Source organism: Myxocyprinus asiaticus, chromosome 33, assembly GCF_019703515.2.
Source record: "Myxocyprinus asiaticus isolate MX2 ecotype Aquarium Trade chromosome 33, UBuf_Myxa_2, whole genome shotgun sequence".
Lineage (NCBI taxonomy): Eukaryota > Metazoa > Chordata > Actinopteri > Cypriniformes > Catostomidae > Myxocyprinus > Myxocyprinus asiaticus.
Window position 1 is genome coordinate 316650 of NC_059376.1, and position 63248 is coordinate 379897.

Below are 63248 nucleotides of genomic sequence, written 5' to 3' on the forward strand. Positions count from 1 at the left end.
GCTTTGATCCATTAGCAACAGAGAAATTTAAGCCAAGAACAAAAAAGAAGGGCAGAAGTTCAGCTGGTGCAACAGAGAAGAGAAAGAAGAAAGTCGCCCATGAGGATCAGAGGGTATTTACTGTCTGTCTTTTATTCTTCCAGCTAGAAACTAGACAATCACAGGCCATACACACTGCAGCTAAATACGGATGTCAGTTCACCTTTAATGCTTGCTGTTCGGTAATTTACAGGAGTTATAACTGCATTCAACAACCGAACCTAGGACTGGGTAATAATATCGATTTTCTGATGCATCACGATCTTCATTTGAACAATCTCAAAATCGATTCTTAAACACTTTTTGCAACCCTCCACTTCAATGAGAGGAAATTACTCTCTTATATGACCACATTTCACAATATGTGACTAAAATGTGTGATTCTCCACTGGCTGGTAAATGTTCAGATTTCTCTCTGCAGTGATTATGTATTATAGTGGAGAAGTTGTTCAGCAGCGAGATCCTTTCACTGTGTGTAGAGAATAAAAGTTTGATTTGATTGTTCTGTGTGTCCAAAGACGAGATCCACACAATCCATTTGTCATTGAATAAATTCTCTTTTAATGTCATTTCTGTTCTTTACAGTCAGAAACATTTAATTCTAATCACACACAGCACAGATGAGATAAAGCCATTCAAGTCTCTCTCGTTTATATGCGCTCATTTACAGAACTGCCGGTTTTCTTAAAGAGACAGTACTGTACTGCACGTGTTCTACAAATCAGTGTAAATACTTGTAAATAGTACAAATTATGCATGTAAACAGTAAACATGTAACAAAATATAATATATGCAGTATAATATCGGATTTGTTGATGGAATACAAGGATTTGATAATTTTTAAAAAGCTGAAGTATGACCAAAAAAAAAAAAAAAATTTTTTTAATTCTTTCCCAAATACTGTTTTGAATTTTAATTTATTTTTAGAATTCCATGTTTTGAAATGTATTTAATCAGAATAGTGTCAAGTCAAATTAATTCCTAAAACTATAAACAAATGAATATTGAACAGTTACTTTTCAACATACTATTGCATTTTTTTTTTTACCAAACATTTATTCAGTACAACAGCACTCTTGCTTGTAATTTATTGCTACATTTTTATTGTTATTATTTAGAGGTGCACCAATACTACTTGGTAGTGCTCATACTGGGGTGATACTGGGAGGTAAATACTCATACTCTGTATCAGTGTCATCATTTCATATTTCGGAGTATGAGTACATTAATATAATGATGTGGTTGCACATGTGTGCATAGTGCTTCAAAGACCAGTTTGAAAACATGAGAAACATTTTAATGTGTTTAAACCATTGAAATCTAGAACATCAGTTTATTATTTTATCCATCTTTACCTGATATAAGTGGATTCTCTCACGTGCAAGCACCTCTCTCTCCCTCCTGTGTGTGGCGGGAGAGCTTGCATTCCCAAGCGCTTGCCAGTCATCCAGGATTAGTTTTACTGATAATTCCAAATGTCATTTTGACAGATAAAACACAGCAAGAAAAGATAGAAATCATTTAAAACTAATGCATGAGTTTTCACTTTATCCGCCTTCTCTCTCTTCGCACATTTGTGTTTGAGGGAGAGAAAAAAAAGAGCGCTGTGATCAGACTCACGCCAGAAACACAGCAACTCCAAAAATAATTTATGTGTAAAGATGAAGCTGTAAAAATTGATGGGAGTTACTGTCTGTCACTTTACTTCAACCCAATAGCAACACAGTATAAAGCAATCGAAGAGACTTCAAACTCAGGCTCAACACAACAGAACCAGAACAATCAATCAATACCAAAGCTGCACTGTCCTCTCCGTGAATGTACAGAACAATATGGATAAAATTACAACGATAAAGCATGAATAAAATGTGTACGTGTTAGCTGGGATACTTTTAAAGGTAAGCTATACCCTATTAAAACAGTCCTGAATTGTGTTGTTTAATTACTGAAAACGCTAATATTGGCAATATCAAGATATCAAGTGCATATAGAATGGCATATGTTTACAAACACGAAACTACACGTATCGGTACTTGGTATCGGCCAATACCCAAATCTAGGTACTTGTATCGGCCTTCAAAAATTGGTATCGGTATGCACCTCTATTATTATTTTTATTATTCTTAACCATTATTATTTATTATCATCATTACAACAGTCAATATTACATTTTAACATAGAGTTGTAATATATTTCTGCAACAATTTCTTCAATTTCAGGCATCTAGCTTATATTTTGAATTATGCTTTTATTTTGATGGGTGTTTTTTTTTTTTTGTTCTTTTTTTTTTTTTTTTTTACCAAATTCATTGTATTTTTTCACCACTTACAAACTATTATTATCCATATTGACTATAGTTTTTAACAAGTCTATTTCAGGATGCTTTCATAAACACAGTATAGAAAAAGAAAAGCAAATAAACTAAGATCAGATAAACAATGAAAAAGTGGCGTCCTCATTACAAACATCGCTCTCTTAAGCGATCTCTCATTGTACAGTGTTCATCTCATACCTCTATTCCATCTAGCTGGACTAACAGACTGAAGCCTCGGAATTCATCTACACTGCACACATACAGTGGAATAAACTCTCTGAGACCCCTTGACATGGCCAGTAATTATTCTACATTTGAAAATAATCATATTCAGCAACACATAACACTCACTCATTAACTGTGTAGCGGGGCCACACAAGGGGACCTACATGTATAATCCACTGCAATATAGTGGTCATAATTGTTACTGTTTTCCCTTTGTCTGTCTGTTTGCCCTGTTATGGTGATTGGTTCCTGATATAACAGAACTGATACTTCAGTTATGTGCAATCACGTGATGGACCACCACGAATACGGAAGTAAACATGGTCATAAAAGAAGCCGGTATAGCAGCGTTGAGGGTTTTTTTTTTTTGGCATTCACGGTTGGGATTAACGATCGATCGCTCAAAGGATTACTCATTGCCGCTTGGATGTTGAATGATAGAGAACTTTTATTGTCTCTCTGAGGAGTTTTTGTACATTTTGGATTACTTACCAAAGAGGGTCTTTCCAACGCAGCGCTGGTTGGATTTTGCGCTTCCGTGACATAAACAGTCAATACGGTGAGACCGATCTAGCTCATCTTGTATATATTATACATTGGGACTTTGAAAGACTTTACACACCCACACACACTTTACGTATGGAGCTGGTTATTTTGTGATCACTGTTTGTACTATTTGATTGAGAGGTATAATACAACTTGGGGTTTTTGTACAGCTTGTGTATGGCTATGTTATTTTTCCAGTCAAGCTTTCATTCATAATAGGAAAGACAAGTCTCCTTTTTTTGTGTATCTCACGCTCTAGAGCAAAATGTTTCAACTGGCAAAGGAACGTTTCTCAGTGATCTAATCTCTGAAAAAGACTTGGACATGCTTCTGCTCACAGAAACCTGAAAAATACCTAATGATACCGTGGAACTTAATTCACTAACGCCTCCGGGTTACAGCTACCTGACAAAGCCCAGAGCTAAGGGTAGGGGTGGAGGTTTGGCGGTTGTCTACCGTCTCAGCCTTAATATTGAGCTGAATGATTTTCATGAAGTTACATCTTTTGAATATTTGGAATTCAATTTCGTTGGTCCCTCTTGTTGTACTGGACTATCAGCCTCCAAAAATGAATACTCACTTTCTGACAGATCTGTGTAAACTTCTTACTGTTACTTTAGCTCAGTCTACCACTGTTTTGCATTTGGGAGACTTCAATATTCATGTCGATACTGATAATGTAGTAGCAAGTGATTTCATGTCAGTACTTTAGTGTTTTAATCTTGCACAGCATATTGATTTTTGTACTCATGTTCATGGCCAGTCAAGTCTAGTCATTTTTATTTGCATAGCGCTTTTCACAACTCACATCATTTCAAAGCAGCTTTACAGAAAATCATGCATTTACAAAAACATTTAACTGTTATATCAATAAAGTCTTAGTCATCATTGTGTAGTTTGATTAAATATGATTGTATATTGTGTATAAAAATTAATTAAATAATTGTATTTATAACCCCAGTGAGGAAACCGAAGGCAAATGTGGTAAGGCACACAAAACTCCATAAGAAACCAGGCTCATTGTGGGGGCCAGTTCCCCTCTGGCTAAACAGTATGAATATAATGCCAATATTAGTTATTTGTGTGCAGTGCAAGTCATGGTTTAAAATGATTAAACTAAGTGTTAAGGTCCAGTGTTTAAACAAAGATTTTGTATGAACTGTAAGATTAATGACTAATGTCTTTGAAGATCATCCTGGATTAACTGCAGATGTTCACAAAGATGCATTGTCCTTTGTTAGTTGGCTGATGAAGGCTTTTGTTGGCAATTAATCAATAGTCTATGTATTCCATTTCAAAAGTGTAGTTCATCAATAGACAAATGTGATACGGCAGAGATCAATGAGGTGCATCGCAGATATGAATCCCGAGGTTGAGACAGGGAAACAAATAGAAGAATATTAGCGTAGATGCCATTCAGTTTTATGCAGAGTTATAGATCACGATCAATGTTTCTGGTTCCAGCAGACCTAACTAAAGCAGCCTAATTGTGAGTTGATGGATAAATTAGGTGAATGCCTGGCTAAATAGATGAGTCTTCAGTCTAGACTTAAACTGAGTGAGTGTCTGCATCCCAAAAAGTGTTAGGGAGACTATTCCATAGTAAGGAGCCAAACATGAAAAGGATCTACCTCCTTTTGTGGATTTTGATATTCTTGGTATTATTAACAAGCCAGAATTTTGTGATTGTAATGAACGTGACAGAATATAGCATGTCAGGAGGTCACTTAAGTACTGTAGAGCTAGACCATTCAAAGCTTTGTATGTAGTTAACAGAATTTTTAAATTAATCTGAAAATTAATCAGGTAGCCAATGTAACGACGATAAAATTGGGCTAATATGATCATGTTTCTTGGCTCTAGTCAGCACTCTAGCAGCTGCATTTTGAACTAACTGAAGTTTAGTTATTGAACTTGTTGGACATCCTCCCAGTAATGCATTACAATAATCTAGTCTTGAGGTCATAAATGCATGAATTAGTTTTTCGGCATCAGCAACAGAGAGCATGTGTCGTAATTTAGCAATATTTCTCAGGTGGAAGAATGCTGTTCTACAAACATTGGAAATTTTATTTTCAAAGGACAGATTGGAATCAAATATAACACCTAAGTTATTCGCTGTAGAAGACGATGTAACAGCTGATCCATCGAGAGTCAAATTATATTTTAGCAGCTTATTTTTAGAGGTTTTTGGTTCAATAATTAGTACCTCTGTTTTGTCTGCATTGAGTAGAAGGAAATTTCTGGCCATCCAAACATTGATTTAATTGATACACTCTGCTAATTTGGAGAATTATGAATTTTCGTTGGGTTTAGAAGAAATATAAAGTTGGGTATTGTCAGCATAACAGTGGAAACTTATTCCATGATTCCTGATAATATCTCCCAGGGGAAGCATTTATAAGAAGAAAAGCAGAGGCCCTAAAACTGATCCCTGTGGCACTCCATACTTAACTTTTGATTGATTTGACAATTCCTCGTTTACACAGACAAAGTGGTAGCGGTCTGATAAAAAGGACATAAACCATGCTAATGCAAGTCCACTAATGCCAACATAATTCACCAGCCTATTCAAGAGAATGTTGTGATCTATCATGCCGAAGGCAGCACTAAGATCTAAAAGCACTAGAAGAGAAATGCAGCTGTGATCAGATGATAATAGCAAGTCTTTTGTAACTCTGATAAGTGCAGTCTCTGTACAGTGATGGGGCCTAAATCCTGACTGAAATTGTTCATATATTCTCTGTAGAAATAAACATAGTTGGGAGGACACTGCCTTTCTGATATTTTCGACATAAATGGTAGATTTGAAATTGGTCTGTAATTAGCCAATTCTCTAGGATCTTAAGCGGTTTGATAACTGCCATTTTAAAGTTTCTTGGGACATGTCCTAAAGATAGTGAGGAGTTAATAATATTAAGAAGAGGTTCTGAGATTACTGGGAATACCTCTTTTAAGAGCTTATTGGTATTATATGGTATTGGATCTAACATACATGTTGTGGCTTTTGCTTTTTTGATGAGTTTTGTTAGCTCTTCATGAACTATGACAGCAAAGGATTGAAGTTGCTCTTGAGGAAAATTATGAGACACTGTTTTCTGAGGTGCTGTGACAGTTGATTGCATAGTTCCAATTTTATGTCTTATTATTTGAATTTTATCAGTAAAGAAATTCATGAAGTCATTACTATTGTGCTGTGACCGAATAACTTGTTCAGTCGATGCTTTATTCCTAACCAATTTAGCCACAGTATTGAATAAACACCTAGGATTGTTGTGGATATTTTCTATGAGTTTGCTAAAATATGCTGACCTGGCAGCTTTTAGTGCATGTCTGTAGCTACAGACTCTATCCTTCCATGCACCGCGAAATACCTCTAATTTTGTATTCTTCCACTTGCGCTCCATTTTCCGAGCTGCTCTCTTGAGAGTGTGATCATTGTACCATGGTGCAAGGCTTTTTTCTTTAATCGAAGGGGGCGACACAATCAAGAGTGCTAGAGAAGACTGTATTTATACTTTCTGTTATTACATCAAGTTCTTCTAGACTTTTTGGCTTTGAATTTTTGGAGTAAGACAATTCTGGAAGATTATTAGTGAAGCTATCTTTAGTGGTTGAAAGAATAGTTATACCTGAACGATAGCATGGTGTAGATTGAATAACATTAGCTGATCGCAGCAAACAAGTGACGAGGTAATGATCTGAGATGTCATCGCTCTGTGGTATAATTTCTATAGTATCAACATCAACTCCAAATGACAAAATTAAATCTAGCGTATGATTATGGCGATGAGTTAGTCCTGTCATATTTTGTCTGACTCCAAGAGAGTTGGAGTGCTAATCCCAATATGTCATATTCATTATCTATGTGAATGTTGAAGTCACCAACAATTAAAGCTCTATCTACAGTAACTACCAGATCTGATAGAAAATTTGCAAATTCACCAAGGATATCTGAGTACGACCCAGGTGATCTATATACTGTAGCAAGGGCAAAAAATGACAGATATTTTTTATTTATATTTGACAGTGTCATATTAAGCATTATTAGTTCAAAAGACTTATATCCTGTCCTATGAGTAACACCAAAAACGTCACTGTAAATTGTAGCAACACCTCCTCCTCGGCCGTTCAGATGAGGCTCATTTTTATAACAATAACCTAGGGGAGTAGATTCATTTAAACTAATATATTCATCCGGTTTAAGCCAGGTTTCAGTCAAACAGAGCGCATCCAAACTATGATCTGTAGTAATTTCATTTACAATTAATGCTTTGGTTGAAAGAGATCTAATGTTTAGTAGCCCTACCATTATATGATGTTTATCAGTTTTTTGTTTTTGTTTTTGTTTTTCAAGTTTGACCTTAATTTTTTTCTAAATGATTAAGTGAGGGGTTTGTGTTTGGGGAACATACACAGTCTCTATATGATATATAGGTGATACAGTCTCTATGTGGTGTTGTTTATGTGATCTGTGACGTCTCAAAGCAGCTAGCAGACGTTCGGATTAACCAGTTTGTCTGCTTCCTGACCTGGGCTCCAATTAGTCAAATACTATCACTGTCAAGACTATGAGCCGGAGTCACGTGGTGCCATGTGGGGGGTCGGACGTGTAAATGGCGAGCTCTGCGCACTTTGCTAGTTTTTAATTCTTTTTAAACTGGTGAGATTCAATACACCCTGCTACATAACTGTTCTATGAAGTCAACATGTCAAAGAATTCAAAATCCTTGGGCTCTGGAGATATTAAAAGACACTTACGTGCTCAAGCTGATACCCCAGACAGGGCCGCAGATCAGGGACTCTGTTTGGATGGTGCGGCAGGAGAGATTCAATGTCAACTGTCAAGCATGTCTATAATGCTGGCGAAGGTCATGGCAAACTTTGAGGATCTTGCTGTAATACGTCGATCGATCACTGCGATGGAGACAAAATTCTCTGAGTTGGTTACAAGAATCAGGGATGTCAAGAAATGGATCGATTATCTGGAGTCAATGGAAAGGGAATTAGCTGCTAACCCGCTAGTAACCAAAGTAGATTTGGAATGCTTTTGGGGGAAAACTGGAAGACCTTGAGAATCGTAATTGGCAAAACAATGTCCAAAATGTTGGAATTCCTGAGCATGAGGAAGGCCGAGATATGGTCAAATTCCTAGACGAGCTCTTTCCAAGTCTGCTCGACATAACAGGCCATAAGCTGGAAATCGAACGAGCTCACAGAGTTCCGGCTCGGAGATCCGCAGAAGGAGACAGGCCCAGATCAATTCTGGCCATTTTTCTGAGATCATCCGATAAAGATCTCATGTTACGTGAGGCGAGCAGTAAAGGAAGGCTTTCTTGGAAGAACCACAAAATTTTCTTGTTCCCAGGCTTTGCGAATTCAACAAGAGAAACATGATTGATTCAAGGAATGCAAGAAACTCTTACATCAACAGAAGGTCGCATTTGCGCTGATGTTTCTGGCCAAATTGAGAATAGATACAAAGGATGGCCACAAAATATTTTCATGTTCATGATTTTCATGTTGCTGCCTAGTGGGCTTGACTCACTGAACATTCATTTGACTGTCTGAGGAAGATGGATGCCTTTTTGTTTTTTTTAGTGTTGGTTCTGCCTAGCGGCTGGAGTTTTTGTGGAATAACACTCCTTCAAGAAACTTTTGCATCGATGGAGGGTCACTTTGCACTGAAGTTCCCGGCCAGGTTGAGAATTGATGCTAAGGATGGCCACAAAGTATTTACTTGTCCCCAAAAACGATGTCCTTCATAAAGCCTATGGAATGAGTAAGTCATTGTGTGGCACTCACTTTGCAGTCTAGTGGACCTGACTCACTGAACATTTACTTGACCATCCGAGGAAACTGGGCACCTGTTTTGATTCTTTTTGTGCTGGTTCCGCCTGGCAGCTGGAGTTTGTTTTGTGGGATGGCACTCCTTCGGGACAGTGTGCGGGTGAATCTGCACCTTCCTTGTGTTTATGCCTCCTATTGGCTGGAGTTTGGTTTGTGGAGTATTCTTTGCAGAACATTGGAAGGATTAGGTCATCTACTGCACTCATGAACAGCCGGCTCACTGAACATTCGTTTGACCGTCTGAGGAAACTGAACTGCCCTTTTTTTTGTGCTGGTTCCGCTAGAGGCTGGAGTTTGTTTTGTGAAGGATCGCACCTTCGGGACAGTTATGCAAAGGAATCTACATGTTCTTTGTTTATTCTGTCTATTGGCTGGAGTTTGTATTATAGATTCTCTTCTGTTACTATAATTCTGTATCACAAAATTTGTACAGAAGCACCGGACTTGAGCAATCTGATGACAAAGTTGTCGCAGGGACTCTCGTAGGCGTACATGGTCTCTTTGAGTTTAGAGGGATGGACACCGGATGGCGCTGTCGTGCGCGGGGTTAATGCGCATGTTTTTCTTTTTTCTGCTTGTTTGGTTCGGGGGGGAGTTCAGGATTTGACTGTTGCACTAATGTTGGAATGTGGTCTTTATTATTTTATTTTTGAGACACAATCTATTTTTTCTCATATGTCAAAATGTCAGTTGTTAATATGAGTGGATTATCTCTCTCCATGTGGAATGTGAATGGGTTGGGGCACCCCATAAATGAAGGTTATTTCTTTTCTTAAAGGAAATGTGATACAGTGTTTCTTCAAGAAACGCATCTTCCCCTGCAGGAAGCTGAAAAATTTGGGAAGATATGGGGTGGACATATTTTCTTTAGTGCTGGCTCAAGTAAGAGCAGGGGAGTCATTACATTGATAAGTAAACATTTACAATTCAAATGTCTCAAACAGATTAAAGATAAATTCAGGGTTAAAGTTTGACTTTGGCTAATATTTACGCACCTAACGCTGATGATCAGGGCTTTTTTTTATAGATCTTGAAAGAATGTTGCAAGCCGCTGGCACCCCACATGATATAATATTGGGAGGAGACTTTAATTTATTGATAGATTCAGTCGTTGATCATAGTGAAGCAAAAGTGTTGCTACATATAGAGAAAAAGAAATCATATAGCTGGCGCTTTAATGTATCCCATCCCTTTTGCAAAATCCTGAATTCCAACAAATGCTAAAGGCTGAAAATCAGTGTTTATATGGAGACGAACTGGTCCTCAGTATCCTCTGTGGGTGTGGCTTGGGAGGCACTTAAGGCAGTTCTTAGGGGTCGGATCAGTATGTTTCATTCATCAAAATATCCAAAGCATGAAAACTCGTGGAGTTGGAAGGGAATATTAAAAGTACCGAGACAGAGCTGAAGCATTAATAATGCTTTTAAAGAATTCTATCTTGATCTCTATAGTTCCACGTCTTCGTCTATGGATGAAGATATTAGGAATTTTGTGGAACCATTAGAACTCCCTAAACTGACAATTGAGCAAAAAAATTCTCTTGATTCTGAGATAACCTTGGAGGAGCTTGGCGAGGTAATTAAGGCCTTGCCTACAGGCGAGTCTCCGGGGCCAGATGGCTTTGCCGCTGAGTTTTTTAGATCTTATGCTACAGACCTGGCTCCACTTTCGTTAGAAGTTTATACTGAATCATTAAAGAATGGAAAGCTTCCACCAACCATGACGCAAGCCTGGATCAGTCGGATTCTTAAAAAAGACAAAGATCCAAACGAGTGTAGGAGTTATCATCCAATTTCCCTGATCCAGCTAAACGTTAAAATATTGTCCAAAATTTTGGCTAACCGATTAAGTTGTGATATCTCTTATAAATATAGATCAGGTGGGGTTTATTCTGGGCCGCAGCTCTTCTGATAACATCAGGCATCTCATCAATATTATGTGGTCAGTGGCGAATGATCAGACTCCAGTCATGGCTATCTCACTGGACGCTTAAAAGGCGTTTGATATGGTAGAATGGGATTATCTTTTTAAGATTTTGTAAATATACGGGTTCGGGACTACTTTTATTGGTTGGATTAAGTTACTTTATAGACAACCGGTAGTGGCAGTACAAACAAATGGATTAACTTCAGATTATTTTACTCTGGATAGGGGCACCCGGCAGGGTTGCCCTCTTTCCCCATTAGTCTTGCCCTGGAACCATTAGCAGCTGCGAAAAGAAGGCAAGAGGATTTTCCAGGGGTGGTGGCGGTACGTGTGGCACATACAGGTGCATCTCAATAAATTAGAATGTCATGGAAAAGTTCATTTATTTCAGTAATTCAACTCAAATTGTGAACTCGTGTATTAAATAAATTCAATGCACACAGACTGAAGTAGTTTAAGTCTTTGGTTCTTTTAATTGTGATGATATTGGCTCACATTTAACAAAAACCCACCAATTCACTATCTCAAAAAATTAGAATATGGTGACATGCCAATCAGCTAATCAACTCAAAACACCTGCAAAGATTTCCTGAGCCTTCAAAATGGTCTCTCAGTTTGGTTCACTAGGCTACACAATCATGGGGAAGACTGCTGATCTGACAGTTGTCCAGAAGACAATCATTGACACCCTTCACAAGGAGGGTAAGCCACAAACATTCATTGCCAAATAAGCTGGCTGTTCACAGAGTGCTGTATCCAAGCATGTTAACAGAAAGTTGAGTGGAAGGAAAAAGTGTGGAAGAAAAAGATGCACAACCAACTGAGAGAACCGCAGCCTTATGATTGTCAAGCAAAATCGATTCAAGAATTTGGGTGAACTTCACAAGGAATGGACTGAGGCTGGGGTCAAGGCATCAAGAGCCACCACACACAGACGTGTCAAGGAATTTGGCTACAGTTGTCATATTCCTCTTGTTAAGCCACTCCTGAACCACAGACAACGTCAGAGGCGTCTTACCTGGGCTAAGGAGAAGAAGAACTGGACTGTTGCCCAGTGTTCCAAAGTCCTCTTTTCAGATGAGAGCAAGTTTCGTATTTCATTTGGAAACCAAGGTCCTAGAGTCTGGAGGAAGGGTGGAGAAGCTCATAGCCCAAGTTGCTTGAAGTCCAGTGTTTCCACAGTCTGTGATGATTTGGGGTGCAATGTCATCTGCTGGTGTTGGTCCATTGTGTTTTTTGAAAACCAAAGTCACTGCACCCGTTTACCAAGAAATTTTGGAGCACTTCACGCTTCCTTCTGCTGACCAGCTTTTTAAAGATGCTGATTTCATTTTCCAGCAGGATTTGGCACTTGCCCACACTGCCAAAAGCACCAAAAGTTGGTTAAATGACCATGGTGTGGGTGTGCTTGACTGGCCAGCAAACTCACCAGACCTGAACCCCATAGAGAATCTATGGGGTATTGTCAAGAGGAAAATGAGAAACAAGAGACCAAAAAATGCAGATGAGCTTAAGGCCACTGTCAAAGAAACCTGGGCTTCCATACCACCTCAGCAGTGCCACAAACTGATCACCTCCATGCCACGCCGAATTGAGGCAGTAATTAAAGCAAAAGGAGCCCCTACCAAGTATTGAGTACATATACAGTAAATGAACATACTTTCCAGAAGGCCAACAATTCACTAAAAATGTTTTTTTTATTGGTCTTATGATGTATTCTAATTTTTTGAGATAGTGAATTGGTGGGTTTTTGTTAAATGTGAGCCAAAATCATCACAATTAAAAGAACCAAAGACTTAAACTACTTCAGTCTGTGTGCATTGAATTTATTTAATACACGAGTTTCACAATTTGAGTTGAATTACTGAAATAAATGAACTTTTCCACGACATTCTAATTTATTGAGATGCACCTGTAAGCTTTTGCTTTACGCAGATGATATTTTATTATTCGTCTCTGACCCCACTAGATCTATGCCTTGCCTCCACAGAAACATTAATTCCTTTTCTAAGTTCTCAGGATACAGAGTCAGTTGGTCTAAATCCGAAGCTTTGGCTCTGATAGCGTATTGCCCAGTAACGGCTTTCCAGCCAGGTGCCTTCCAGTGGCCCAAACATGGCATTAAGTATTTGGGCATTTTATTCACAGCAAATTTGTCTGATTTATTTAATTTTGATCCCTTAATAAAAAAAATTTCGAGCAATGTGGGCAGGTGGGCTTCATTACATTTATCTATGATTGGGAAGGTTAATGTTATTAAAACTAATTGTATTCCAAAATTTAACTACCTGCTACAGTATCTTCCTGTTGATGTCCCCCTCTCTTATTTCAAGCAATTTAATAGCATAGCGAAGACCTTCATTTGGAATAGTAAGCGTCATAGGTTACATTTTAATAGGCCATTTTAATAGGCCGACTGACAAAGGTGGGCTAGGCCTACCAAAGATTTTGTTTTATTATTATGCATTCGGTCTCAGACATTTGGCTCATTGGTCACTTCCATCTGAGAGAGCCCCTCCCTGGTTTTGTATTGAACAGGAAGTTCTTGCCCCTATTTCGCCATTGCAAAGCCATTCTATCAGACTAATCAAGAGAAGTTAAGTTACACCTCGTTATCTTGCATTTGCACTCGATATGGACAAAAGTATCCAGAGTGTTTAATTCAGACATTTATTTAAATCTTGCCTCAAGCATATGGCTGAACCCAAAATTATGTATTGATAAGTACCCTTTCTGCTGGTCAGAGTGGATTGCGAGGGGGGTTTCTACACTCGGTGACCTATATGAGAGTGTTGAGATTGTTTGAAAATTTGGTTCAACATTTTGGGATTCCCAGATCTCAGTTCTGTAGGTATTTACAGCTGCGTCACCTGCTCTATATTGTTTCTGGGAGTAGCATACACCCCCCTAAAGCGGCAGATACTTTGGGAGTGATGATTACTGCTTTTGGAAAAGGTAATGAGGCATCAGTGTATTACTCCGTTAATTCAGAGTCTGGTGGACGGAGGTCTTGGTATTGGAGGAAGGAGTGTGGGCTGGAATTCTAAAAAATGTCAAGTCTGTATCTAGAGATGCAAGGGTTCGCCTTATGCAGTTCTAGATTTTACATAGATTCTATTGGACCCCCTCTTGCTTGTATAGGCTTGGTCTTAAAGACACACCCACCTGCTGGTGATGCCAATCAAAGGATGGAGACACAACCCATGTTATTTGTGGGTGTGTGAAGATCCAGGGGTTTTGGTTGAGGGTTCAGAGATTTGTATGTGATGTCTTGGGCACTCGGGTTTTGTTTTGCCCCAGACTCTGCATTTTGGGAGATGGGGCAGTCATCAATGTGGGGAATAAACGTGGAGGATTGGGTCCTAACCAGTGTTATGGTCGCCAGACAGGTGATTTTGAGGGATTGGAAGTCAGCTGGAGCAGCCCCATTTCAGGAGTGGTGCTCGGAGATGGAGAGGGTGGCGGCTCTTGAAGAAGGGTCTTATGTAAGACTGGGGAATTTAGATTTGTTTGTTGGGAAATGGGGCAGATATTTGCCATTCTTGGAGGGTTCTCGGGGTGGAATAGTGGAGAGAGAGGGTTAGTTGATGTGTGATTTTTATTATTATTATTATTATTATTATTATTTATTTTGTATGTGCTCGTGTGTGACCATAGGGGTGTTTGTTGAGGGGTGGGGTTGGGGATGGAGAGGGGGAGGGGTGGTAGTGGGAGTTAAATGTTGATTTTGTGTATTTATGTTTTGCTTTTCTGTTCAAATAAAATAAAATAATCATAAGTCTATGAGCCAAATTACTAGACAGGAGAGCAGCACCTTCCCTGGAGGGATGGAGTCCGTCTCTATTTAGCAGGTCAGTTCTACCCCAAAAAATCTTCCAATTGTCTATAAATCCTATGCTATTCTCCAGACACCACTCAGACATCCAGCCATTCAGTGACACTAATCTACTATAAACCTTGTCACCATGACGAGCAGGGAGGGGGCCAGAGTATATTACAGTGTCTGACATCATTTTTGTAAGTTCACACACCTCTGTAACATTATCTTTATTGATCTCCGACTGGCAAAGCCGGACATCATAAGTGCCGACATGAAAAACTATTTTAGAAAATCTACATTTAGCATTTGCCAGCACTTGTACATTTGATTTGATGTCAGATGCCCGAGCCCCCAAAAATGCATTGAACAATGTTAGCTGGAGTCTTTATTTCCACGTTCCTTACAATAGAATCACCAGTTGTTAAGGCGCTTTCAACATGATTCTCAGTGTGTGCATCATTGAGTGGGGAGAATCGATTGGAAACTTGTTGTTCTTGTTGTTGTTGTCTTGAGTGGCGAGGGTTTGAGATCGATGTCATTCCTGATCAGCAGAGGTTTGAGACTGATGCAATAATCCATGTAAAACACAGTGGAGAAAACGAATGCACGCAGTTGAGATACGTGATGTAGACAAGCGGAGAAAAAAAGAAAAGAAAAAACGAGAGAAACGGGTGTGCGCGGTAGAATACACAGTTGAAACGGTAGAAAAGAGGAATAGCCCGAAGCACGCGGTAAAATGGCGAAGGATAAAAAGAAGAACATATAAGAATAAGAATGCTAAGCAGGCTAGCTAGCTACAAAAACTTGTGCAGCGTGCCGACAGAAACCAGAACAGTTGCTCTACTATGCTCTACTGGCCTTGACATAGGTTTATCTAACCATAAACTGGTTGAGTTCTCCTGTAATTTTGCTGTCTCTAAATCAAACCTAAAAACATCTATTTACTATTGTAATTTGAAGGCTGTTCATCCTCTTTCATTCTCTAATTCAATTAGTGCCTCCACTCTGTCTACCTGTCTTAGTCTCTCCAGTACGAAAGCCCATTTTGTCCATGGTTTATCACTTTTTTGTCTTGTTTTCTCTTGATCTCGACATAACAAAAGTTGTTTTCTCATGATCACAACTGTAAATCACTGCAGAATCATTCCAAAGACGTCATTCAGTATTGCAATGTCAGAGGGTCAGGAGGGTGTCACGTATCTCATTAATCAAGGCCTGACAGCTGCTGAAATAGTTTTATGCAGTTGAAGCACTGTATACATTGAAGCACTATATTGAAGCTTCAAATGTTTTGGGAAAAAAAATTGATCTGTGACCTCCAAAGCTTCATTCGTCTGTAAATCACATGACTGCTTCGATATGTGGTTCAAAAGACGTGCTAATCCCAGTACAAGTTTGAACCCCAAGTTTGACAAGTTTACAATCAAAAGCACATTTCACTCTCATTATAATAATATGTTACAGCCCATTCCACAAGCATATTTATTTTCCAATCTAGATGTTAATAATCAGTAATTTACTCAGACATTTTTATTTTTTAACAAAACACAGTAACTTCTCAACTCATATATGAAGCTTATCATATATGCGATAAACAGAATATGAAGATGCTGTGCCTGTGATGTTATGAGCTGCTCCAGGTGCCAAAAGATGTTTTCTCACAGGAACTTAAGTCGAGATCATGAGAGCAAAAGAAAATTAAGTTGTGATCACCAGAAAACAACTTCTCTTATGTTGAGATCTTGAGAAAATTATGATCACGAGAAAACAAGACAGAAAAATGTAATAAACCATGGACAAAATGGGCTTCTGTACTCTAGTACGGATGATATCCTTGATTTTTATAACACCTGTATTTCCTCAGTTTTGAATGAACATGCTCTTTTAAAATCTATGCTTGTTCCCTCCTCTCGCTCCTCACCTTGGTTCACTCCAGAGCTAAGGGAAATGAAAAGTAAGGGTCACCATGTAGAGCGCCTCTAAAAAAAATACATAAAAAAAATTTAAAAAAAATGTACTTACTGTGCATCTTTTAGCCTATGCTGAACACATTATTCAGTATAGGCAAGCTCTTAATTCTGCTCGTTCTGTTTATTTTGCTACTATCATTAACAATTCCAAGTGTAGGCCTAAAACATTCTTTTCTAATATTAAAATACTTAATCAACACCCTGGGACACTACTCTTCCCTCTACTGTTTGAGTTAATCACAAAGTCTAACTCCTCAACTTGTCTACTTGATCCAGTCATTAACATGCCATTTGCCTCTGGCTCAGTTCCATTCCAACTTAAGATTTCTGCTGTCACCCCTGTCCTCAAAAAAACACTGTCTAGATCCCTCAGCATTTATTTTTCCGTTAAGTGAACTGCAGCCTGTTGCTCGTGATCGCGCTCGTGCACACACTCCATAGGGACGCGAGCGAGCATGACTCCATAGGGAAGCGAGACTGAACGTGATTCACTGGCATCATGATGACAGATGAGGTGGCATAATTAAAATTACACAGTTATGATTGTTTTACAACAAATTTTGAGACTGTATATTATATTTGACTCTCCAGTGCTGAAACAGGGCTAAAACAAAGTGTGAATATAGGTCTGACTATGCAAGACTGTAGTTTGAAGTAATCACTTTTCTTTGCATGATACATTGACTGCATTTATACGATAGCCTATGTCGGCGTTAGCTAGCTAGCCAGCTTAATCAGTAGCTGTTAGCTAAATCTGGTGGATGATGACAGTAGCTGTTTATAACATAGACTGTACATTATAAATATGTTGACACAATTCAGTATTGATGTGATTCCATCACATCTGTCATTTTGATATATCGATGCACTATTGTTTTATAATTATAGATTGTATATATTTTCTGTATAACCACCGTTGAAATTATTTGAAAGTTACTAAGCAAGGTAGCTTGCAATTCGTTAGCATTAGCAGGCAAGATCAAGTTAGCTAAAATGACACAGATCAATCCTTATGGCACTATATTTCACATGCTTTGCATTTATGTAAGCTTACCTGTCCAATAAGAAGAACTCCAATTCAGGGTCGGTTTTGATCCCCAAAACCGAAATGAAGGTCCCTCCAGGAATCAAATGTCCTGCCGATGTTCACTCTAGTTTTCGCTTGACCACGATCATGTTCCCGCTTTGCCAGACGGGACTCAGTAAATGTTTTTTTTTTTTTTTGCTTACTCAGAGTTTGTGTAGGAGTCGGTGTTGTGCTGGGAGCTGGACGTTTGCTGGATTCCATCTCTAAGATAATGTTACCTAGTGTTACAGACTGTCTGTTGACGCTGTTGAATAGCGGAAGAGAAGCACTGAGGCAAGGCTCTCGGTAGCGCATAAAATGTGGATTTTCCCGGCAAAAGCGACCCGCTCCCTTCGCATGAAAATCAGTCTACAGGCTTTAATAGGCAACCTAGGAAGTCCGGGAAGGGCTCATTTTTTAAGTTGCATTACAAGCCGTTCACACATTGGTAAAAAAAAAAAAGGTGAATATTACATGAAAGGTGTTACATATTGCACCTTTAAGTAATTATAGACCCATATCTAACCTCCCTTTCCTATCAAAGGTATGGAGAGTGATGTTGCCACCAAACTTCAGGCACATCTAATTGCCAACAATCTGTATGAACATTTTCAGTCTTGATTCCATCCTCAACACTGTACAGAAACAGCTCTGCTCAAGGTTCTCAGCGATCTCCTCCTCTCCTGATTCTGTTGCACTAAACATTCTTATCCTTCTTGACCTCAACTCTGCATTTGAGACTGTCTGTTATAACATACTTCTCCCACGCCTCTTAGCAATTGGTATCACTGGCACTGCTCTTGACTGGTTCACTTCCTACCTTACTGATAGGCAGCAATTTATTGTTTTTAATAAACTCAAGTCCACCTCTGCTCCTGTCAGTTCTGGTGTCCCTCAAGGCTCAGTTCTTGGCCAACTCCTTTTCACAATTTTTATGCTAGCACTTGGACAGATAATCAGATGCCATGGATTTAACTTTCACTGTTATGTGGATGATACTCAGATTTACATCAACACCTTTGTCACTCTGTCTTTCCTCCTCCTGCATCTGTCTGCATTCAGGAACTGATGCTTTGGTTGAAGTCAAACTATCTCATTCAACTCAGATAAATATTAATATTGGTAATATTGGTTGGCCCTAAATCTTTCATCTCATAAAAATCTGGCATTACAGTGGATTTGGATGGAGACCTAATTAAACCTTCCCTGACAGTTCAAAATCTTGGTGTAATTTTTTAGTCTTCGCCCGTTTCTTCATATGATGTTCATGTTAGCAAGGTTAAGACAGCATGTTTCCACCTTCGTAACATCTCCCATATTCGCTCCTCTCTCAGCCTCCAGGATGCTGAAACCCTAATACATGCCTTTGTAACATCACACCTGGATTATTGTAATTCATTATTCATTGGACTTTCTGCAAATGCTATCAAACAATTTCAATATGTGCAAAACACTGCAGCCCATCTTGTCACTCTTACAAAAAATGACTCCAATTCTTCAGGACCTCCACTGGCTCCCTGTTTCCTTTCGCATATAGTACAAGATCCTCATCCTAACATAAAAAGCTTTTCATAACCTTGCCCCCGATTACTCAGAGTTACTGCAACCCTACTCCCCTGGCTGCTCCTTAAGGTCCTCTGATGCTGGCTTACTTGCAGTTCCTAAATTCAGATTAGTGTCTGTGGGTACAAGGTCTTTTAGTGTTGCTGCCCCAAGACCATGGAACTCTCTTCCTCAGAACCTCCGTGAAGCCCCTTCATTGCTTGCTTTCAATAAACTACCGAAAACACATCTTTTTTCTTTGTGTTACTCACCTGTGTCTGATCCATGAGATCTTTTTTTATTATGCTTTATTGTGTGTGTGTGTGTGTGTGTGTGTGTGTGTGTGTCTTTTGTATTGTTGAGATTGATTCTGTAAATTGACCTATAAATAAAATTATTATTATTATTATTATTATTATTATTTATAAAATACATGCACAAATATGCCTATTGCCCCAGAATTACATTTATCACACAGAGTACATTATACACCCTTGAAACGTTTTCAAATGAAACTTGTAACCTCTCCTCTATGAATAACTTAATAGTTTATCAATTGGTGAGCAGGGTTCTTAGGGGATGCAAATGAGTTTTCCCATATTGCCTCCCAGTCAAAGTTATGGTTCTGCCCTCCCAGTTTTCTGTCCCAAATTCGCATAAGATCAAGAGTGTGGCATTTCACATTGATAAGGGAGTCATAAATGAAAGACACCATGCCAACTCTCTCCTCCTGTGTTTCAATCCACTGAGTCATGGGGTGAGAAATCAAAGGTTTGTCCTAAGGGACTCCATATGCTTTGAGTGAAGATCTCAGCTGTAAATATAGGAACCATGAGAATACAGGCAGATTTACACAATTGTAGGTCTTAATGTTCTTAGTCCTTTATCATCATAAATGTTTGCCGAAGTGTTAATACCTCTATCAGACCACAGTGAGTAGACATATGGTTTCATACCTTTTAATTGATTATAATTATTCCAGTTGGAGACTGCACAGAGAACTCTGAAGTATAATTTATATATTTTTCCACAAGACACCGTATATATATATATATATTGAGCTGGCTATAATTGGGCGGAATTATTTAGAGGCTTTTTAAGTTTAATTCCTGAAAATAGCATATCATGCAATCTTTGTGGGGCAATCCACTGTGGAACAGGGAAGGATTGTGTGTCTAGCCATGAGCTTAATGATTTTAACTAAAAATACCAAGAATACAAATTAAAATCTGGAAGTGACATCCACCTAAAGCTTTGGGACATTTTGGAGTATCCAATTTAATACATGTTTTTTTGTCATTCCAGATAAACTTAAGATGTCATCCTCTGCAGTTCTATAAAATAATTTTTGGGAGTGGGATTGGCAACATAGAAAATAGAAAATTAAGGCGTCCAAGTACATTCATTTTTATTAATGCAATCCAGCCATGTAATGCCAGTGACCATCTTTATAAATCCGACTGTAACTTATTCTTAAGTGTGACATAATTCTCACAGCTGATTCTTATGAAACCGGGGGTAATACATATCCCAAGGTAAGTGAATTTCGATGTGTGCCACTGCAAAGGAAGCCACTAGGGAATGGAGTTTTTTTTTTTTTTCGCTGCATCATTTAAAAGGAACCTAACAGAGATTTCCCCCAGTTTATTTTATATCCAGAAAAGGAACCAAGTCTAGTAATAATATTCATGATCTGCGAAAGAGAAAGAGATTGTTTTGATCATCATTGGTGTAATTATGGAATCCGGTCTTATTGCCTGAGCCAAGGCTTCTAAAGATAACGCAAATGAAATTAGTGATAGAGGGCAACCTTGGCGGGATCCTCTTTTGAGTGGAAAGGGATCTAAAATTACATGAACTATTTGAACCACTGCTTGAGAACTTTTGTATTTCTGTATGTAAATTGTGACCAAAGCTGAAAGTGTTAAGAACTGCCCATAAATACCTCCATTCAAGCCTGTCAAAGATTTTTTTTGGCATCCAAACTAAAAAGTGCTGCAGGAATATTAGATGTTTCAAGGATTTTTAGTATGTGAAAAAGGTGTCTAACATTATCTGCGGCTTGTCTGCCTTTAATGAAACCTGTCTGGTCTTCTTTGATCAGTGGTTTCCCCCGTGGGGACCCGGGGTAGAATAGGTACCCAGCACCCCTTTACTTGATCGTAAGAGGCGACAAATGGGGTGACTTCTTTGCCGTAAGTTGCAACTCGTGACTGTGGAGAAAGAGGTCCTGGCACTTGAGGAATGTGGGTTGCTGTGGCTCCTTCAGGTCCTACATGGTGCTTTGGCTCTGACTTCACATAGACGGGAGGTTGGAAGGGCCCGGTCCAGTCAAGCGGCTAGTCAAGACTTGCCCTAAAGAGCGTTGGCTGAGGGTCAGTTGAGGAATATGATCTTTGTTCCTTTTGCTCGTGTACATTGCCCCTGTATCCTTGGTGCATATCTGGAGGATACCCGCGGCTCTGTGCATCCCCTTGTTGGACTCCGAGGTGGGTGGGGAGCGGGAGTAATGAAACGAAATAACACAAACATGGCTAACCAAAAAAACCCTAAACAACTAAAATTGGAACAGAATGTGGATGATGATTCTGATACTTGTTGCATGTTCTTCCATCAAAGTGATAATTGTGAGAGATTCATTATTTTAGAATTTGTACTACTTGACATGCCTCTGACTAAGCTGTCCCCTTTTGCAATACAAAAAGGTATCTCGGATATAGCAGGGACAGTTAAAAATGTGAAAAAACTAGGTCTGGACAAATACTGGTGGAATGTTCCTATAAAAGCCTTGTATCATCCATCTCTAAACAGCAGTAAAGGAGTTATCCGTACCAGAGAGCTACAAGATATGGATAAGGCTGACATGGCATCGGAATTGACTCAGAATGGTGTAACAAATGTTAAAAGAATTATGATCAAAAAAAGAAGACCAGATGATTAAAACAGGAACTTACATAGTGACATTCAACAAACCACAACCACCAGAAAGGATCCAATTAGGATATCTGAGTGTACCTGTCAACATCTTTTTTCCAAACCCCCTAAGATGTTTTAATTGTCAAATTTGGCCACGGCTCTGCAGGATGTAAAAACAAGTCAGTATGCTTTAATTGTGGAGAGGAAGGACCTGAATCAGGCTGTACAAGACCGGCAAAATGCAGCAGCTGCGCAGCTGATCACTCAGCATCATCAAAAGTCTGTCCAGTTTGGATTAAAGAGAAGGAAATCCAGAGAGTAAAATGTACAGAGAGAGCGAGCTACGTTGAAGCACGCAGAGTGGGTGAGGAGTCTCCTGCCTTTTTAATATAAGGAAATCTTATGCCTCTGTGGTAAACCATTAACGAGCACTGCTGAATGCCAGACAGACTTGACCTGGGTGAATAATGACAAACCACAATACATAAACAAAAATTCTATCTCAGCTAAAAAGAAGACTCAAAGCACCCAAAGCCAAATTACATTGTCCCAAGTCACTGAATAACAAAGTCTGTCAGCTGAACACAACCAATCTTCAAGAGGGAAAAAGACACAAAGTAGTATAAGAACACCATTACTAAAAGTTAATCAAGGAAATAGATGTCAAAAGACTGAAATTTCAAAGGCTATTGAAATGAAAGATAACATAACTTCTTGTTGCAGTAGCTTATCTCCTAAATGCAGAAGTAAAGGGCATAACCATAGCTAGTTGTGCATTAAATGATTTTAAATACACGACAACGGTTAATGGTTCATTTTATCTAAGGGCCGTTAGATCTGCAGCTCCGCCTGTTCTAAATCAGACACAAAGAAAAAGTAGTGCGACCACACACTTGGTCAAAACGCACAATCCAAAAATAATAATATCCACGGAATGTAGAGGGGTTGGCATTCCAGAGGAAATTTATTATTTAGTTTTTATTAATTGTTATTTTCACATTAATGTGGAAAAACCGATGTTACAAATGTGGCAGTGACAGTAAAAGTAGCACTTACTGTATAATAAGGGGAAAACCATTCAAAACACTCTTGGAACCTGCAGATTTGGACCTCTGAAACATCAGTATGGTATCCATCAAGGCTGCCCGATTGACCGCAAATGCTGCCTGCATTTTGTAAATAATCAGTACTTCTTCTTCAGAGATGTGTGAGCACAAGGGGGGCCTCTAGTGGCAATGAGCACAGAAACATAATATACACAACATATTAGTTTAAATCATCTTGCATCGCCTTGCCGGACAGTGAAAGACACATTTCGTCCTGATTTCAATCTCTCACCCTCCATGCAAAACAAGCTGAATTCCATTATAAATTGATTAGCTATGCTGATGAAAGTGGTTAAGAAATGTTTTCAATTGTTATTGCTCACTCTGCTTGCTCTGTAATGTTATTTTGTTATGGTTACAAACAGCGCATTAATATCGAACAGTGATTAAAACTGACCGTAACTACCTGTGCATTGAATGGTTTGAACTGCACACATTTCAGCCAATCAGAATTGAGCATTAGAACAGACCATGGTATAGTCTGCATGTGCTGCGTGTTTCACAGTGAGTAAGTGCTCTGCTTTTTTTATCTCATACAACACAGCATGCATGAATCTGTGGAGTTTGGAGTTATGAGCAGTTGGCTTCACACTTTAAGCATGCAGCTCATGATTGAGCTCATGAGGTCAAGATTGCAGTCTTATGCTTTTTAATAATCACACTTTAACATATCACAATTTGAATTTGATTAATTGTGCTTTTCAGTGTAAAAGGAGAAACAGTGCAAGCGCTTGTGTGTCAGTCAGACAACATGCTGGGACTGAATTTAGTCTGTACTTCTGGTACTGTAGAAACACTGGTTTCGTGACATCTTTTTTTATTTTAGTATCGACTTGGTACTGAAGTACAAGTACTTTTGACAACACTACCCTGTATAATTAACAGCATTATCTAGGAGAGAAATTATTTCATATGTGAGCAAAGTAGACATAATAAATGAAATTGAGTAGGAATCAAATCGAGAGCTTGTGTATTGTGTAAAATCTGTATCAAGACCCAGGCCTATTAACTCCCAAAAAATTCAGGTAGTCACAACCGCATTTTCATAAATTCCACATGTAGAGAACCGAACTGAACAACTAGTTGTGAAAGATGTGATCCCTTTCAATGCAAGTCAGTCCACTCAGCGGCCAACTTTGGAATGCTCCAGAGCAGCTATTTTCAATTTCTATGTAAACATGCAGCATAAAAATACAGCTCCTACAGTTAAAGTCAGAAGTTTACATACACTTAGGTTAAAGAAATTGAAACTCATTTTTTAACCACTCCACAGATCTCATATTAACAAACTATAGTTTTGGCAAATGCTACTTTGTGCATGACACGAGTAATTTTTCCAACAATTGTTTATAGACATATTGTTTCACTTTTAATTGACTATATCACTATTCTGGTGGGTCAGAAATTTACATTCAATAGGTTAACTGTGCCTTTAAGCAGCTTGGAAAATTCCAGAAAATGATGTCAAGCCTTAGACAATTAGCAGGCTAATTGGCTAATTGGAATCAATTGGAGGTGTACCTGTGGATGTATTTTAAGGCCTACCTTCAAACTCAGTCCTTCTTTGCTTGACATCATGGGAAAATCAAAAGAAATCAGCCAAGACCTCAGAAAAAAAATTGTGGACCTTAACAAGTCTGGTTCATCCTTGGGAGCAATTTCCAAATGCCTGAAGTTACCACATTCATCTGTACAAACAATAGTATGCAAGTATAATCACCATGGGACCATGCAGCCATCATACCACTCAGGAAGGAGACGCATTCTGTCTCCTAGAAATGAATGTAGTTTGGTGCGAAAAGTGCAAATCATTCCCAGAACAACAGCAAAGGACCTTGTGAAGATGCTGGAGGAAACAGATAGACAAGTATCTATATCCACAGTAAAATGAGTCCTATATTGACATAACCTGAAAGGCTAATCAGCAAGGAAGAAGCCACTGCTCCAGAACCACCATAAAAAAGCCAGACTACAGTTTGCAAGTGCACATGGGGACAAAGATCTTACTTTTCGGAGAAATGTCCTCTGGTCTGATGAAATATATTTAACTGTTTGGCCATAATGACTATCGTTATGTTTGGAGGAAAAAGGGTGAGGCTTACAAGCCGAAGAACACCATCCCAACCGTGAAGCATGGGGGTGGCAGCATCATGTTGTGGGGTTGCTTTGCTGCAGGAGGGACTGGTGCACTTCACAAAATAGATGGCATCATGAGGAAGGAATATTGTGTGAATATATTAAAGCAATATCTCAAGACATCAGCCAGGAAGTTAATGCTCGGTCGCAAATGGGTCTTTCAATTGGACAATGACCCCAAGCATACCTCCAAAGTTGTGACAAAATGGCTTAAGGAAAACAAAGTCAAGGTATTGGAGTGGCCATCACAAAGGCCTAACCTCAATCCGATAGAACATTTGTGGGCAGAACTGAAAAAGCGTGTAGAAGCAAGTTGGCCTACAAACCTGACTTACACCAGTCTGGAGGAATGGGCCAAAATTCCAGTAACTTATTGTGAGAAGCTTGTGGAAGGCTACCCAAAATGTTTGACCAAAGTTAAATAATTTAAAGGCAATGCTACTAAATACTAACAAAGTGTATGTGGGGGCCTGGATAACTCAGCAAGACGCTTGACTATCACATCTGGAGTCGCAAGTTCGAATCCAGGGCGTGCTGAGTGACTCTAGTCAGGCTTCCTAAGCAACCAATTTGTCCGGTTGCTAGGGTGGGTAGAGTCACGTTGGGGTTATCTCCTCGTGGTCGCTATAATGTGGCTCTCGCGCTCGGTGGGGCGCGTGGTGAGTTGTGTGTGGATGCTGCGGAGAATAGTGTGAACCTCCATACATGCTAGGTCTCCGCGGTTACGCACTCAACAAGTCACGTGATGAGATGCGCAGATTGACTGTCTCAGATGCAGAGGCAACTGAGATTCGTCTTCCACCACCACGAGGACTTAGAGCACATTGGGAATTGGGCATGCCAAAATTGGGGATAAAAGGGGAGAAAATCCCAAAAAACAAAGTGTATGTAAACTTCTGATCCACTGGGAATGTGATGAAAGAAATAAAAGCTGAAATAAATCATTCTCTCTACTATTATTCTGACATTTTACATTCTTAAAATAAAGTAGTGATCCTAACTGACCTAAGACAGGGAATGTTTTCTACGATTAAATGTCAGGAATTGTGAAAAACTTTAAATGTATTTGGCTAAGGTGTATGTAAACTTCTGACTTCAACTGTATATATTGAATGTGGAAAGAACTAAATCTCCAAAACACTTGGTCAAGATTACGTAAGTAAAAATTGACGACAGCCTGTTGAATTATCAAGAAGTAATCCACATCCCGAGGTGGTAGTTCGGCCACAACGCAAAGCGAGTTACACCGGGTGTGCATTGTTCAGTAATTTAATGGGCCGTTGTCAATTATTCCATTTATAACATGGTTACCACATCTTAAGCATGCACGTGTCTCCGAGAGAGTGAGATTGTTCTCATTCAACCGAAGGTGATTTAAGGTGATTTAAATGCAAGTGTACTGTAAACTACATGTTACTCTCTAGGTCTGTTGCAGTTATTAAATAATTGTTTGTTCATGGTTATTTGATCTAACCGTGGTTATTTGAGACTACCGCTACTATTGTGCACTTCAAATTCAAATAAAATTTTAATGCCCAAATAAAGGAATTTTAAGCAAATATATAAATGCCATTAACTGCTCGTTTGCGTGCCATTCAGTTGAACGCAGAGCATCACTGAGCCACACTGCTGATGTCAACCAGAGCAGCTCCTGTCCGGAAGAGCGCGTGAACCGCTTCTCAAGCACCCTGATGTGTGTGCTGTCAGCAGAGGCTCGCGCTAAACTCCAGGGAAAATATAGACAAACAAACAAGTATAAGCTTTGATAGTGAACACAAAGCACTCCGGCTTCACTTTAAACTATCGTGTAATGATAAATGTTCCTGGTTCATACATGCAGTGTTAGTGACATGCAGTGACACAAAGGTGATGCACACTTCCTCTGTTTCTGTGGAGTGATAAAATAATGAAATTAAATCTCAGAGGTTTTGCTTCATGACAAATAAGGGTTCCTGGGTTTAATCAGAGCATTAAAACAACGTGTGAAAGTGAAGAAATTAGGACAAATATTTTACTATTGCATAATATAATAGTAAATATAATAAATATATACAAAATATATTTTTTTATAAAAAATATATATGAATTCCGAAAACAACTGTGTAAATGTAAAATTGACAAACTAAAGTTAACCAAAAAGAGACATGTTTAGTATTTAGAAATATTTTGATTTTAAAAACATTATTTTTTCATGTCATTCATAAGTTTTTAAAGTCTTAAAAGGAAATCATATATCCCTACTTTATTTGATTTATATTTTTGAAGTTAAATATGTACAAATGAGTTCTTAAGGTGTATGAAGCACACATGCACCTTAAGAAATATGACAATTAATCGTGAAAGCCCTAAAAAGAAAATTAATCGTCATAATCGCAATTATTTTTTGACAATTAATTGGCAGCCAAATTTCATAATTGTGACAGCCCTATTACTCCATACATTCTGTGCAACGCGGGCAATTACTGTAAGGCTCCAATTTATTTAGGATGTAAATTATTCCCTCACGATTAAAGCGATACCTCTCAAGAATAGCTTATCATTTCTCAACCTTACATTGATCATAGTCTTAAGTTTTGCCTGTCTGTTCCCATCACTTCCTGTGTGTTGTGTTTCTGCAGGATGTAATTCGACAGACTGTGGAAGAGCGAATGGAGAGAGAGCAGCAGCTGAAGGATGAGCAAGAAATCAACACTCATCTGTTTCAGGAAGTAAATCACGGATTGTTCAAGGACTCCAGCTGCTATGAACTTTAAATAGAGAAGACGTCTATTCATAACAAACTCAGTTTGAAGATGATGGTATATAATGGATTTTTATCATAAAACAACCTCTGGATCATTTCTGCTGTTCCCTCACTGTTTACACTCACAAAGCTTTGCTTGTTTAATAAAATATGTTTGAAATCTATTAGAAAGTGTACATCAGTTGTGTTTATCTGTAAAGACCCCATGAGTTTGACATGCAGTCTTTCCTGTCGTAATGTACAGTTGTGCTCAAAAGTTTGCATACCCTGGCAGAAATTTTGAAATTTTGGCATTGATTTTGAAAATATGACTGATCATGCAAAAAAAACTGTTTTTTATTTAAGGATAGTGATCATATGAAGCCATTTATTATCACATAGTTGTTTGGCTCCTTTTTAAATTATAATGATAACAGAAATCACCCAAATGGCCCTGATCAAAAGTTTACATACCCTTGAATGTTTGGCCTTGTTACAGATACACAAGGTGACACACACAGGTTTAAATGGCAATTAAAGATTAATTTCCGACACCTGTGGCTATTTAAATTGCAATTAGTGTCTGTGTATAAATAGTCAATGAGTTTGTTAGCTCTCACGTGGATGCACTGAGCAGGCTAGATACTGAGCCATGGGGAGCAGAAAAGAACTGTCAACAGACCTGCGTAACAAGGTAATGGAACTTTATAAAGATGGAAAAGGATATAAAAAGATATCCAAAGCCTTGAAAATGCCAGTCAGTACTGTTCAATCACTTATTAAGAAGTGGAAAATTCAGGGATCTCTTGATACCAGCCACGGTCTGGTAGACCAAGAAAGATTTCAGCCACAACTGCCAGAAGAATTGTTCGGGATACAAAGAAAAACCCACAGGTAATCTCAGGAGAAATACAGGCTGCTCTGGAACGGTGTGGTTGTTTCAAGGAGCACAATACAACGATACTTGAACAAAAATGAGCTGCATGGTTGAGTTGCCAGAAAGAAGCCTTTACTGCACCAATGCCACAAAAAAGCCGGTTACAATATGCCCGACAACACCTTGACACACCTTACAGCTTCTGGCACACTGTAATTTGGAGTGACGAGACCAAAATAGAGCTTTGTTTGGAGAGGGGTCAACAAGGCCTATAGTGAAAAGAATACCATCCCCACTGTGAAGCATGGTGGTGGCTCACTGGTGTTTTGGGGGGGTGTAAGCTCTAAAGGCACGGGGAATCTTGTGAAAATTGATGGCAAGATGAATGCAGCATGTTATCAGAAAATACTGGCAGACAATTTGCATTCTCCTGCACGAAAGCTGCGCATGGGATGCTCTTGGACTTTCCAGCATGACAATGACCCTAAGCACAAGGTCAAGTTGACCCTCCAGTGGTTACAGGAGAAAAAGGTGAAGGTTCTGGAGTGGTCATCACAGTCTCCTGACCTTAATATCATCGATCCACTCTGGGGAGATCTCAAACGTGCGGTTCATGCAAGACGACCAAAGACTTTGCATGACCTGGAGGCATTTTGCCAAGACGAATGGGCAGCTGTACCACCTGTAAGAATTTGGGGCCTCATAGACAACTATTACAAAAGACTGCACGCTGTCATTGATGCTAAAGGGGGCAATACACAGTATTAAGAATTAAGGGTATGCAGACTTTTGAACAGGGGTCATTTCATTTTTTTCTTTGTTGCCATGTTTTGTTTTATGATTGTGTCATTCTGTTATAACCTACAGTTGAATATGAATCCCATAAGAAATAAAATAAATGTGTTTTGCCTGCTCACTCATGTTTTCTTTAAAAATGGTACATATATTACCAATTCTCCAAGGGTATGCAAACTTTTGAGCACAACTATTGACCACAACCTATTGAAACAGGAAGTTGGGGTGGGAGATACCATAGGCACTTTTGCATCACAGCTATTGCTAGTCATTAGTGGGTGCTATCTAATTTAAGGGGAGGGACATTTTATTGGATGCCCCTGTGAACGAGATGGTATCATCAATATTTTGGTCTGTTTTACTGAAAGAGACTATTTGATATGCATATTTATGCACATTAGGAGTACTAATCCATTTGTATTGCAGAGACTGAAGAAAGTAAAATAGTTGAAATTATAAAGGAGTAAACTAACCCTTCGGTTAAACATATATACAATTTGGTTACTATTTTCATCAGAATTATGCTTGGCTTAATATTTTGTTACCTATGCAATAAAATTCATAAAACAAATCTTTTAAATCCCACAAAATGAAAGTGAATGGTGACCAAGGCCTCTGATAGAGCTTACTTTTTTTTTTTTTTGTGAACTATGCCTTTAGGTGTCCAAAAAAGATTTGTGGCAGCTGTATGTACACAGAATTGGCAAACTAATAAAGAGTTAAAAAGCACTTCATATTCTTTTCATTTGTTTCACGGTTACATTTGTTATTACCTTGACTTATAGTGTTGTTACTATTATAGTTTATTAAATGTGTGCATGAATGAAAATAGAGGGTTAAACGTCCAAGGGTGCAGCGATTGAGCTGTCTTCAGTTTAAATTAATGTGACGCAAAATTGGTAATATGGTGCATTCAAGTCTGTGACGAGGAGGGCGTGGCCAGGCCGTGAATCAGATGATCAGCTGGAATGTGAGATAAAGGGGAGACAGAGATGCCAGTTCGAGAGAGAGAGAGGCGGCCACATTGCATGTGTGTCTGTGTTCCTTTATGTTTTATGTTGGTTTAAGTTGAGTTATATCATTAAACCTTGTTTACTGTTCAGCTGGTCCGCGCGGTCTCCTTGCCCGTCATTTACCTGTTACAAAGTCATGTTGGAATGATCGTATTTACGAGAATCAGTTTTCCTTTTCGATTTTGATTGTGCATATTAGTTTCTGTGGAATTTTATTTTTATTTTTTTTACTGTTAATGAAAAATAGCATTAAAGCTTGCCAAAAAAATAAAGACTCATTTAGCTGGTTTATGAGGCGATAGGCTTGAGCAACAAAACTATAAAATGGTTATAAAATAGGCACCAGAATGATACAATAGAAAAATAGCTCATTACTTACACATCTAATGCATGGCTTTACTCTTCATTTAGTTAAATTAGGTGCTAAAAAAAAAATGTAAACATTGTCTGTGCCAGTAAGTAAAAAAGAGTGAAAGAAATAGGAATAGCCCCTTTAAATCTAAACATATATTGCAAATCAAGTAAACAAACATAAAACACAAGCTGTGCCTGTAACGTTTTGAATTCTGTCTGGAACAAATGACTAGATTCCTTGATATATTCACAAGAACCAACATATTTATTACATCATTTCTATAATTTCAGGTATCAGCTATAAATTTGCTGTGCATTGAAATTTGTTGCTACATTTGTATTGGAACAGGCTCATGGGGCAAAAGTGATGGCTAGAGCTCCATTAAGGCTTTGTGTATAATTCATTATATTATTTCAACAGACATTTAAATCACAAAAGGCACATGCCAGGTTTAACATAAATTCAAGTACTACAAAATAAAATATAAGTTGCAGTGCAGTGTTTTTTTTTTTTTTTGTGAACAGTATTATTTTGTGTTCCACTAAGTCCTTAAAACTAGAGTGTGTACATGTATCAAAAATTACTTGTTATAAATCTTCATAGGACTATACTTTCGACATTTCAGATGAAAGTAACATTATAAAATAGAGTCTATTACAAAACCAAGTGAGCAGCCTTGCTGCCTACATAGGTATCTGCCTTCTAGGGCAGAGATCGAACATCATAAGTGACTGATTTGGAACGCTTTACAAAGGCAGCCACACAAATCACACACCGCCCAGGAGACTCGACTCCAAACTGAATCCAAAAAGAGTTTGACATTAGCATATTGCTAAGCTAACAATCACATCTGCCTTTCTGGAATCGAAGTAATGCCCTACTGAACAATAAATTTGTACTTAATACTTATTTATTTAGATTTAAAATAAAAAAATACATAATTTGATTTAACAATTTTTTATTGTTAGTTTTGTGTATTGAATGAATTTACGTTGAATTAATTATTATATTCTTTTTATATATTATTAGTATATTTTATAATCCATTTATAATCAATATTTTTCTCTCTTTGTCTGCCATCTTGGATTTATTATACAGAGTAACAATTTGCACCCAAGTGTAAACAGCACCTGCCCCACAGCACGGCTTTTTACACTCCAATAGTCTGGCCGAATAAAATGAGGACAAAATGCTTGTCACTGCAGTGGCAAGAAGAGTAAAGATGGTGCAAATGTGCTTTTTTTGTGCAAGTGACCCAAGTTTTAATCTGCCTTATTGACCCACTCTTCTGCCTGTCCTGTTTCCGGTATCCATTCCTAATATTTCCTTTAATTCTATTTCAAATAATAAATAAAGGTGAACATAAATGTTGATTTCCTTGCAGTGATTTGGTCACAATGAATGTCGGGGAGTTCAGAGAAGAGTTTGGTCAGGGACGGGAGCTTTCACTATCAGGGGAGCAGGAAGTATTTTTCCCATTCATTTTTTTCCATAGGAATTTCATAAAATCTTTCAAGAAAGACTTGTAAGTCATGAACCAAACCAACCAGCTCCGAGGTGAATCACTACATCAAAAACTTTGATTTGAAGAATAAAAGTACTTGAAAATCAGACAAAAAACAAAGGCACAAGACTGTGTACTTAGTGTTGTTAATGAGTGAATGAACACAATCCCATGAAGCATTGTGAATTATGTCATCAAATTAAACTACTGAAATATATAAAACTATTGATTTATAGTTGTTGATTCTAAGTATAGAAACAATATAATTTAATTTAATTAGAAAATATTCAGACAGATACAAATACATCAGTAGTTTGAGAGTGTAGAGAGAGCGACTTGATTGCGTCATTCATAGTGCATCATGGGAGTGGGCGGAGCTGCAGAGCTCTTTTGATTCTCTGATTGGTGGATCTTTCTCTTCAGGATCATGGGTAGTATAGTTCTTCACCAGGAATTCTGCTATTAAACATGATTTTAAAGACTGAAGTAGAAACAACACAGACTGATGGCTTTAACATGAGTATATACCTTCGATTTACAACCTCAGAGCTCACTGAATAGGTCTGTCTTTAAAGGTTTAAGAGTTATCATTAAAAATCTATTTGCCTATGGAAAAATTAAAGGCAGATACTAATTCCACCCTGGTGCAAATGGTTTTAGATACTATTTGCACCCATATTTAAATACTAACATACAGTATGGGCATCACTGCAGTGTGTTTATTGTGTTTATTTAGAGTCCCACAGACACACTACATTAACCCCTAAACCTAACCTTAACCTTACCTTAGAAAAAATAACCTTGGTATTAGTACATTAACCATGTAGTTTCACCATGATATTTTGTAGTAAAATTATAGTAACCACAAAATTAACCATGGTTACTATATTACCATAATATTTCTGTACTAACACCATGGTTAACTGCATTAAAACTATGGTTTCTGCCAAAAAACATGGTAACTACAATATTAGTAATACAGTGATGCCGAGCCGCAGGAACAAGTGTGATCGACAGACCAGATCAAACCCTTCTCTGAACTCCCTGACATTCACCGTGACCAAATCAACATTTATATTCATTTTTATCTATTTTTTTAAGTAGTATTAAAGGAAATATTAAGAGTGGAAACTGGAAACTGGATGGGAAAAAGAGTGGGACAAAACGCGGATTTGAACCACGGTCGCTAGGACAACAGTACACATTCACACACACCGTCTTTACACCCCACGCCACTGCAGCGACATCTATTGTTTAGTTTGTTGTGTATTTCTGTGGCTTCACCAGACTTTTGGGGTGTAAATAGCTACTCCGATAAATGGGTTTTTACTTCCAAAACCCGACTACTGCGCTCTATTAAGTTGCTCCCCTTCTGGAGCAGCCTTTGTTTCAAGAGCACAACTATAATGCCTTAAAATGTTGCCTTCTTAGATAGCACACTATATTTTGGGACAGAGCTATGCTGTCCTACAGAGACAAAATAAAACATTTTGTCAAAACTCAGTCATGAAATCATGTCTCTTAGACTTTAATGTGCCCTGTGACAGACTGGTTGACTCGATACCCAGATTCAGAGAAAAATAAGTGAGACTTTTTTAGAATTCACATTGGGCTGGACAATCCAAAAACTTTGGAGCCATTTTTCTCAGTTTAAGTGTTGCCTTAGTTACTGTGTTTTGGCTTTGTAATGCAGTGTGCTGATTTGATCAGTCTTTTCCCAACAGCGTCCCAAGAAGCGCTCGTACTTTACAAACACCAAGAGAAGTCCGCGCACCCAACCACGAACACGGGGCTGTGGAGTGCATCTCCGTCCAGTAACGAACCATGTCCTGTGGCTTGGTATGGTGCACAGACACCATAGTCTGGTAGCAGCAGCGACTGTAGGGTACAGCGGGTCCTCCAGAGAAGAGTGGAGAGTGGGTGGGCGTAATGCCCACTGTGTGGGCACATATACCCACAAACACATCCTCAGGGGGCAACGGTCTGGGTAAGGGTACAGCAACAGCTGCTAGTGACAGCTTCAGCAACGCAGGCCGAGAAAGCACATATGCCGTCCCGCTGCAATAATCAGGAAAAACCATGCCAGTGTACGCCGTTTCTGACATGTAGTGCTTGCTGTCCGGACTGCGGTGTGGTGAGACCCGCATATGAACCCTGCCCAGATAAAGGTCTATGAGATTTTTTGCCGTTTCAAATCTGAGGTCGAGATATTGGAGAAGCGCGCTAGGGTTGAACATTACGTCGTCATCTACTTTAGCCAGATAGTGTGCTTGTGGACAGAAACGGCGAGCCCAGCCTAACATTGAGAGTGTTTTCAGGGTCAAGTTGCCGTAGGAGTCAATGAAGCGACCTTGTATCAGGTCCCCGTGCTCCTTGAACTCTTCGATCAGTTCTTTGCTGAGAACCAGGTCCAATGGCTGACCTATCATAAAGAGGGTCATGACTCGCTGGCCCCTCACTTGTATCTCACCACCCCAGGTGTCACGGATGGCCTGGCGAGCCTTTCTGTTGGCAGGAGCAGTTGCCACAAAAGTGATGAGGTAAGGTTTGGCACGTTGGCATACGCGGGTGCTGGGCATAAGTAGGTACTCCTCGGAATGGGTTGGAGGGATCCTCTGAGGAAGGAGCTCTCCATGAGGACCTTCATCTCTGCTCATGCCAAGTGAGGTTACCCACAATTCAATTACATCAAAGAAGAGCAAGGCAAGCAGGGAGCCACAGAAGACTATAATGCAGAGATAATGGAAAAACCCTAAACGGCCTCCTCGCTTCCCCATACGACCCTTGCAGGCCCTCAAACTGTACCCTGCCATTTCTACTGGTCATAGAAAACTTTGTCACTTGGTCTGACTGATTACATGGAACGTTTCAAATTAGATTCAGTCGGGCCGCTGCAGAGACAACATGAGCATCGCAGGTGTCCAATTCTTCTTTTCTTTGCACTAGTGCATGGCTATCTGCAAGAAGAAATAGAGATGAACAGTATAGATATAAAATGGCCTCTTTTTTCTGTATTTTACAGTGTAAATGCACATTTAAATGTACAAATAGAATAATGACATAAAGTCAAATTCTGCTCTTATATTCTTTTAGATATATCATACTGATATACAATATTTTCTGACTCTGCCATTTTTGATTGATGATTAAATTATTGATCATTTTATAAATCTTGCCTGGAGATCAACAATTTATAGGAATATTCCGGGTTCAGTACAAGTTAAGTTAAATTTTGCTGTAAAAAAACATGCTAATAAAGTCCTCATTGTGTGATTATAATGAATAATGTTATTAAACATCATGCCTTAAAAATTATAGTCTTTAAGCCACCAGTGAGCAAGCCAAAAGCAACTGTGGCAAGGAACACAAAATTCCATTAGATGTACAGTATATACAGTATAAGTCAATCTGTAAACATTAAAATACTCACTGTTTCAAAAGTATAGCCACAAGACATAAACAAAATGTGTGTAAACATGATTTTACTGTGATAAAATCACTTACTAACTGCATCTGTGGAAAGTTATAGCCAATTTTACAACTTTGTTGCCATGACGACGTAATGCTGTAAACCTATAAGTAATTTTATCACAGTAAAATCACGCTCAACAGATTTTATCACAGTAAAATCATGCTCAACAGAGATTTATGTTTACATCTTGTGACTATACTTTTGAAACAGTAAGTAGTTTAAAGGAACAGTTGGCCAAAAATATATATATGCTATTATTTTGTCATTGTCATTTTGAGATAATTTATGTCGTTAGATTTTTCTAAATTTCTCCCTATTGTGTTCCACAGAAATATTACAACATTCAACCTCGGAACTACTGACTAACCCCAGTTTCACCCATTTCCACACAACCTTTTATTAACTATTTTGAAGTCAATTAACGTTTTCTAAAATTATATATATATATATATATATATATATATATATATATATATATATATATATATATCTTTTTTTTTTTTTTTTAAAGACACACTGACAGAAAATAATTTGTTTTTAAAACAGATATGAATACTGTATGTTAAGTTATACCTCCATTTAAAATAATAATAATAATAATATTTTAGTTCCAGTCTTTTGTCAGATAATCTAAAATGTGCTTTAAACGTGGTAACAACCAACCAACTGGTTTTATTCAAGTAAAATATATTATTAATTATGCCTGAATCAACCTGACTACAAAGGTTTCGAACAACTATTCATAACATCTATTGTTATGCTGCCCAGTGTTATTTGCCGAATGACGTTTGTCTGAATATTATGTTTATTTGAATATATCAGATTTAAAATGACACATGTACAGATTTCTTGTTGTTGTGTTATGAAGAATGTGAGTTTTGATGCACGATAATAATCCATATGCTTCACGTTCCATCATATGTTTTAAATATTACCTTCCCAGTGCTGAATCCTCTGAAAATACATTGCAGCTGTGCACATTTTTCCATGAAGATGTTAAAACATTGTTTATTGTCGGCCTTTTCCGATGCCCGTTTCTCCATAACGGCTCGTCATCCCGAGATTAAAATAACGCGGTGTGTCTTGATCATCTATATACACTGAACGCCAGTTAATCTTCAATGTCTTTAATCCATATCGTTCATATATTTCAGTGTGAGACCGTTTATTTGCGTCCATTGAAGTAAAACCAGTAAAAGCGTCCGTTTCCGATGAGCAGACAAACAAGGGGCGAATTCAATCGAAAGCGATCACCCCTATGCCCTACTCACTCCGAAGTGAGCACTCTGAAGGGAGCATGGCACTACCGTAGGAATGGGCCCTTCGCTAACAGTCTTGTGGAAAGACCCTTGTTTTTAGTTTTTAGTTTGAAACGAGGGGATCCGTCCCCTTCCGCGGTGCCATTTAAAGGCGCAAACATGCCATTTAGAAAAAAAAACTCCCGTGATGTTTACAGCAGGCGGCGCTCGAACACAAAACCCCTAAATAAAAATAAAACAGCAAAACTCACATTCTGGCATTTGTTTTGTGAAGGAACACACCTTTTATTCTGCCTATCAAAAATATTTGATGTTATATAATTTTGCCTTACAAATTTGTGAGACAAACTTGTGCAATCCGATGGCAAAGTTGTCGCGGGGGCTCGTAGGCGTTCATGGACCTTTTGAGTTTAGAGGGATGGTCGGTTGGCGCTTTCGTGTGCGGGGTTAATGCGCACGTCTTCTTTCTTCTGTTTTGTTCGGGGGGAAGTTCGGGGTTTGATTGTTTCACTAATGGGGAATGTGGTCTGTATAATCTTGTTTTTGACACACAATTAATTTTTTTTATTATATCAAAATGTCAAACGTTAATATGAGTATACTATCTCTCTCCACGTGGAATGTGAATGGGTTGGGGCAACCTATAAAAAGAAGGAAGGTTATTACTTTTCTTAAGCGTAAGAAATATGATATAGTGTTTCTTCAAGAAACACATCTCTCCCCGCTGGAAGCTGAAAAATGTGGGAAGATATGGGCTGGACATGTTTTTTTAGTGCTGGCTCAAGTAAGAGCAAGGGAGTCATTATATTGATTAATAAACATCTACAATTCAAATGTCTCAAACAGACTAAAGATAAATTAGGGAGAGTCATTATTGTTTTAGCTGAAATTCAAGGGCAAAGGTTGATTTTGGCTAATGTTTACACACCTAACGCTGATGATAAGGGCTTTTTTATAGTTCTTGAAGGGATGTTGCAAGCCGTTGGCACCCTTCATGATATAATATTGTGAGGAGACTTTAATCTTTTGATGGACTCAGTCCTTGATCACAGTGAAGTAAAAGTGTGTAAGCCCCCTAGAGCATCATTGACGCTTCACAGGATGTGTAAATATCTTAGTCTTACGGATATTTGGAGACTTTTGAACCCATCTAGTAGGGACTATACATTTTTTTCATCAGTCCATAAGATTTATACTAGAATAGATGTTTTATATATATCCAAATCCCTCATTTCATCTGTTGTTGATTGCTCAATCGGAAATATCTTAGTCTCAGATCACGCCCTGGTGAGTTTAGAGGTGTTGCCACATATAGAGCAAAATCCTGATTTCCAACAAATGTTAAAGACTGAAATCAGTGTTTATATGGAGACCAACTGGTCCTCAGTATCCTCTGTGGGCGTGGATTGGGAGGCACTTAAGGCGGTTCTTAGGGGTCGGATTATACAATATGCCTCATTCATCAAAAAATCCAAAGCACGAGAACTCGTGGAGTTGGAAGGAAATATTAAAAGTGCCGAGGCAGAGCTGAAGCGTCGTATGTCATCTGATGGCCTCAGAGAATTGACCCGATTGAAATACAGATATAATACTATTTTGTCACGGAAAGTGGAGTTTTGGTTATTCAGGGCAAGACAGTCATACTTTGAGTCGGGGGACAAAGCAGGAAAAATTTTGGATAGATATATAAAGCAGAGAGAGTCTTTTTCTATCATTCCCTCAGTGAAATCTGCTGGTGGTGAAATATTTACCTCGGCCATTGATATTAATAATGCTTTTAAAGAATTCTATCTTGATCTTTATAGTTCCACGTCTTCGTCTACTGATGATGATATTAGAAACTTTGTGGAACCATTAGATCTTCCTAAACTGACGATTGAGCAAAAAAACGCTCTTGATTCTGAGATAACCTTGGAGGAGATTGATGAGGTAATTAAGTCCCTACCTATTGGCAAGGCTCCTGGGCCAGATGGTTTTGCCGCAGAATTTTTTAGATCCTATGCTACAGAACTGGCTCCACTTTTGTTAGCAGTTTATACTGAATCATTAAAGAATGGAAAGCTTCCTCCAACCATGACACAAGCCCGGATCAGTCTGATTCCATAAAATACAAAGATCCAAGCGAGTGAAAAAGTTAACGTCCAATCTCCCTGATCCAACTAGATGTAAAAAATATTGTCAAAAATTTCATCTAATCGATTAAGTAAGGTTATGACATCTCTTATACATGTAGAGCAGGTGGGGTTTATTCGAGACCGTAGCTCTTCTGATAACATCAGGCATCTCATCAATATCATGTGGTCAGTGGCGAATGATCAATCTCCAGTCGCTGCCATCTCACTTGACCCCGAAAAGGCATTTGATATGGTAGAATGGGATTATCTTTTTAAGATTTTGGAAATGTATGGGTTCGGGAGTACATTTATTGGTTGGATTAAGTTACTTTATAGACACCCTGTAGCAGCGGTACAAACAAATGGATTAATTTCAGATTATTTTACAATGAATAGGGGCACTCAGCAGGGTTGCCCTCTTTCCCCATTATTGTTCTGTCTTGCCCTGGAACCATTAGCAGCTGCGATAAGAAAGGAGGATGATTTTCCAGGGGTGATTGCAGGAGGTGTGGCGCATAAGCTTCTGCTTTATGCAGATGATATTTTATTATTTGTCTCTGAACTACTAGATCTATGTCTTGCCTCCACAGAATTATTCATTCCTTTTATAAATTCTCAGGATACAAAGTCAACTGGTCTAAATCCGAAGCTTTGTCTCTGACAGCGTACTGTCCAGTAACGGCCTTCCAGCCGGGCACCTTCCAGTGGCCCAAACAGGGCATTAAGTATTTGGGCATTTTATTCCCAGCAAATTTGTGTGATTTAGTTAGAGTTAATTTTGACCCTTAATAAAAAGGTTTTCGAGCGATGTGGGCAGGTGGGCTTCATTACATTTATCTATGATTGGGAAGGTTAATGTTATTAAAATTAATTGTATTCCAAAATTCAACTACCTGCTACAGTCTCTCCCTGTAGATGTACCCCTCTCTTATTTCAAGCAATTTGATAGCATAGCGAAGTCCTTCATTTGGAATGGTAAGCGGGCCAGGTTAAATTTCAATAAGTTACATAGGCTGATTGACAAAGGTGGGTTAGGCCTACCCAAGATTTTTTTTATTATTATGCATGCGGCAGATACTCTAGAAGTGGTGATAACTGCTTTTGGAAAAGGTCATAAGTATAAGTTGATTCCTAATGCATAATTTTGTGGTTAAATTTATTTTTCTCTGTATTGGAATCAATAAAAAATGTTAATAACAACAATAAAAAAACTCACATTCTTCATGAAAGTAAAACAGGACCCTTAAAAAAAAAAATGAAACCCTGAAAAAATAAAAAAAAACATCAAAAATCACATTCTTCATGAAAATAAAACTGAATCCCTGAAGAAAAATAACACTGAACCCATGAAGAAAAATAACACTGAACCCATGAAGAAAAATAAAACCGAATCCCTGAAGAAAAATGATACTGAAACCCTGAAGAAAAATAACACTGAATCCCTGAAGAAAAATAAAACGAACCCCTGAAGAAAAATAAAACTGAACCCCTGAAGAAAAATAAAACTGAACCCCTGAAGAAAAATAAAACTGAACTCCAGAAGAAAAATAAAACTGAACCCCTGAAGAAAAATAAAACTGAACCCCTGAAGAAAAATAACACTGAACCCCTGAAGAAAAATAAAACTGAACCCCTGAAGAAAAATAACATTGAACCCCTGAAGAAAAATAAATCTGAACCACTGAAGAAAAATAACACTGAACCCCTGAAGAAAAATAAATCCGAAACCCTGAAGAAAAATAAAACCGAAACCCTGAAGAAAAATAAATCCGAAACCCTGAAGAAAAATAAAACTGAACCCCTGAAGAAAAATAAAACTGAACCCCCTGAAGAAAAATAACACCGAACACCTGAAGAAAAATAAAAACGAAACCCCTGAAGAAAAATAAAACTGAATCCCTGAAGAAAAATAACACTGAACCCCTGAAGAAAAATAATACTGAACACCTGAAGAAAAATAAAACCGAACCCCTGAAGAAAAATAAAACTGAACCCATGAAGAAAAATAAAACTGAACCCATGAAGAAAAATAAATCCGAACCCATGAAGAAAAATAACAATGAATCCCTGAAGAAAAATAACATTGAACCCCTGAAGAAAAATAAATCCTAAACCCTGAAGAAAAATAACACTAAACCCCTGAAGAAAAATAAAAACGAAACCCCTGAAGAAAAATAAAACCGTACCCATGAAGAAAAATAACACTGAACCCCTGAAGAAAAATAATACTGAACCCCTGAAGAAAAATACAACCGAACCCCTGAAGAAAAATAAAACTGAACCTATGAAGAAAAATAAAACTGAACTCCTGAAGAAAAATAAAACAGAACCCCTGAAGAAAAATAAAACTGAACCCCTGAAGAAAAATAACACTGAACCCATGAAGAAAAATAAAACTGTACCCATGAAGAAAAATGAAACTGAAACCTGAAAAAAAATAAAACTGAACCCATGAAGAAAAATAAAACTGAACCCATGAAGAAAAATAAAACTGAACCCCTGAAGAAAAATAAAACTGAACCCATGAAGAAAAATAAAACCGAACCCATGAAGAAAAATAAAACCGAAACCCTGAAGAAAAATAACACTGAACCCATGAAGAAAAATAAAACCGATCCCATGAAGAAAAATAAAACCGAACCCCTGAAGAAAAATAACACTGAACCCATGAAGAAAAATAATACTGAACACCTGAAGAAAAATAACACTGAACCCCTGAAGAAAAATAACACTGAACCTCTGAAGAAAAATAAAACCGAACCCATGAAGAAAAATAAAACCGAACCCCTGAAGAAAAATAAAACCGAAACCCAGAAGAAAAATAACACTGAACCCATGAAGAAAAATAAAACCGAACCCATGAAGAAAAATAAAACTGAACCCCTGAAGAAAAATAACACTGAACCCCTGAAGAAAAATAACACTGAACCCCTGAAGAAAAATAACACTGAACCCCTGAAGAAAAAAAAAACTGAACCTCTGAAGAAAAATAACACTGAAACTCTGAAGAAAAATAACACTGAAACTCTGAAGAAAAATAACACTGAACCCCTGAAGAAAAATAACACTGAACCCCTGAAGAAAAATAAAACTGAACCTCTGAAGAAAAATAACACTGAAACTCTGAAGAAAAATAACACTGAAACTCTGAAGAAAAATAACACTGAACCCCTGAAGAAAAATAACACTGAAACTCTGAAGAAAAATAACACTGAACCCCTGAAGAAAAATAACACTGAACCCCTGAAGAAAAATAAAACTGAACCCATGAAGAAAAATAACACTGAACCCCTGAAGAAAAATAACACTGAACCCCTGAAGAAAAATAAAACTGAACCCCTGAAGAAAAATAAAACTGAACCCATGAAGAAAAATAACACTGAACCCCTGAAGAAAAATAACACTGAACCCCTGAAGAAAAATAAAACTGAACCCCTGAAGAAAAATAAAACTGAACCCATGAAGAAAAATAACACTGAACCCCTGAAGAAAAATAAAACTTAACCCATGAAGAAAAATAAAACTGAACCCCTGAAGAAAAATAAAACTGAACCCATGAAGAAAAATAACACTGAACCTCTGAAGAAAAATAAAACTGATCCCCTGAAGAAAAATAAAACTGAACCCCTGAAGCAAAATAACACTGAACCCCTTAAGAAAAATAAAACTTAACCCATGAAGAAAAATAACACTGAACCCCTTAAGAAAAATAAAACTTAACCCATGAAGAAAAATAACACTGAACCTCTGAAGAAAAATAACACTGAACCTCTGAAGAAAAATAACACCGAACCTCTGAAGAAAAATAACACTGAACCTCTGAAGAAAAATAAAACCGAACCCATGAAGAAAAATAACACTGAACCTCTGAATAAAAATAAAACTGATCCCCTGAAGAAAAATAAAACTGAACCCCTGAAGCAAAATAACACTGAACCCCTTAAGAAAAATAAAACTTAACCCATGAAGAAAAATAACACTGAACCCCTTAAGAAAAATAAAACTTAACCCATGAAGAAAAATAACACTGAACCTCTGAAGAAAAATAACACTGAACCTCTGAAGAAAAATAACACCGAACCTCTGAAGAAAAATAACACTGAACCTCTGAAGAAAAATAAAACCGAACCCCTGAAAAAAAATAACACCGAACCTCTGAAGAAAAATAAAACCGAACCCCTGAAGAAAAATAACCCTGAACCCCTGAAGAAAAATAAAACTGAACCCCTGAAGAAAAATAAAACTGAACCCCTGAAGAAAAATAAAACTGAACCCCTGAAGCAAAATAAAACTGAAACCCTGAAGCAAAATAACACTGAACCCCTGAAGCAAAATAAAACTGAACCCCTGAAGAAAAATAAAACTGAACCTCTGAAGAAAAATAAAACTGAACCTCTGAAGAAAAATAAAACTGAACCCCTGAAGAAAAATAAAACTGAACCCCTGAAGAAAAATAAAACTGAACCCCTGAAGAAAAATAAAACTGAACCCCTGAAGAAAAATAACTCTGAACCCCTGAAGAAAAATAACACCGAACACCTGAAGAAAAATAAAAACGAAACCCCTGAAGAAAAATAAAACCGAACCCATGAAGAAAAATAACACTGAATCCCTGAAGAAAAATAACATTGAACCCCTGAAGAAAAATAATACTGAACACCTGAAGAAAAATAAAACCGAACCCCTGAAGAAAAATAAAACTGAACCCATGAAGAAAAATAAATCCGAAACCCTGAAGAAAAATAAATCCTAAACCCTGAAGAAAAATAACACTAAACCCCTGAAGAAAAATAAAAACGAAACCCCTGAAGAAAAATAAAAACGAAACCCCTGAAGAAAAATAAAACCGTACCCATGAAGAAAAATAACACTGAACCCCTGAAGAAAAATACAACCGAACCCCTGAAGAAAAATAAAACTGAACCAATGAAGAAAAATAAAACTGAACCCCTGAAGAAAAATAAAACTGAACTCCTGAAGAAAAATAAAACTGAACTCCTGAAGAAAAATAAAACCGTACCCATGAAGAAAAATAAAACTGAACTCCTGAAGAAAAATAAAACTGAACCCATGAAGAAAAATAAAACCGTACCCATGAAGAAAAATAAAACTGAACTCCTGAAGAAAAATAAAACTGAACTCCTGAAGAAAAATAAAACCGTACCCATGAAGAAAAATAAAACTGAACTCCTGAAGAAAAATAAAACCGTACCCATGAAGAAAAATAAAACTGAACCCCTGAAGAAAAATAAAACTGAACCCATGAAGAAAAATAAAACCGAACCCCTGAAGAAAAATTACACTGAACCCAAGAAGAAAAATAAAACTGAACCCCTGAAGAAAAATAAAACCGAACCCATGAAGAAAAATAACACTGAACCCCTGAAGAAAAATAACACTGAACCCATGAAGAAAAATAAAACTGAACCCCTGAAGAAAAATAAAACTGAACCTATGAAGAAAAATAAAACCGAACCCCTGAAGAAAAATAACCCTGAACCCCTGAAGAAAAATAAAACTGAACCCCTGAAGAAAAATAAAACTGAACCCCTGAAGAAAAATAAAACTGAACCCCTGAAGCAAAATAAAACTGAAACCCTGAAGCAAAATAACACTGAACCCCTGAAGCAAAATAAAACTGAACCCCTGAAGCAAAATAAAACTGAACCCCTGAAGAAAAATAAAACTGAACCTCTGAAGAAAAATAAAACTGAACCTCTGAAGAAAAATAAATCTGAACCCCTGAAGAAAAATAAAACTGAACCCCTGAAGAAAAATAAAACTGAACCCCTGAAGAAAAATAAAACTGAACCCCTGAAGAAAAATAACTCTGAACCCCTGAAGAAAAATAACACCGAACACCTGAAGAAAAATAAAAACGAAACCCCTGAAGAAAAATAAAACCGAACCCATGAAGAAAAATAACACTGAATCCCTGAAGAAAAATAACATTGAACCCCTGAAGAAAAATAATACTGAACACCTGAAGAAAAATAAAACCGAACCCCTGAAGAAAAATAAAACTGAACCCATGAAGAAAAATAACACTGAACCCATGAAGAAAAATAACACTGAAACCCTGAAGAAAAATAAATCCTAAACCCTGAAGAAAAATAACACTAAACCCCTGAAGAAAAATAAAAACGAAACCCCTGAAGAAAAATAAAAACGAAACCCCTGAAGAAAAATAAAACCGTACCCATGAAGAAAAATAACACTGAACCCCTGAAGAAAAATACAACCGAACCCCTGAAGAAAAATAAAACCGTACCCATGAAGAAAAATAAAACTGAACTCCTGAAGAAAAATAAAACAGAACCCCTGAAGAAAAATAAAACTGAACCAATGAAGAAAAATAAAACCGAACCCCTGAAGAAAAATTACACTGAACCCAAGAAGAAAAATAAAACTGAACCCCTGAAGAAAAATAAAACCGAACCCATGAAGAAAAATAACACTGAACCCCTGAAGAAAAATAACACTGAACCCATGAAGAAAAATAACACTGAACCCCTGAAGAAAAATAAAACTGAACCTATGAAGAAAAATAACACTGAACCCCTGAAGAAAAATAAAACTGAACCCCTGAAGAAAAATAACACTGAACCCATGAAGAAAAATAAAACTGAACCCATGAAGAAAAATGAAACTGAACCCTGAAAAAAAATAAAACTGAACCCATGAAGAAAAATAAAACTGAACCCATGAAGAAAAATAAAACTGAACCCCTGAAGAAAAATAAAACTGAACCCATGAAGAAAAATAAAACTGAACCCCTGAAGAAAAATAAAACCGAACCCCTGAAGAAAAATAAAACTGAACCCATGAAGAAAAATAAAACTGAACCCCTGAAGAAAAATAAAACTGAACCCCTGAAGAAAAATAAAACCGAAACCCTGAAGAAAAATAAAACTGAACCCATGAAGAAAAATAAAACTGAACCCATGAAGAAAAATAAAACTGAACCCATGAAGAAAAATAAAACTGAACCCCTGAAGAAAAATAAAACTGAACCCATGAAGAAAAATAAAACTGAACCCATGAAGAAAAATAAAACCGAACCCCTGAAGAAAAATAAAACTGAACCCATGAAGAAAAATAAAACTGAACCCCTGAAGAAAAATAAAACTGAACCCCTGAAGAAAAATAAAACCGAAACCCTGAAGAAAAATAAAACTGAACCCCTGAAGAAAAATAAAACCGAACCCATGAAGAAAAATAAAACTGAACCCCTGAAGAAAAATAAAACCGAAACCCTGAAGAAAAATAAAACTGAACCCATGAACAAAAATAAAACCGATCCCATGAAGAAAAATAAAACCGAACCCCTGAAGAAAAATAAAACTGAACCCATGAACAAAAATAAATCCGAAACCCTGAAGAAAAATAAAACCGAACCCATGAAGAAAAATAACACTGAATCCCTGAAGAAAAATAACATTGAACCCCTGAAGAAAAATAAATCCGAACCCCTGAAGAAAAAAAAAACTGAACCCATGAAGAAAAATAAATCCGAAACCCTGAAGAAAAATAAATAATAAACCCTGAAGAAAAATAAAAACGAAACCCCTGAAGAAAAATAAAAACAAAACCCCTGAAGAAAAATAAAACCGTACCCATGAAGAAAAATAACACTGAACCCCTGAAGAAAAATACAACCGAACCCCTGAAGAAAAATAAAACTGAACCTATGAAGAAAAATAAAACTGAACTCCTGAAGAAAAATAAAACAGAACCCCTGAAGAAAAATAAAACTGAACTCCTGAAGAAAAATAAAAACGAAACCCCTGAAGAAAAATAAATCCTAACCCCTGAAGAAAAATAAAACTGAACCCATGAAGAAAAATAAAACTGAACCCCTGAAGAAAAATAAAACCGAACCCATGAAGAAAAATAACACTGAACCCATGAAGAAAAATAAAACTGAACACCTGAAGAAAAATAAAACCGAACCCCTGATGAAAAATAAAACTGAACCCATGAAGAAAAATAAATCCGAAACCCTGAAGAAAAATAAAACCGAACCCATGAAGAAAAATAACACTGAATCCCTGAAGAAAAATAAATCCGAACCCCTGAAGAAAAAAAAAACTGAACCCATGAAGAAAAATAAATCCGAAACCCTGAAGAAAAATAAAACCGAACCCCTGAAGAAAAATAAAACTGAACCTATGAAGAAAAATAAAACTGAACTCCTGAAGAAAAATAAAACAGAACCCCTGAAGAAAAATAAAACTGAACTCCTGAAGAAAAATAAAAACGAAACCCCTGAAGAAAAATAAAACTGAACCCATGAAGAAAAATAAAACCGAACCCCTGAAGAAAAATTACACTGAACCCATGAAGAAAAATAAAACTGAACCCCTGAAGAAAAATAAAACCGAACCCATGAAGAAAAATAACACTGAAACCCTGAAGAAAAATAAAACTGAACCCCTGAAGAAAAATAAAACTGAACCCATGAAGAAAAATAACACTGAATCCCTGAAGAAAAATAACATTGAACCCCTGAAGAAAAATAATACTGAACACCTGAAGAAAAATAAAACCGAACCCCTGAAGAAAAATAAAACTGAACTCCTGAAGAAAAATAAAACAGAACCCCTGAAGAAAAATAAAACTGAACTCCTGAAGAAAAATAAAAACGAAACCCCTGAAGAAAAATAAAACTGAACCCATGAAGAAAAATAAAACCGAACCCCTGAAGAAAAATTACACTGAACCCATGAAGAAAAAAAAAACTGAACCCATGAAGAAAAATAAATCCGAAACCCTGAAGAAAAATAAATCCTAAACCCTGAAGAAAAATAAATCCTAACCCCTGAAGAAAAATAAAACCGTACCCATGAAGAAAAATAACACTGAACCCCTGAAGAAAAATACAACCGAACCCCTGAAGAAAAATAAAACTGAACCTATGAAGAAAAATAAAACTGAACCCCTGAAGAAAAATAAAACTGAACCTATGAAGAAAAATAAAACTGAACTCCTGAAGAAAAATAAAACAGAACCCCTGAAGAAAAATAAAACTGAACTCCTGAAGAAAAATAAAAACGAAACCCCTGAAGAAAAATTACACTGAACCCATGAAGAAAAATAAAACTGAACCCCTGAAGAAAAATAAAACCGAACCCATGAAGAAAAATAACACTGAACCCATGAAGAAAAATAAAACTGAACCCATGAAGAAAAATAAAACCGAACCCCTGAAGAAAAATAAAACTGAACCCATGAAGAAAAATAAATCCGAAACCCTGAAGAAAAATAAAACCGAACCCATGAAGAAAAATAACACTGAATCCCTGAAGAAAAATAAATCCGAACCCCTGAAGAAAAATAAAACTGAACCCATGAAGAAAAATAAATCCGAAACCCTGAAGAAAAATAAAACCGAACCCCTGAAGAAAAATAAATCCTAAACCCTGAAGAAAAATAAAAACGAAACCCCTGAAGAAAAATAAAAACGAAACCCCTGAAGAAAAATAAAACCGAACCCCTGAAGAAAAATAAAACTGAACCTATGAAGAAAAATAAAACTGAACTCCTGAAGAAAAATAAAACAGAACCCCTGAAGAAAAATAAAACTGAACTCCTGAAGAAAAATAAAAACGAAACCCCTGAAGAAAAATAAAACTGAACCCATGAAGAAAAATAAAACCGAACCCCTGAAGAAAAATTACACTGAACCCATGAAGAAAAATAAAACTGAACCCCTGAAGAAAAATAAAACCGAACCCATGAAGAAAAATAACACTGAAACCCTGAAGAAAAATAAAACTGAACCCCTGAAGAAAAATAAAACTGAACCCATGAAGAAAAATAACACTGAATCCCTGAAGAAAAATAACATTGAACCCCTGAAGAAAAATAATACTGAACACCTGAAGAAAAATAAAACCGAACCCCTGAAGAAAAATAAAACTGAACTCCTGAAGAAAAATAAAACAGAACCCCTGAAGAAAAATAAAACTGAACTCCTGAAGAAAAATAAAAACGAAACCCCTGAAGAAAAATAAAACTGAACCCATGAAGAAAAATAAAACCGAACCCCTGAAGAAAAATTACACTGAACCCATGAAGAAAAATAAAACTGAACCCCTGAAGAAAAATAAAACCGAACCCATGAAGAAAAATAAAACTGAACCCCTGAAGAAAAATAAAACCGAACCCATGAAGAAAAATTACACTGAACCCCTGAAGAAAAATAACACTGAACCCATGAAGAAAAATAAAACTGAACCCCTGAAGAAAAATAAAACTGAACCTATGAAGAAAAATAAAACTGAACCCCTGAAGAAAAATAAAACTGAACCCATGAAGAAAAATAACGCTGAAACCCTGAAGAAAAATAAAACTGAACCCCTGAAGAAAAATAACGCTGAAACCCTGAAGAAAAATAACACTGAACCCCTGAAGAAAAATAACATGGAACTCCTGAATAAAAATAAAACTGAACCTATGAAGAAAAATAAAATTGAACCCCTGAAGAAAAATAAAACTGAACCTCTGAAGAAAAATAAAACTGATCCCCTGAAGAAAAATAAAACTGAACTCCTGAAGAAAAATAAAACAGAACCCCTGAAGAAAAATAAAACTGAACCCCTGAAGAAAAATAACACTGAACCCATGAAGAAAAATAAAACTGAACCCATGAAGAAAAATAAAACTGAACCCCTGAAGAAAAATAAAACTGAACCCATGAAGAAAAATAAAACTGAACCCCTGAAGAAAAATAAAACCGAACCCCTGAAGAAAAATAAAACTGAACCCATGAAGAAAAATAAAACTGAACCCCTGAAGAAAAATAAAACTGAACCCCTGAAGAAAAATAAAACCGAAACCCTGAAGAAAAATAAAACTGAACCCATGAAGAAAAATAAAACTGAACCCATGAAGAAAAATAAAACTGAACCCATGAAGAAAAATAAAACTGAACCCATGAAGAAAAATAAAACTGAACCCATGAAGAAAAATAAAACTGAACCCCTGAAGAAAAATAAAACTGAACCCATGAAGAAAAATAAAACTGAACCCATGAAGAAAAATAAAACTGAACCCCTGAAGAAAAATAAAACTGAACCCATGAAGAAAAATAAAACTGAACCCCTGAAGAAAAATAAAACTGAACCCCTGAAGAAAAATAAAACTGAACCCGTGAAGAAAAATAAAACTGAACCCCTGAAGAAAAATAAAACCGAACCCATGAAGAAAAATAAAACTGAACCCCTGAAGAAAAATAAAACCGAAACCCTGAAGAAAAATAAAACTGAACCCATGAACAAAAATAAAACCGATCCCATGAAGAAAAATAAAACCGAACCCCTGAAGAAAAATAAAACTGAACCCATGAACAAAAATAAATCCGAAACCCTGAAGAAAAATAAAACCGAACCCATGAAGAAAAATAACACTGAATCCCTGAAGAAAAATAAATCCGAACCCCTGAAGAAAAATAAATCCGAACCCCTGAAGAAAAAAAAAACTGAACCCATGAAGAAAAATAAATCCGAACCCCTGAAGAAAAATAAATCCGAACCCCTGAAGAAAAAAAAAACTGAACCCATGAAGAAAAATAAATCCGAAACCCTGAAGAAAAATAAAACCGAACCCATGAAGAAAAATAACACTGAACCCCTGAAGAAAAATAAATCCGAACCCCTGAAGAAAAAAAAAACTGAACCCATGAAGAAAAATAAATCCGAAACCCTGAAGAAAAATAAAACTGAACCCCTGAAGAAAAATAAATCCTAAACCCTGAAGAAAAATAAAACCGAACCCCTGAAGAAAAATAAAAACGAAACCCCTGAAGAAAAATAAAACCGAACCCCTGAAGAAAAATAAAACTGAACCCCTGAAGAAAAATAAAACCGAACCCATGAAGAAAAATAAAACTGAACCCCTGAAGAAAAATAAAACCGAAACCCTGAAGAAAAATAAAACTGAACCCATGAACAAAAATAAAACCGATCCCATGAAGAAAAATAAAACCGAACCCCTGAAGAAAAATAAAACTGAACCCATGAACAAAAATAAATCCGAAACCCTGAAGAAAAATAAAACCGAACCCATGAAGAAAAATAACACTGAATCCCTGAAGAAAAATAAATCCGAACCCCTGAAGAAAAATAAATCCGAACCCCTGAAGAAAAATAAAACTGAACTCCTGAAGAAAAATAAAAACGAAACCCCTGAAGAAAAATAAAACTGAACCCATGAAGAAAAATAAAACCGAACCCCTGAAGAAAAATTACACTGAACCCATGAAGAAAAATAAAACTGAACCCCTGAAGAAAAATAAAACCGAACCCATGAAGAAAAATAACACTGAAACCCTGAAGAAAAATAAAACTGAACCCCTGAAGAAAAATAAAACTGAACCCATGAAGAAAAATAACACTGAATCCCTGAAGAAAAATAACACTGAACCCCTGAAGAAAAATAATACTGAACACCTGAAGAAAAATAAAACCGAACCCCTGAAGAAAAATAAAACTGAACTCCTGAAGAAAAATAAAACTGAACCCCTGAAGAAAAATAAAACTGAACTCCTGAAGAAAAATAAAAACTGAAACCCCTGAAGAAAAATAAAACTGAACCCATGAAGAAAAATAAAACCGAACCCCTGAAGAAAAATTACACTGAACCCATGAAGAAAAATAAAACTGAACCCATGAAGAAAAATAAATCCGAAACCCTGAAGAAAAATAAATCCTAAACCCTGAAGAAAAATAAATCCTAACCCCTGAAGAAAAATAAAACCGAACCCATGAAGAAAAATAACACTGAACCCCTGAAGAAAAATACAACCGAACCCCTGAAGAAAAATAAAACTGAACCCATGAAGAAAAATAAAACTGAACTCCTGAAGAAAAATAAAACTGAACCTATGAAGAAAAATAAAACTGAACTCCTGAAGAAAAATAAAACAGAACCCCTGAAGAAAAATAAAACTGAACTCCTGAAGAAAAATAAAAACGAAACCCCTGAAGAAAAATTACACTGAACCCATGAAGAAAAATAAAACTGAACCCCTGAAGAAAAATAAAACCGAACCCATGAAGAAAAATAACACTGAACCCATGAAGAAAAATAAAACTGAACACCTGAAGAAAAATAAAACCGAACCCCTGATGAAAAATAAAACTGAACCCATGAAGAAAAATAAATCCGAAACCCTGAAGAAAAATAAAACCGAACCCATGAAGAAAAATAACACTGAATCCCTGAAGAAAAATAAATCCGAACCCCTGAAGAAAAAAAAAACTGAACCCATGAAGAAAAATAAATCCGAAACCCTGAAGAAAAATAAAACCGAACCCCTGAAGAAAAATAAATCCTAAACCCTGAAGAAAAATAAAAACGAAACCCCTGAAGAAAAATAAAAACGAAACCCCTGAAGAAAAATAAAACTGAACCTATGAAGAAAAATAAAACTGAACTCCTGAAGAAAAATAAAACAGAACCCCTGAAGAAAAATAAAACTGAACTCCTGAAGAAAAATAAAAACGAAACCCCTGAAGAAAAATAAAACTGAACCCATGAAGAAAAATAAAACCGAACCCCTGAAGAAAAATTACACTGAACCCATGAAGAAAAATAAAACTGAACCCCTGAAGAAAAATAAAACCGAACCCATGAAGAAAAATAACACTGAAACCCTGAAGAAAAATAAAACTGAACCCATGAAGAAAAATAAAACTGAACCCATGAAGAAAAATAAAACTGAACCCATGAAGAAAAATAACACTGAACCCCTGAAGAAAAATAAAACTGAACCCCTGAAGAAAAATAAAACTGAACCCATGAAGAAAAATAAAACTGAACCCCTGAAGAAAAATAAAACTGAACCCCTGAAGAAAAATAAAACTGAACCCCTGAAGAAAAATAAAACTGAACCCATGAAGAAAAATAAAACTGAACCCCTGAAGAAAAATAAAACCGAACCCATGAAGAAAAATAAAACTGAACCCCTGAAGAAAAATAAAACCGAACCCATGAAGAAAAATAACACTGAACCCCTGAAGAAAAATAACACTGAACCCATGAAGAAAAATAAAACTGAACCCCTGAAGAAAAATAAAACTGAACCTATGAAGAAAAATAAAACTGAACCCCTGAAGAAAAATAAAACTGAACCCATGAAGAAAAATAACACTGAAACCCTGAAGAAAAATAAAACTGAACCCCTGAAGAAAAATAACACTGAACCCCTGAAGAAAAATAAAACTGAACCCCTGAAGAAAAATAACACTGAACCCCTGAAGAAAAATAAAACTGAACCTATGAAGAAAAATAAAACTGAACCCCTGAAGAAAAATAAAACTGAACCTCTGAAGAAAAATAAAACTGAACCCCTGAAGAAAAATAAAACTGAACCCCTGAAGAAAAATAAAACTGAACCCCTGAAGAAAAATAAAACTGAACCCCTGAAGAAAAATAACACTGAACCCATGAAGAAAAATAAAACTGAACCCATGAAGAAAAATAAAACTGAACCCCTGAAGAAAAATAAAACTGAACCCATGAAGAAAAATAAAACTGAACCCCTGAAGAAAAATAAAACTGAACCCCTGAAGAAAAATAAAACTGAACCCATGAAGAAAAATAAAACTGAACCCCTGAAGAAAAATAAAACTGAACCCCTGAAGAAAAATAAAACTGAACCCCTGAAGAAAAATAAAACTGAACCCATGAAGAAAAATAAAACTGAACCCATGAAGAAAAATAAAACTGAACCCATGAAGAAAAATAAAACTGAACCCATGAAGAAAAATAAAACTGAACCCATGAAGAAAAATAAAACTGAACCCCTGAAGAAAAATAAAACTGAACCCCTGAAGAAAAATAAAACTGAACCCATGAAGAAAAATAAAACTGAACCCATGAAGAAAAATAAAACTGAACCCCTGAAGAAAAATAAAACTGAACCCATGAAGAAAAATAAAACTGAACCCCTGAAGAAAAATAAAACTGAACCCCTGAAGAAAAATAAAACTGAACCCGTGAAGAAAAATAAAACTGAACCCATGAAGAAAAATAAAACTGAACCCCTGAAGAAAAATAAAACCGAAACCCTGAAGAAAAATAAAACTGAACCCCTGAAGAAAAATAAAACCGAACCCATGAAGAAAAATAAAACTGAACCCCTGAAGAAAAATAAAACTGAACCCATGAACAAAAATAAATCCGAAACCCTGAAGAAAAATAAAACCGAACCCATGAAGAAAAATAACACTGAATCCCTGAAGAAAAATAAATCCGAACCCCTGAAGAAAAATAAATCCGAACCCCTGAAGAAAAATAAAACTGAACCCATGAAGAAAAATAAATCCGAACCCCTGAAGAAAAATAAAAACTGAACCCCATGAAGAAAAATAAATCCGAAACCCTGAAGAAAAATAAAACCGAACCCATGAAGAAAAATAAAACTGAACCCCTGAAGAAAAATAACACTGAACCCTGAAGAAAAATAAAACTGAACCCCTGAAGAAAAATAAAACTGAACCCCTGAAGAAAAATAAAACTGAACCCCTGAAGAAAAATAAAACTGAACCCCTGAAGAAAAATAAAACCGAACCCATGAAGAAAAATAAAACTGAACCCCTGAAGAAAAATAAAACCGAAACCCTGAAGAAAAATAAAACTGAACCCATGAAGAAAAATAAAACCGATCCCATGAAGAAAAATAAAACCGAACCCCTGAAGAAAAATAAAACTGAACCCATGAAGAAAAATAAAACCGAAACCCTGAAGAAAAATAAAACCGAACCCATGAAGAAAAATAACACTGAATCCCTGAAGAAAAATAAATCCGAACCCCTGAAGAAAAATAAATCCGAACCCCTGAAGAAAAAAAAAACTGAACCCATGAAGAAAAATAAATCCGAACCCCTGAAGAAAAATAAATCCGAACCCCTGAAGAAAAAAAAAACTGAACCCATGAAGAAAAATAAATCCGAAACCCTGAAGAAAAATAAAACCGAACCCATGAAGAAAAATAACACTGAATCCCTGAAGAAAAATAAATCCGAACCCCTGAAGAAAAAAAAAACTGAACCCATGAAGAAAAATAAATCCGAAACCCTGAAGAAAAATAAAACCGAACCCCTGAAGAAAAATAAATCCTAAACCCTGAAGAAAAATAAAAACGAAACCCCTGAAGAAAAATAAAAACGAAACCCCTGAAGAAAAATAAAACCGAACCCCTGAAGAAAAATAAAACTGAACCTATGAAGAAAAATAAAACTGAACTCCTGAAGAAAAATAAAACAGAACCCCTGAAGAAAAATAAAACTGAACTCCTGAAGAAAAATAAAAACGAAACCCCTGAAGAAAAATAAAACTGAACCCATGAAGAAAAATAAAACCGAACCCCTGAAGAAAAATAACACTGAACCCATGAAGAAAAATAAAACTGAACCCCTGAAGAAAAATAACACTGAACCCATGAAGAAAAATAACACTGAACCCCTGAAGAAAAATAACACTGAACCCATGAAGAAAAATAAAACTGAACCCCTGAAGAAAAATAAAACTGAACCTATGAAGAAAAATAAAACTGAACCCCTGAAGAAAAATAAAACTGAACCCATGAAGAAAAATAACGCTGAAACCCTGAAGAAAAATAAAACTGAACCCCTGAAGAAAAATAACACTGAACCCCTGAAGAAAAATAAAACTGAACCACTGAAGAAAAATAAAACTGAACCCATGAAGAAAAATAAAACTGAACCCCTGAAGAAAAATAAAACTGAACCCCTGAAGAAAAATAACACTGAACCCCTGAAGAAAAATAACATGGAACTCCTGAAGAAAAATAAAACTGAACCTCTGAAGAAAAATACAACCGAACCCCTGAAGAAAAATAAAACTGAACTCCTGAAGAAAAATAAAACAGAACCCATGAAGAAAAATAACACTGAACCCCTGAAGAAAAATAAAACTGAACCCCTGAAGAAAAATAAAACCGAAACCCTGAAGAAAAATAAAACTGAACCCCTGAAGAAAAATAAAACCGAACCCATGAAGAAAAATAAAACTGAACCCCTGAAGAAAAATAAAACCGAAACCCTGAAGAAAAATAACACTGAACCCATGAAGAAAAATAAAACCGATCCCATGAAGAAAAATAAAACCGAACCCCTGAAGAAAAATAACACTGAACCCATGAAGAAAAATAACACTGAACCCCTGAAGAAAAATAACACTGAACCCATGAAGAAAAATAGAACTGAACCCCTGAAGAAAAATAACACTGAACCCCTGAAGAAAAATAACACTGAACCCATGAAGAAAAATAAAACTGAACCCATGAAGAAAAATGAAACTGAACCCTGAAAAAAAATAAAACTGAACCCATGAAGAAAAATAAAACTGAACCCATGAAGAAAAATAAAACTGAACCCCTGAAGAAAAATAAAACTGAACCCATGAAGAAAAATAAAACTGAACCCCTGAAGAAAAATAACACTGAACCCCTGAAGAAAAATAAAACTGAACCCCTGAAGAAAAATAAAACTGAACCCCTGAAGAAAAATAAAACTGAACCCCTGAAGAAAAATAAAACCGAAACCCTGAAGAAAAATAAAACTGAACCCCTGAAGAAAAATAAAACTGAACCCATGAAGAAAAATAAAACTGAACCCCTGAAGAAAAATAAAACTGAACCCCTGAAGAAAAATAACACTGAACCCCTGAAGAAAAATAAAACTGAACCCCTGAAGAAAAATAACACTGAACCCCTGAAGAAAAATAAAACTGAACCCCTGAAGAAAAATAACACTGAACCCCTGAAGAAAAATAAAACTGAACCCATGAAGAAAAATAAAACTGAACCCTGAAGAAAAATAAAACTGAACCCCTGAAGAAAAATAAAACTGAACCCATGAAGAAAAATAAAACTGAACCCTGAAGAAAAATAAAACTGAACCCCTGAAGAAAAATAAAACTGAACCCCTGAAGAAAAATAAAACTGAACCCCTGAAGAAAAATAAAACTGAACCCCTGAAGAAAAATAAAACCGATCCCATGAAGAAAAATAAAACCGAACCCCTGAAGAAAAATAACACTGAACCCATGAAGAAAAATAATACTGAACACCTGAAGAAAAATAAAACCGAACCCATGAAGAAAAATAAAACCGAACCCCTGAAGAAAAATAAAACCGAAACCCAGAAGAAAAATAACACTGAACACCTGAAGAAAAATAAAACTGAATCCCTGAAGAAAAATAAAACTGAACCCATGAAGAAAAATAAAACCGAACCCCTGAAGAAAAATAACACTGAACCCCTGAAGAAAAATAACACTGAACCCCTGAAGAAAAATAACACTGAACCCCTGAAGAAAAATAAAACTGAACCCCTGAAGAAAAATAAAACTGAACCCATGAAGAAAAATAAAACTGAACCCCTGAAGAAAAATAACACCGAACCTCTGAAGAAAAATAACACCGAACCTCTGAAGAAAAATAACACTGAACCCCTGAAGAAAAATAACACTGAAACTCTGAAGAAAAATAACACTGAACCCATGAAGAAAAATAAAACTGAAACTCTGAAGAAAAATAAAACTGAACCCCTGAAGAAAAATAACACTGAACCTCTGAAGAAAAATAAAACTGAACCCCTGAAGAAAAATAACACTGAACCCCTGAAGAAAAATAAAACTGAACCCCTGAAGAAAAATAAAACTGAACCCCTGAAGAAAAATAAAACTGAACCCCTGAAGAAAAATAAAACTGAACCCCTGAAGAAAAATAACGCTGAAACCCTGAAGAAAAATAAAACTGAACCCCTGAAGAAAAATAAAACTGAACCCCTGAAGAAAAATAAAACTGAACCCCTGAAGAAAAATAAAACTGAACCCCTGAAGAAAAATAAAACTGAACCCCTGAAGAAAAATAAAACTGAACCCCTGAAGAAAAATAAAACTGAACCCCTGAAGAAAAATAAAACTGAACCCCTGAAGAAAAATAAAACTGAACCCCTGAAGAAAAATAAAACTGAACCCCTGAAGAAAAATAAAACTGAACCCCTGAAGAAAAATAAAACTGAACCCCTGAAGAAAAATAAAACTGAACCCCTGAAGAAAAATAAAACTGAACCCCTGAAGAAAAATAAAACTGAACCCATGAAGAAAAATAAAACTGAACCCCTGAAGAAAAATAACACTGAACCCCTGAAGAAAAATAAAACTGAACCCCTGAAGAAAAATAAAACTGAACCCCTGAAGAAAAATAAAACTGAACCCCTGAAGAAAAATAACACTGAACCCCTGAAGAAAAATAAAACTGAACCCCTGAAGAAAAATACAACCGAACCCCTGAAGAAAAATAAAACTGAACTCCTGAAGAAAAATAAAACTGAACCCCTGAAGAAAAATAAAACTGAACCCCTGAAGAAAAATAAAACTGAACCCCTGAAGAAAAATAAAACTGAACCCATGAAGAAAAATAAAACCGAACCCCTGAAGAAAAATTACACTGAACCCATGAAGAAAAATAAAACTGAACCCCTGAAGAAAAATAAAACTGAACCCATGAAGAAAAATAAAACTGAACCCCTGAAGAAAAATAAAACTGAACCCATGAAGAAAAATAACACTGAACCCCTGAAGAAAAATAACACTGAACCCATGAAGAAAAATAAAACTGAACCCCTGAAGAAAAATAAAACTGAACCCATGAAGAAAAATAAAACTGAACCCCTGAAGAAAAATAAAACTGAACCCATGAAGAAAAATAACGCTGAAACCCTGAAGAAAAATAAAACTGAACCCCTGAAGAAAAATAACGCTGAAACCCTGAAGAAAAATAAAACTGAACCCCTGAAGAAAAATAACATGGAACCCTGAAGAAAAATAAAACTGAACCCATGAAGAAAAATAAAACTGAACCCCTGAAGAAAAATAAAACTGAACCTCTGAAGAAAAATAAAACTGAACCCCTGAAGAAAAATAAAACTGAACCCCTGAAGAAAAATAAAACTGAACCCCTGAAGAAAAATAAAACTGAACCCCTGAAGAAAAATAAAACTGAACCCATGAAGAAAAATAAAACTGAACCCATGAAGAAAAATAAAACTGAACCCCTGAAGAAAAATAAAACTGAACCCATGAAGAAAAATAAAACTGAACCCCTGAAGAAAAATAAAACTGAACCCCTGAAGAAAAATAAAACTGAACCCATGAAGAAAAATAAAACTGAACCCCTGAAGAAAAATAAAACTGAACCCCTGAAGAAAAATAAAACCGAAACCCTGAAGAAAAATAAAACTGAACCCATGAAGAAAAATAAAACTGAACCCATGAAGAAAAATAAAACTGAACCCATGAAGAAAAATAAAACTGAACCCATGAAGAAAAATAAAACTGAACCCATGAAGAAAAATAAAACTGAACCCCTGAAGAAAAATAAAACTGAACCCCTGAAGAAAAATAAAACTGAACCCATGAAGAAAAATAAAACTGAACCCCTGAAGAAAAATAAAACTGAACCCATGAAGAAAAATAAAACTGAACCCCTGAAGAAAAATAAAACTGAACCCCTGAAGAAAAATAAAACTGAACCCCTGAAGAAAAATAAAACTGAACCCCTGAAGAAAAATAAAACCGAACCCATGAAGAAAAATAAAACTGAACCCCTGAAGAAAAATAAAACTGAAACCCTGAAGAAAAATAAAACTGAACCCATGAACAAAAATAAAACCGAATCCCATGAAGAAAAATAAAACCGAACCCCTGAAGAAAAATAAAACTGAACCCATGAACAAAAATAAATCCGAAACCCTGAAGAAAAATAAAACCGAACCCATGAAGAAAAATAACACTGAATCCCTGAAGAAAAATAACATTGAACCCCTGAAGAAAAATAAATCCGAACCCCTGAAGAAAAAAAAAACTGAACCCATGAAGAAAAATAAATCCGAAACCCTGAAGAAAAATAAAACCGAACCCCTGAAGAAAAATAAAACTGAACCCATGAAGAAAAATAAACCGAAACCCTGAAGAAAAATAAAACTGAACCCATGAAGAAAAATAACACTGAACCCCTGAAGAAAAATAAAACTGAACCCTGAAGAAAAATAAAACTGAACCCTGAAGAAAAATAAAACTGAACCCTGAAGAAAAATAAAACTGAACCCCTGAAGAAAAATAAAACTGAACCCCTGAAGAAAAATAAAACTGAACCCCTGAAGAAAAATAAAACCGAACCCCTGAAGAAAAATAAAACTGAACCCCTGAAGAAAAATAAAACCGAACCCCTGAAGAAAAATAAAACTGAACCCCTGAAGAAAAATAAAACTGAACCCCTGAAGAAAAATAAAACTGAACCCCTGAAGAAAAATAAAACTGAACCCATGAAGAAAAATAAAACCGAACCCATGAAGAAAAATAAAACTGAACCCCTGAAGAAAAATAAAACTGAACCCATGAAGAAAAATAAAACTGAAACCCTGAAGAAAAATAAAACCGAACCCATGAAGAAAAATAACACTGAACCCCTGAAGAAAAATAAAACTGAACCCCTGAAGAAAAATAAAACTGAACCCCTGAAGAAAAATAAAACTGAACCCATGAAGAAAAATAAACTGAACCCCTGAAGAAAAATAAATCCGAACCCCTGAAGAAAAATAAAACTGAACCCATGAAGAAAAATAAATCCGAAACCCTGAAGAAAAATAAAACTGAACCCCTGAAGAAAAATAACACTGAACCCCTGAAGAAAAATAAAACTGAACCCTGAAGAAAAATAAAACTGAACCCCTGAAGAAAAATAAACCTAAACCCTGAAGAAAAATAAAACGAACCCTGAAGAAAAATAAAACTGAACCCCTGAAGAAAAATAAAACTGAACCCCTGAAGAAAAATAAAACTGAACCTATGAAGAAAAATAAAACTGAACTCCTGAAGAAAAATAAAACTGAACCCCTGAAGAAAAATAAAACTGAACCCCTGAAGAAAAATAAAAACTGAACCCCTGAAGAAAAATAAAACTGAACCCATGAAGAAAAATAAAACTGAACCCCTGAAGAAAAATTACACTGAACCCATGAAGAAAAATAAAACTGAACCCCTGAAGAAAAATAAAACTGAACCCATGAAGAAAAATAAAACCGAACCCCTGAAGAAAAATTACACTGAACCCATGAAGAAAAATAAAACTGAACCCCTGAAGAAAAATAACACTGAACCCATGAAGAAAAATAACACTGAACCCCTGAAGAAAAATAACACTGAACCCATGAAGAAAAATAAAACTGAACCCCTGAAGAAAAATAAAACTGAACCCATGAAGAAAAATAAAACTGAACCCCTGAAGAAAAATAAAACTGAACCCATGAAGAAAAATAACACTGAACCCCTGAAGAAAAATAAAACTGAACCCCTGAAGAAAAATAACGCTGAAACCCTGAAGAAAAATAAAACTGAACCCCTGAAGAAAAATAAAACTGAACCCATGAAGAAAAATAAAACTGAACCCCTGAAGAAAAATAAAACTGAACCCCTGAAGAAAAATAACACTGAACCCCTGAAGAAAAATAACACTGAACCCCTGAAGAAAAATAAAACTGAACCCCTGAAGAAAAATAAAACTGAACCCCTGAAGAAAAATAAAACTGAACCCCTGAAGAAAAATAACACTGAACCCATGAAGAAAAATAAAACTGAACCCCTGAAGAAAAATAAAACTGAACCCTGAAGAAAAATAAAACTGAACCCATGAAGAAAAATAAAACTGAACCCATGAAGAAAAATAAAACTGAACCCCTGAAGAAAAATAAAACTGAACCCATGAAGAAAAATAAAACTGAACCCCTGAAGAAAAATAAAACTGAACCCCTGAAGAAAAATAAAACTGAAACCCTGAAGAAAAATAAAACTGAACCCCTGAAGAAAAATAAAACTGAACCCATGAAGAAAAATAAAACTGAACCCCTGAAGAAAAATAAAACTGAACCCTGAAGAAAAATAACACTGAACCCATGAAGAAAAATAAAACTGAACCCATGAAGAAAAATAAAACCGAACCCCTGAAGAAAAATAACACTGAACCCATGAAGAAAAATAACACTGAACCCCTGAAGAAAAATAACACTGAACCCATGAAGAAAAATAAAACTGAACCCCTGAAGAAAAATAACACTGAACCCCTGAAGAAAAATAACACTGAACCCATGAAGAAAAATAAAACTGAACCCATGAAGAAAAATGAAACTGAACCCTGAAAAAAAATAAAACTGAACCCATGAAGAAAAATAAAACTGAACCCATGAAGAAAAATAAAACTGAACCCCTGAAGAAAAATAAAACTGAACCCATGAAGAAAAATAAAACTGAACCCATGAAGAAAAATAAAACTGAACCCCTGAAGAAAAATAAAACTGAACCCCTGAAGAAAAATAAAACCGAAACCCTGAAGAAAAATAAAACTGAACCCCTGAAGAAAAATAAAACCGAACCCATGAAGAAAAATAAAACTGAACCCCTGAAGAAAAATAAAACCGAAACCCTGAAGAAAAATAACACTGAACCCATGAAGAAAAATAAAACCGAACCCCTGAAGAAAAATAACACTGAACACCTGAAGAAAAATAAAACCGAACCCATGAAGAAAAATGAAACCGAACCCCTGAAGAAAAATAAAACCGAAACCCAGAAGAAAAATAACACTGAACACC

General features: G+C 36.4%; 1 protein-coding gene across 1 annotated transcript; it reads right to left on the minus strand.

Annotated features, from left to right (window-relative positions):
• Nucleotides 1–31444: 31444 nt before the first annotated feature.
• b3galt4 (UDP-Gal:betaGlcNAc beta 1,3-galactosyltransferase, polypeptide 4) lies at nucleotides 31445–37601 on the minus strand. The gene is made up of 2 exons (XM_051669193.1): nucleotides 37130–37601; nucleotides 31445–35679 (listed from the first exon to the last, which is right to left on the minus strand). The coding sequence occupies exon 2, from the start codon at nucleotides 35533–35535 to the stop codon at nucleotides 34429–34431; it is 1107 nt and encodes a 368-aa protein (XP_051525153.1). The 5' UTR covers nucleotides 35536–35679; nucleotides 37130–37601; the 3' UTR covers nucleotides 31445–34428.
• Nucleotides 37602–63248: the final 25647 nt, after the last annotated feature.

What these genes read in the sequence shown, in the direction of transcription:
- b3galt4 (XM_051669193.1), bottom strand. Translation starts at nt 35,535, where the DNA reads ATGGCAGGGTACAGTTTGAGGGCCTGCAAGGGTCGTATGGGGAAGCGA.